This window comes from Euleptes europaea, chromosome 16 (assembly GCF_029931775.1).
Source record: "Euleptes europaea isolate rEulEur1 chromosome 16, rEulEur1.hap1, whole genome shotgun sequence".
Lineage (NCBI taxonomy): Eukaryota > Metazoa > Chordata > Lepidosauria > Squamata > Sphaerodactylidae > Euleptes > Euleptes europaea.
In genome coordinates, this window is record NC_079327.1 from 14,121,392 (window position 1) to 14,193,480 (window position 72,089).

The window sequence follows — 72,089 nt, forward strand, 5'->3', positions numbered from 1 at the left end:
TGACTTTCTCTACCACTTAAGGAAGAATCAAACCGGCTTACGATCACTTCTCCTTCCCCTCCCCACAACAGACACCCTGTGAGGTAGGTGGGGCTGAGAGAGTGTGACTAGCCCAAGGTCACTCAGCTGGCTTCATGAGTAGGAGTGGGGAAACAAATCCAGTTCACCAGATTAGCCTCCGCCGCTCGTGGAGGAGTGGGGATTCAAACCCTGTTCTCCAGATAAGTGGTTAAGAGCGGCAGACTCTAATCTGGTGAGCAGGGTTTGTTTCCCCAGTCCTACATATGAAGCCTGCTGGGTGACCTTGGGCTAGTCACAGTTCTCTCAGAACTTTCTCAGCCCCACCTGCCTCACAAGGTGTCTCTTGTGGGGAGGGGAATGGAAGGTGATTGTAAGCCGTTTAGAGACTCCTTAAAGGTAGAGAAAAGCAGAATATAAAAACCAACTCTTCTTCTTCTTCAAGGAAGACTTTGCAAAGGAAGGCAATGGCAAACCACCTCTGCTTCACACTTGCCTTGAAAGCCCCATTCTGGGTTGCCGTAAGTTGGCTGCCACTTGACAACACTTTACACATACAATCTTTGTTGGTCAAGGCTTGAGAGAGAAGTCATGCAGCTTCCCAGGTCTCAGCAGGATCGAGACAATAAATGCAAACACTTCTTTTGTAAGTTAGTGTATGTGTGTGTGACAGAGCAGAGGTCCATCTGCCATTTACTGGCCTTGAATTGGCTATCAATAGCTAGTGAGACAGACAACAAAGCACCTGAGTCTGACTGCTGAGATTCCTATTTTAAGCTATTCCAGCCCTTTAGGGACTTCACCAGGGACTGGGATCTGAGCCAGTCTGGGTGTTAGGGTTGCCAGGTTCCTCTTTGCCACCAGTGGGAGGTTTTTGGAATGGAGCCGGAGGAGGACAGGGTTTGGGGAGGGGAGGAACTTCAATGCCATAGAGTCCAGTTGCCAAAACAGCCATTTTCTCCTGGTGAACTGATCTCTATCGGCTGGAGATCAGTCGTAACAGCAGGAGATCTCCAGCTAATACCTGGAGGTTGGCAACCCTAGCCATAGATTCCAATTGCCAAAATGACCATTTTATCCAGGGGAACTGTTCTGTATCGACAAGAGATCAGTCGTAATAGCAGGAGATCTCCAGCTACTACCTGGAGGTTGGCAGCCCTACTGGGTGTGAATGATTGTGACATCCATGGTGCATGCGTTACCTGGTGGCAGGCTCATTTGGACCACAATGCACAGTACATCCCTGCAGCAATGAGAATCCAGAATCACATGATAGACATCACAACATAGACATTTCAACTACTCAAATTCACCGCTGAAATATCATATAGCTTTAATTATGTGCAGTTCCTTTCACTTCCTAGGTTCTCTTCAGTGCCATGATTATGCTAAGATTTAAATTTCGCAGTCATTTTTAAATGATTTATTGACAATAAGTAGGTCTATTGAGATCTGGGCACGGCATGTGAAATTACCTCTCAATTGACTTGGTTTCATACAAAATATGAAGCCTGTTGAGTTGAAAAATGTGTTCCTTCCTCCCCCTCCCCCCACTAATGTACAAGTAATGAAAAAAACATTTTAAAGATTCCCGCGAGGTAGCTTGACTTGAGAAAGTGCTGTTTAGATTTGAGACTTAGAAAGAAAAAAAAGACAAATTTCTTCCGAGAGAAGTAATAGACCCACCATCTGTGTTCATTACTTCTCTGCCAGCATGGTAATGCATCACATCAGTTTAATAGGCATACTTGGTCCCAAAATACTATCCATTTTCAACAGTGCTGCAGAAAAGTTACAAGCAGATGTATTTGTATTCCACATAAATGCTTCAAATGTATGATTAACCTGATTCCAGTTCAATATTTGAATATTCATTTTTACGGAGTTCTTTCTTTGCATTGTATTGTTGACCTAGCGCTTAATTGTACGAATAATCTTTTGCTCATATGTGGGTGGGAACCCCATTAATTATCATTAAGGATCAGTTCAGGTGGGCAAAATGCTTTCTTGCAAGGAAGGTGTGGTAGATATCTGTGGAGCCTTCATCAAAAGAGACTAAACAAAATAACAGCATGCTGGGGTGGTGAAGGGGAAGTCAGTGTATGCTCACAGGTGTTCTTATAGTCAATAAGCTAAAAGTGAGCCAATACATTTAAACTCAATCTAGGCCCGATGGTGGTGCAGTTGGGAATGGATTTGCCTCCCCAGGGAAGCGGTGGTTAATCTGTCCTGGAAGGAATTGTCTTCCCCTCAACAGAACACATTTGCAACTTGGGCACTAGCCACCAAGATGGAAGGGCCATCTTGTCTAACTGACCAGCCTAAGAGCCATCGTGGTATAGTGGTTAAGAGCAGTGGTTGGAGCGGTAGACTCTAATCTGGAAAACCAGGTTTGATTCCCCACTCTTCCACATGAGTGGCTGACACTAATCTGGTGAACCGGATTGGTTTCCCCACTCCTCCACATGAAGCCAGCTGGGTGACCTTGAGCTAGTTACAGCTCTTTAGAGCTTTCATGCTATCTCAACTAAATGCAATCCCATCTCTGTTGTTTAAAGGTCATTATATGAATAAGTCTTACTCTTATAGGAAGTGCCTTTACACATTGGGGCAGGTAGACACATTGGAACACTGTCTTTTAGAATGTTGCCTATTCACGCACATAAGGAAGAAATTTATTTCTCCCTGTTTGCAAAGAATTACTGGTGCACCTATAGGTGACATGTTGAAATTTTTCCTTGCTGGGTCAGATCCTAGTGCAATCTTATCAGTTGCAAAATTATTTTACAGGGTAATGATAGAAAACGTTAAGATATTAGGCATGTGGCTACTTGAGCTTTTCTGGTGTGGTGGTCCAGAGAAAGTACTTGCTTGCGAGTACCAAATAAAAATAACTTTATTTTCTTAGAATGACTTATCAGTTCTGGCTTTATGATTGATTTATGCAGCTACATGATTTTGTTACGGTTGGCCATGTGGTTTTTTGTTTTGGCTTGTTCTCTTTCCACTTGGTTTATTTTGTTTGTTTGTTTGTTAACGTTTAATAGAAACTACTTGGACAGAGTTGTGGAATGGCAACAAAGAAAGATGTGAAATAAATCCAACCTGCTGAGATGAGGGCCCCGGTAGCCAAGCGTAGCTGCGCTGTATCATGCTGTGGCCAGTCTGCTTTATCCCCCCATAGACGATTGTGGCTGATGTTCAGACAAGAAGCAACGCCAAGAGATGTGGCACCGTTCGTTCGCATCAAAGCCCTTATAGCCAGTGGTAGGTAGAGAAAGTCTGAATTCCAATAGCGGGCAAGGAATCAAAGGAAGGGGTGATAGGGAGATGCAAGGGTAAACCAAAACAGCCGGAGAAGAATGAAATAAGCAAGGAATGGATGTGAGCAAATGTTGTTATGATCGCTGCATGCTCTTGGTGACGCCGCCACCCCCCCATTTCACTGTTCCTGCTCCTAGTTTTATCCGTTGCTGTTTAAGCTGCCTCCAGAAATTCAAACTCCAGCCAAACCTTTCTGTTTGAATTTGCAAATCCATGATGGTTAAATGTCTGGCCGGCGAGGGGCGGTTTCTACATATTAGACATAGCATGATAGAGAATGACGTATGATAAATGTAGACAATGCGGGTATAAGTACATAAGAAAAGCCATGCTGGATCAGACCAAAGCCCACCAAGTCTAGCAGTCTGTTCACACAGTGGCCAACCAGGTGCCTCTAGGAAGGCCACAAACAAGACGACTGCAGCAGCATTGCCCTGCCTGTGTTCCACAGCACCTAATATAATTATATGTAAGTTATAATAAAAAAATAAGAAAGGACATGCTGGATCAGACCAAGGTCCATCAAGTCCAGCAGTCTGTTTACACAGTGGCCAACCAGGTGCCTCTAGGAAGCCCACAAACAAGAGGGCTGCAGCAGCATTGTCCTGCCTGTGTTCCAAAGCACCTCATATAATAGGCATGCTCCTCTGATCATGGAGAGAATAGGTATGCATCGTGACTAGTATCCATTTTAACTAGTAGTTGCTACATCCCTTGATTTCATGGCCCATCCAGCTGCCTGACTTTTCAAACCAGGTTATCCTTGGACTGCTGAAATACCTGGACTTAATGGAGCATCCATATACACACACAAGAATATCCTTCCCACCTATTGGTTTGAGTGATATAGTTCCATATCTGAAAAACACCAGAGAGCCTAGGAAACTGCAGAACCCATGCTCTGTCTTCTGAGTTATGTGGGGGTGGCAGCAGCTGAACGTATACAGTAAGAAATCTGATTTTAGGCCATTTCATATATTTCAACCCTTCCATGTGCAAGTTGTCTAAAGGATTTCCTCATGAAGGTGTGTTTCTGGGAGGGATAGTCACCTCTAAGTAGGGTTGCCAGCTCCAGGTTGGGAAATACTTGGAGATTTTGGGAGCTGAGCCTGAGGAGGGTGAGGTCTGGAGAGGGGAGGGACTTCTGTCTCGTCCAACTTCAGTGCCATAGAGTCCAATTGCCAAAGTGGCCATTTTCTCCAGGTGAACTGATCTCTGTCAGCTGGACATCAGTTGTAATAGCAGGAGATCTCCAGCCACCACCTGGAGGTTAACAAAAATTAGGTTAGCCTGCTGTCACGTAAGGTAGTCAGGAAATAACAGCAGAAAGGCAATAATAATAGATACTCTCTCACTCCAACATGTGAACTGGCTATAGAGCAGATCATGTTGTATCCTGAGGAAGATTCTTAATCAAAACAGGAAGAATACCGGATCCCTGTACTTTTGCACTCTTGATTCAGGTCAAGGGAACCTATACACAGAAATTAATGTCCAGGAACAAAAGCTGCATAGCACGTCGTCATTTGCCTTGGTGGCTCCTAAAAAAGACCAGCTTTATATACTGATTTGGTCCTAATACTCACCTTTCTACTTGGACTTTTGAATTGCATTTGCTTCTCTGCACATTGTTTCATTGTATTGTACAGTCTGTGTATTGTAAACTGCCTAACTTCGTTACCTTAACAACGTTTATCTTTTGCATATGCTAGCAGTATTATTGCCTTTCTGCTGTTATTTCCTGACTACCTGGAGGTTGGCAACCCTACCTCTGAGGCAACCCTCCAAGAACTCTGGGTAAGATAAGTTTTAATGTACAAGCTGCTACATTTCCACATATATGCCACTGCTACAATCACTACGCCTAAACAAACGCAGAGGAAGAAACACACAATATGGTGTGTTTGTTGTTACAGGAACAAGTTATGAAAACAATTGTACTTCCTAGCTGAAGTGAAAAGAAACCTGGGAAATAACAGGAGTAAAACACTTGTCTCTACCATAGTTCTTGGACAAAAACAGAACCCATGTTTTATTATTCCTGATAAGTAAAGAAAAAATAGTAGTATGCATGTTGCATATCTCAGGTAGATGGAACATGGCACAAACTGAATATACTGTTGAAGTTGGTGCAATTTATTAAAAGAGTACAGGATAAAATGGGAAAATCACCATGTGCTATACACTATCCTAAGCTCCTTGGAGAAAATGAAAGATACAAATGCAATACATAAAAGTGAACAAAATCTGAGCTCAAAAGGATTATTTGCTAGCAACACTGAAATACTGTATTTAGTGATGGTTATGAAGAAGGCCCTTTCTGTTTCTCGGCTTGGTTATGAATGCCTACCTTGTAGCACTAATCCCTGTAGATCCAGTAGGATCAATTATTTGTAGCTTTGCTGGAGGTGACGGAAATGCATTCATTCGATTTGAATGAGATGAAAAGGTTTTGTTTAAGACAATTCCCTACAGCCAAAAATAGAAGAACCGGTGTTCTTAACAAGTAGACCCTACCTACTGCCATGTTGAATTTTTCTCCCCCCCCAAAAAAAAACACACACAAAAAGCCAGTGAAGAAAGAAGTCCCAAGAGATGCAATGGGTGGAGAGGGGGGGGGGGAAGCAGCAGTCTTGGCAATTTTAAAACTTATTTTCAATTAAAATAGCAGAGGCAGAGAGACCGAATGAAGTCAAAGGGGGACTATGAACCTGTCCTTTAAGATTTACTTCAAATCCATGGTCGTAAACAATGTGGCTCATGGAAAAAAAGCCAGCATCACTTTCTTCCTCATCAGACTTACAGTGTAATATTTACTGAAATATTTATGGAGATTTACTATAGATTGAAGCAAGCCAAAGCCTTTAGTAATAAAAGGTTCAGCTGCTAGCCTATGGGCACTAAAAGAAGGGGAACCTATTACCTTTTCTAAGTTAAGCCTCTTATGTGAAGCTCTTTGTAAATGCTTAGGATGTAGTCATAAGGGAACCTCTCCAGAAGATACTGGCCTACTAATCTTCTGTTTTCAGCTCCTTCTTAATATTGTCTCTTATACTGGAAGGAAGCCGTCCCCCACACCCAAGAGAAACATCTCAGCAGTCAACCCTCAAAAGTAATTGTTGTTTAAGAAGAAGAAGAGTTGGTTTTTATATGCTGTCTTTCTCTACCACTTAAGGAAGAATCAAACCTTCCCTCCCCCTCCCCACAACAGACACCCTGCGAGGTAGGTGGGTCTGAGAGAGCTCTAAGAGAGCTGTGACTAGCCCAAGGTCACCCAGCTGGCTTCATGTGGAGGAGTGGAGAAACCAACCCAGTTAACCAGATTAGCATCCGCTGTTCATGTGGAGGAGTAGGGAATCAAACCCTGTTCTCCAGATTAGAATCCATTGCTCCAAACCATCACTCTTAACCACTACCCCACACTGAATGATTACAATAAATAAATAAATAAATAAATAAATAAATAAATAAATAAATAAATAAAAGGGAAAGCATTCTGTATATTCTTAGGATTACTACACTGTCCCTCTTCTCTGAAGACATTTTATGCTTGGTTTCTGCAAGCCAAGTTGGTTAGAGACCCCTCAAATGTAGAATAGCTAGTCAAAGACAGCTAGAAGATCTGGGTGAGATTCAACTCTCTCCACTCCTAATCTGAGGCTCACTAAGGCTGTCCCAAGAACACACAAAGTCAGGTCAGGATGGTTAAGACTGAATCTTACCGCCTGGTCCCTCCTAGGGCTGTGCATATTGGATTTACTGAACCAAAAATAAACCCGGAAAAGGCCTTTTCGGATTCTTTTGGGTTTAATTTCGGCTGAATATTAAAAATAGGAATCAAACTTAAGCCAGATAGCTGATCAGCTTTGGCTGTCTCCAGGCTTTTCCCTATGAAAATATTTTTAGGAGCTGGGGGGGGGGGGCGTTTTTTAAGATAGAGTCACCAAATTCTCAGGGTAGCTGCAAGGGACATTCCTTGCATGAACCCCGAAGTTTGGTAAACTTTAGGACAGGGGGTCCAATTTTATGGGCCCCTGAATGAGTCATCTCCATTTTCCATAGGAAAGCATTGTAAAATTTCCTATCCCAAACATTACCAAACTTCAGGGTTCATGCAAGGTGAGTTCCTTGCAGCTACTGTATGGCCCAGGCTAGCCTGATCTTGTCAGATCTCAGAAGCTAAGCAGGGTTGGCCTTGGTTAGTATTTGGATGGGAGACCACCAAGGAATACCAGGGTTGCTGTGCAGAGGAAGGCACTGGCAAACCACCTCTGCTAGTCTCTTGCCATGAAAACCCCCAAAAGGGGTCGCCATAAGTCAGCTGTGACTTGGCGGCACTTTACACACACACACCCCTCAAAAAAGCTCCCCCCCCCAGCTCCTAAATTTTTTTCCATATACTATAATGAACCCGAATTTTTTGGGGGAACCCATAAATACAGCTGAAATATCAATTTACAGGTAAGGGTATTCAGCTTAGTTAAGGTTTCCTGAAAACATTTGGGTCCAATAAACCTGAAATTTACCCCCCCCCCCTTAAATTTCCACAACCCTAGTCCCTCCCAAGTTACTTATATGTACTCCTGACTTTTGCTTATGGGTTCTTCTCAGACAACAACAAAGCAGGCTGGGGAAGATGTAGCAGGCATGTCAATTGTACAGGTATCTTATTTATTTTATGTTAATATACCTCCATGAAGTAGTGGTTAAGAATGGCAGACTCTAATCTAGAGAACTGGGTTCAATTCCTCACTCTTCCACATGAAGCCTGTTGGGTGACCTCAGGGCAGTCACGGTTCTCTCAGAACTCTCTCAGCCCACAGGGAGGCAGGCAATGGCAAACCACCTCTGAACATCTCTTACCTTGAAAACCCTGCAGGATCGCCATAAGTCAGCTGTGATTTGACGGCACTTTCTACCACCACCACCACCTTCTGGTCACCCAACGTATTCATCATAAAATGTCTGTGTAAAGTTTGCACAGTACTGCACTGTACTGTTTGAATATGAGGAAAGTAACCTGCCAGAAAGGCTTAAACTGCCCATGAACAGCCAAAATGCTTGATGACTTGTGAACATAACATGAGCTGAACTGGAGGGTGTTTGAGCATCCCTAGCCATATGGTAATTCTAAGTACTTGTTTACTGTCTACTACTGTCTCACTATGATAAACAGCTTGGGTCTGGGACATCTCTCAAGAAGAGATGTTGCAAATTTTGCCACAAACACATCTGAAAATGGAACTTCTCACATTTGTGTAGGTCAGATGTGAGTCTATCACCCAATCTGTTTGGTTCATACCAAGCAAGCTTGAACTTCTGCTGAACTGGTTTGCTTTGGGTTTTCACAAACCTGTGCATGAACAAAGATGCTGCTGATGCAAACTGACACTATTAGAATCATGTTGGGGTGATTATAAACACACTGTTGGAATGGGCTTCAAATCCACACACACACCCAATCACTGTGTTTGGGGAAGGCTGAAATACAGCAAAAATAGAGATCTGGAGCCTCGGTTCACCAGGCTTTCACACTGTGAGAACACACATACATGAAAAGCCAAGTGCACTATCTGGTTAGGAAGGAATACAGTGAAGCAACCTGGTGAACACAGACAAACAGACAACCTTTTTAACCAGTCATTGAAAAATCAGGTCCCTGCTCTTGACTAGTAAACAAGATATAAGCCAAACTTGCAGGGTTTTGTGCATCCCTACTCTCAAGTAACATCTCCTTCCTTGTGGTCTGCTGAGGAGATCTTCCTCTGGGTATCATTCAGCCCAATCCTAGAGAGTCCTACTTGGGGTTGGTTCCATTGAGATCTCAGCCTTAATTCCAAGTAATTCAATTTATGATTTCAAGCTTTGTTTTGAAATGTTAATCACCAAATAGTTGACAAATCCACATATTTGTTTTAAGTATTGTTAGATTCCAGGCTGCTCTGTTCAGCATTAATTTTAGAGTAGGGTTTCCAACCTCCAGGTGGGGCCTGGAGATCTCATAAGAACATAAGAAAAGCCATGTTGGATCAGACCAAGGTCCATCAAGTCCAGCAGTCTGTTCACACAGTGGCCAACCAGGTGCCTCTAGGAAGCCCACAAACAAGACAACTACAGCAGCACCATCCTGCCTGTGTTCAACAGCACCCAATATATTCGGCATGCTCCTCTGACCCTGGAGAGAATAGGTATGCATCATCATGACTAGCATCTCCCGGAATAACAACTGACCACATCCCTGCTGAGCTCACTCCACTCCCCAAACCCTACCCTTCCCAGGATCCACCGCCTAACCATCAGGAATTTCCCAACCGAGAGTTGGCAACCTTATTTTAGAGACAAATGCATCAGTAAGCCACGACGACCCTATTATACAGCAGAATTTTTACATGTTCTGCTTCAAGAATGGATATATCTCTTAAAATGAAATGGCAAATTGTTATAGTTCTCCAAAGGCACATATGAAAAACTACAGAAGTTAAATGAGTTCAGCCCCTCCCTCTTTTGGTTTTTACTGCCAACGTTCTATAATGAGTAAATTGGATGCCGTGGAATGCTCTAAACTAAACCCTAACATCTAATGAAGACATTCAGCTTTAAAGATAATTCACTAAAACGTTTATCGAGGTACGGCATACTTAAATTGTCAAGGTTTTGAGCTGACAGTTTGGATTTATACCATTTTGTTATTATGAAAATACATAGGTTTGTATTTAGTATATCTATACAGTGCAATTCCACTAAAGTCAATGAAACTACTCTAGGGAGCACAGTCAATAAATGGCAACCACACAAGGAAGAGCAATCATGAATTGTCAATGCCATATTAGTGTTCATTTATGAATGTTAACATATTCAAGGACACATGCCTTTTGTTAATAACCATTTAACATAACATGAAATTGATGAACTAACAAGCAATGAGCATGTTCCTTATTTTAATCCTTCATTATGTGATCTCATTTCCATAATGTTATCTATACAAACCGTTATTCCATTATCTATAACTCTAAGTGAAGCCTATTAACTACAGCGTCTCTCAACATATCTGAATATTAATGTGCTCAAATGCAGAGATGCTCATTGAGTAGCCCTGCAGTTTTCTTTCAGAACAAGATGCCCATCTCTTATGTGTCGAACAGTTCAGACTCTGTGATGGATTTGGATGCCACATTCAGCAATACCCCATCGACTACTTTGGAGTGGAGGGGTTGTGGCTCAATGGTAGAGCATCTGGCATGCAGAAGGGTCCCTGGTTCAATCCCCAGCATCTCCAGTTAAAGGGACTAGGCAGGTAGGTGATGTGAAAGACCCTCCCTGAGACCCTGGAGAGCCGCTGCCGGTCTGAGTAGACAATACTGAGTAGACAATACCGTTAGTGGCCCCAATGCCGGTGTGGAGGGCCGGACGCTGGTCTTTGGCCGCTGGCGTGGCTGTGCCACCCTGGGACACCGGCGGTGCCTTCTGCTGGTGTCTTGCTGGCATAGAGACCCACACCGGCATCCCGGGAGGCATTCCCGGGGTGTTCCTATGCCTTTTCGGCCCCGGACACCAGAGGCCAAGATGGCGTTGCTGCCTTTAAAAGTCTTTTTTCATCCTGGTGGTGTGTGGGGAATGGGTTAGGAGGCAGTGCAACCGCACCTCTTCCCCTCTGTCCCCGCACGCCAGCAGCTCAGGAATGTGCTGTAAGGATGATTTCAAACATCTTGTTATAAAAACTGAATCATCATTACTTATAGCTTGGATACAGAGAAGATGTCACATGGAATGCTTTTGTGGCAGCCTCCATATGAGGGGAATAAGAATATAAGAAGGGCCCTGTTGGATCAGGCCAGTGGCCCATCTAGTCCAGCACTTCCTCTGGAGTGGTCCATCTAGTCCACCACTTCCTCTGGAGTGCCAACAACAGGGCACAGTGGCCTTCCCTTGATGTTGCCTTCTGCCACTAGGATTCAGAGATTTACTGCTTCTGAATGTGGAGGTTCTCTTTATTCCCCATGGCTAGTAGCTATTGATAGACCTACCCTCCATGAATCAGTCTAACCCCTCCCCCTTAAAGCCATCTATATTTTTGGTATGTGTAGATCAACCTTGCAATAAGAAAACTGGTGTTACTTTTATCTCTGTGAATGTATACTGTGTATTGGTTTTGAGATAGTGAAGCATACTCTATCACTGTTCAGATTTCTCTAGGGGAATATCAGAAATGGTTGGCTCTTGGGAGTCATGTTGCCTACTATGATTTAGGGCTGTGGTGTGCGAAACATTAAGGAGTTTCCCCCTGAACATTCCCAAAATATGTTTTCAGCTGTGGTTTCGATTCACACTCCTCATTTCCAGACCAAGATAGGCAATTTGCTTATTGGTGTGAGATCCCCAAAAGATGTCCCTGTACCTTTTAAAGTCAGTCTGACCCTAGAGGAACAAAACTTCATCTCTCAGTTTGCCCTTTTCCCCCCACGATGGTCCCGTAGGAAAAATGATTACAGAACTCAACTGGACATGTCGTTCAAACTGTTGAATAAGTCTAGTAAATGCGAGTGATTTTTTTTTTTACATTAATAGTAAGTTAACATCTGCACGTATAAGAGGTTCTTTACTTGGGAGCTAAATTATAGTGAGGGCAAAGGGTTTAAGAAGGGAAATCAGGGCAGTCAATTAATACACTCTTTGGATTTTAACTAGATTACAGTTTACCTGAAGAGAAATTGGTAACTGGTTTTAAGTAGTTCTAAAATGTACCTCGTACTTTCCCCCTCTCTTTCTAGCAGTGAAGAGACTGATTTATCCATTCCTTTTCCATGGCTACTATTATACTATCGGAAATAAAAAATATCTCATTAGCGGATTTAAGTACTCCATTATTCTTTTTCATGTGCCGTACTGAAAATCAAATATGAGATTTCAATAAGCATGTTTGAAAGCCATTGAGTTTCGGAGTGGTTTTGCCCACAGTTATAGAATTAACATCACATATTGTTGGGTCTCCTAATAGATAATGGTTTGTAACTTGGCCACTAATCTCAACCCGAGTTCAGCAACAACTCCTGTGTTTGATTTTCTGTCAGGTTTCACAATAAACCAGATATCAGCTGTACCCTTTGCACAATTTCATAACAAAAAGTAGTATGGTCTGGCTGGTATCTGTGGCTCATAAACTAATGAGTATATTGCGGGTGCATATAGAGGCAGGGTTGCCACCTCTGGGTTGGGAAATACCTGGAGATTTTTGGGGTGGAACCTGAGGAGGGCAGGCTGTGGGGAGGGAGGGACTTCAATGCCAGTGTGGTCTAGTGGTTAAGAGCGATGGTTTGGAGTGGTGGACTCTGATCTGGAAAACCGGGTTTGATTCCCCACTCCTCCACAGGAGCGGCGGACGCTAATCTGGTGAACTGGGTTGGTTTCCCCGCTCCTACACAGGAAGCCAGCTGGGTGACCTTGGACTAGTCACACTCTGTCAGCCCCACCTACCTCAGAGGGTGCCTGTTTTGGGGAGGGAATGGGAAGGAGATTTTAAGCCGGTTTGATTCTTACTTAAGTGGTAGAGAAAGACCCATATAAAAGCCAACTCCTCCTCCTCCTCCTCCTCTTCTTCTTCTTCTTCTCCTTCTCCTTCTCCCATAAGTCCACCCTCCAAAGCATCCATTTTCTCCCACCTGGAGGCTGGTGTCCCTATAATTGAATCTAAGCAGATTCAAATTTCAGCTGAATGCTGATCCCCCGCAGACACATACACACAAACAAATTCCTCTCTCTCTTTCACAGTCTCACTCAACCCCCAGAAAGATTATTCCTGGGGTTCCGGAACCCATGTGGTCAGGAATCTATTCAGCTTTTGGGGTTGTAGTAAGGAGAGAGAAGGGGGTGAAATCACCCTTGTTCCACCGGTCCCGAGCTTTGCTTTTGGAAGGGAGAAGAGGGGGCTATTCCATGAGGCAAGTATGAGTACATAATTTTCTGCTATGATCTGGTCATATATGTGGTAGCATCTGTGAAGGCAACCCCAGGGCAGCCTGGCTGAGATTATATGGGGGTGGTGGTTATACAAACTATCAGCTCCATGTCAGGTAGCATATCTTCAACTGCACAACTACTTGTGGTGAGTACTTTCAAAAGCACCCCATGATAGCTGATACTGGGATAACTTCCTAAGCTCTACCCATATGCAGTAGAAAAGAGTCCAGTAGCACCTTAAAGACTAACAAAATTTCTGGCAGGGGATGAACTTTCGTGGTTTGTGGTGCTACTGGATTCCTACTCGTTTCTACTGCTAATGACAGACTAACACAGTTAACCATTGTGACCTACCCATATGGAGGTGCAAATGTGTACAAACATCCCTTTTTCATCTTGGCTCCCCCATGAACTTGATGGTTCCTGCAGCGATCACCCAACTGAAACCGGAATCAAAATTCTCTTTCCCAGAAGCACAAACGTTATCCTCATTAGCACAATGTTCTTATACTAAAAAGGGTTTTGTTTTTCCCCAAGTTTTGCAGAAGTTGTACATAAATAAATCTATCATTCTTTCCTCAGCCATTTTTCTCCCAGAAAAATAAATCATGATAGTGAAATTGGAAGACTTAAGGAAGGCCATTTATGTCGCCCAGGGGAATACAAATCAATAAAAGTTCATGGCTGAAAGGTTCTCATTGATTGGAACATACTGGTAGCACAGTAATTTCAAAAACCAATGCAAGGTTTGCCAGCCACACCACCTTTGCTGATTGTACACAATAAAATGTGATGACCTAGGAGCAGCTCCCTACAGTGGAGGCTTCTTGAATGTCTTTATGTGTTTGACTTCACTGTGACTAAGCTGAATATCACCCCTCTGTGAAATACAATTGCAAATAATAATATGACTCAAAGAACATGCATTCAGAATGTTTTAAAGATGCATACATTCAAAAGTAATGGAGACCACAGGAAGAGAAAAACACCCTCTTAAGACTACATTGTTCTATTTAAATGAAACCATATTTGCATGTAGTCAAAAGTATTGTCAAATTTTACTTTCACTGGCTAGTATGTGGATGGGAGACCTCCAATGAATACCAGGGCTGTGACACGGAGGCAGGCAATGGCAAACCACCTCCAAACATCTCTTGCCTTGAAAACCCTACAGGGTCACCATAAGTCTGCTGTGACTAGATGGTTAAAAAAAAGTTAACATACATGCTATTATAATGACGCCCTGACCTGGATGGCCCAGGCTCGCCTGATCTCGTCAGATCTCAGAAGCTAAGCAGGGTCAGCCCTGGTTAGTATTTGGATGGGAGACCACCGAGGAATACCAGGGTTGCTGTGCAGAGGAAGGCACTGGCAAACCACCTCTGTTAGCCTCTTGCCATGAAAACCCCAAAAGGGGTCACCATAAGTCGGCTGCGACTTGACGGAACTTTACACACACACACATTATAATGACAAACCTGGTTATGGAGTATATATCTCATACCCAGCTTTCCCCAAAAAATATTTAGGAGGATGAGACAAGAACATAAGAAAGGCTATCCTGGATCAGACCAAGGTCCATCAAGACCAGCAGTCTGTTCACACAGTGGCCAACCAGGTGCCTCTAGGAAGCCCCCAAACAAGACGACTGCAGCAGCATTATCCTGCCTGGTTTCCACAGCACCTAATATAATAGGCATGCTCCTCTAGTCCTGAATAGAATAGGTATGCATCATGACTAGTATTCATTTTGACTAGTAAAAATGGACAGCCCTCTCCTCCATGAACATGTCCATTCCCCTCTTAAAGCCTTCAAAGATGGCAGCCATCACCACATGGAGGTTGAAACAACCTGAAGGATGAGACAAGAAAAGACATGATTTTGTTATAATTAGTTGTTATTGTGGAGCCACTTGAAAACTTGTCACATACCACCCTCTTATTTTACTTGGATCACATGTGGCAGAAGCCATCTTCTTCCTCTATGATTTTGGTTTTATGGGTAATTCTCACATAATCATAAACTATTAGGATCGCAAAGTTCCTAAAGGTAGTCGCATCCAACTAGACTTCTAATAAGCAACGTACAAGATAAAACAAAGTATCTTTTATGGAAGTGTTAAAATAGGCTGGTGACCCAAGAGACCTTGAGATTGAGAGAGCTAGTATCTTAGTAGCACAACTTGGTTCATTGCCAATAGATGCCTGTTTATAACAATGTGTACACAGTGCTGACAAGAGCCACTGTGGACCTCCAAACACAAATTCCCTGTGGGCCTCTGCCTTGATCTCAAGACCCAACCCAATCATCTGAAAACAAATCATGACTTGTCAAACTCCATGGTTTCCCAAAGTGACTGGGACCACTAGAGTTTTGCCCACCTCATCCTGCCCCTTGGCAGTCCTATATGTATAACAGAAAAGGAAAGCTGATGAGAATTTAGCCATGTGCTCTGAATATTTGCGAAGTCTTTTACCTGAATTTTGTCCCAGATAATTCAGTATACCTGTCCATCTTCTCCTTAATTACTTCACTACTCAGGCAGGAAAGATAGTGATAGTGGGCTGAGAGGGCCAGAAATGTGATGTACTATGTTTGAAGAACATCTGAACTGCCACCTTGCCCCAAATGCCCTGTTCCCTTATAAACAAAGGCAAATAGTTATGGGTATTTGTGACAGACTCTCAGTAAGCTAACCACCTTCCTCTGCTCCTTTCCAGTATTTGCATTCTGCAGATTTCAAACATTCCAACTGTTTGGTGGGAAACCTGCTTGTGAAATATCTAAGGGGGGGGGGAATTCCAGCTCGATGCCTAAAACACACACACGTTTGTAAATCCCCATTGTTTATAACCACGTGTCCAAATTATGTTTAAGATTCATTTGCAAACATTTTCCTTATAGAGCCATCTCAAATGAATTAAGAAAAGGTATTTGGGGGGGGGGGAGAAACACACAGCACCCAAGGGAATTAACTCTGTTCTTTCTGAACAACTTATCACTGCTGAGCGCCTGCCACATATGGTAATGGCTTTGCGCTGTTCACGGCTCTTCTGATTCCTTGTTTGCCTTTCAAGACTCTTCTCCATTGCTAATCAGACGGAGCTGGTGTTCAGAAGTAAATCTCCTACAATGTAGTGGTTTTATGAACACTCCTGCTGCCGTTTCCTCCTTCACCAGATGCTTCTCCGTCTGTTCCCTCGCAAAGCAACGGGGTGATGGTCTGAATACTGCAGACTCGTTGCCTGGAAAACTCCACCTCCCACCAGAATACCAGGAATCTTTAATGAACCTCTGATGCTTTGGGAATTAATAATCAGTATGTTTTCTCTCCCCACCCCATATCTTCCTATATAATGGGTGCCTGGTACTTCAAGATCCATTCATAAAAACTAATCTATATTCAAAGTGGAAGCTAGAAGAATGCCCAGACATCAAAGATTGGAAAAATAAATTAGCAGAATATGTAGTGATGGCAAAGTTGATAAACCAAATAAACAAAAGATCCACTGAAGAGTTTCAACAAAAATGGGAACCTTACTTTATGTATATTTCATAAAGTTTGAAATTAAATAAAAAAGAATTTCCATCTAGACATTAGGAAGAATTTTCTAACAATTAGAGAGGTTCCTCAGTGGAACAGGCTTCCTTGGGAGGTGGTAAACTCTCCTTCCCTGGAGGATTTTAAGCAGAGGCTAGATGGCCATCTGTCAGCAATGCTGATTCTACAACCTTAGGCAAATCACGAGAGGGCGGGCATCTTGGCCATCTTCTGGGCATGGGGTAAGGGTTGCTGGGTGTGTGTGTGTGGGAAGTAGTTGTGAATTTCCTTCATTGTGCAGGGAGTTGGACTAGATGACCCTGGTGGTATAGCACTCTTGAGTTAACTAAAGCTTCATACTATATTTGTAATAGCATTTAATTTTGGCTAGATTGAGTATACTGGTCCAAAGAATATTTAGAGATGATTTGTTTAGATAGAGATTATATTGGTATTAACATCATATTTAGAATAATTAAGGGAATCAAATGGCTTCAAAATACTGATAAACGTAACAAGAAAGCATAGTTTAGAAGGGGTGACAATATATTATTAAATGTAACAGATCACAAATTTAATTTAAACGAGGCACACTTGATTTTATGTTCTGTAATGTCTTTTATGCATGTCAGTGTTACTGTATTTTTACATAATGTATTCCTTAAAAAATTAAAAATATAGTTAAAAAAAAAGAAATTTATGAAATTTACCAAACGTGTTGGTATTGTAGAGATATGATTGTAGTGGGCCATGAATTATATATTGTATTGTCTTTTATTGTGTTTGTATTTTGTATTTTTTATGTACTGAAAAATAAAAATTTAAATCAGGAAAAAAAAACTAATCTATATTGATGGATTTAAACTCCATTAAACATTGCCCTACTTACCTGAAAGGAAGACTGGAATTTATTTTCATTTTTGGCCCTTGTGCCTTCAAGAAAAAGAGAGGTTTGTCTTAAATTTGTGTACAAGTTACAGCTATGTACAGTAATGAAAAAAAAATGCATATAACTTATTTTAGGGGGTTCATCTTGCATTCAGGGTCATCTTGCTTTTGGGCAAATATGATATATCTCCAGTTTTCTTCTAGAAATCCCAAGGATGTTTAATAAATTCTGACTATATTTTCCAGTTTGTATCTGGACATCAAATGTCCAGATGAGATTCAGCCACCACAGTGCTCAGTAAGGAGCTGAGAAGAAAGTTTGGACTGCAGCATACAGACAGTTTCTCCCAGGCTGTAACCAAGAACGGTTTAGTTAAATTTGTGGTAATTCATGTTTGGAGGTCCCAGACAGGGATCTTCCCCATGAAGTTCCCTGCACATGAATCCCAAGTAAAATATTACCCTTCCATGCACTTCCCTGGACTGAATAGACTCTAGCGCACACTTCCAGAGTCTGATTATTCAAAGAGCACAATTGTTGCAATGTATGTTTTCGGATAATGATGATGCCTTGCTGCTGAGTGTTCATGTGCCCCCAGCATATGTCTGTACTTAAATTCTCTTTCCATGACCCCCTCAAACGTCTTCACAACATGCATTGTCTGCCTGGCGACTTTGTGAATTCTTATATAATTGGTTAGGCACAAAGCTCAATGGGAAAGAAGATATTTATACCCTGAAAGTGGTGCTGTATTTCATTCCTTAGGAAGCCTGTTGACCACCATACCCCCCATTCCTCAGAGGTCTAATTCTCGGCTCTTCTATTCATTTCATACTCCTGCCGAGAGTTCTTTAAAGCTTTAGAGAATGCTCCAGCTGAATCCGTTCGGGCAATGTTTGCTGAAGTTTTGAGAACAAAGGAGTACGCCATTGTAAAGTTGCCTTCTATCCTTACCTGACTTGTTATTCATTACATGAAATATCACAAAATGTCGTTGGAACTCCTTGTGAATTTCTGACTATCTAGACAATAAAGGGTTTGATTAATACTGTAGTTTCTATCCTATGGAGACTTTTCCCCAGTCTCCCACCATCAGATTTCCTGCATCTTCTTGTACTTCAGAGGTCCATCTAGTTCAGCATCTTCTTTCATCTACTAGACAACCAGTCCTCGCTGTCCTCCATTTACCTTATTAAAGAGTTTTTAAAAAAAATGAAGTTTGCTTACTAACTTCTAAAGTTGTGAACTCCTTTAAACATGCCTTGAAAGAATTACTTTCATGTGTGTCAATATATGATACATACAAAATAATGATAATAAATTGCAAAATAATCATTTTTCCATGGGATGGATTCGGCCAGATTCTTTCACTCAACTTCACCAAATTCTCTTCCTTGCTATAGCACCATAAACCATAGGGCTTCTGTCCATGCAGCTCCCATAATTTCCAGCATAGCCTTTCTGGGTAGTCACTTTTTTACTGCAGGAAAAGCTGGGTAGATCCAATTCCATATAAGTCAACATGATCTAGCCAAATGTAATGTAAGTGTACTATTGGTACTATTTTAAAAAATATTTTTATTTCATTTCAATAAAAATAGAAACAGAAGTAGAATATAGAAAAATACAGAAAAATAGAAACCATTTTGTATTGTTTTCTACTATTTTGAATTGTTTTCTACTATTTTGAATTGTTTTATACTATTGGTACTCTTGTCTCAATTTCTTTTCTGGATACCAGCATGGTGCAGTGGTTAAGAGCAATGGTTTGGAGTGGTGTACTCAGATGTGGAGAACCGGGTTTGATTCCCAGCTCCTCCACATGAGCGGCAGAGGCTAATCTGGTGACCTGGATTTGTTTCCCTACTCCTACAGAGGAAGCCAGCTGAGTGACCTTGGGCTAGTTACAGCTCTGTTAGAGCTCTCTCAGCCCCACCTACCTCACAGGGTGTCTGTGGGGAGGGGAAGGGAAGGAGATTGTAAGCCGGTTTGATTCTCCCTTAAGTGGTAGAGAAAGTCGGCATATAAAAACCAACTCTTCTTCTTCTACCTTATGGTCAATCTGTAGAAGAAAATGGGACTGTTAAATGTTTTTTTGCAAAGATTGTTCCCTCTCCTAGTTTTGGATCTGTGTCTTTTGTATGTTATCATTTTGTAATATTACCCACAGATCCAAAACTAGCAGCAGATTCCAAATGGCTGTTATTGAACCCTTTTGTCTTTTCATTCACCCTCTGCACTCAGTGCACTGAGCGTACTTTGGAATGAAACTATACAAAAGGGATAACCATACAGTAGCAGGGGCTCACATGGAAGACCACTGAGAGGATTCAGTGTCGCTGAAGGGGGAAGGGGATGTGGTGCCTTTAACCAGAGGGGCATCACAGAGTGGCAACAGAGGCACCAAGGGAGCACCACGTAAGCACACAGCTACTGAGGACAGTAGAACACTTTGGGTTCTTTCAGAATTTCCATCAACAAGGTCTAGGGGGACTGAATTTAGAGGAAGTGCATCCTCCAAAAACCAATTCCTGTGGGATTCTTCAGTAACAAGGAAGACCGCCCCCCTCCAATTGCTGCAGGTGGACCATGTTGAGGATACAAGGAAAGTGTTCTCCAAGTCGTTAGCTTCTTTCACCACCCTTATTAGGTTTCGGGATGAACTGGAGCGTGCAGCAGGCCTTCTTAGCTCCATTCAACTTGTCTCACTCTCAGACCTGGTTGGGCTCAGAGTGCTAGTTGTATGAGGACAGGAGACATGTGAAGCCCTTGGAGATTTTTAGCATTGGTTATCCCCTGCATGCATTGGTTTTCCTGCAAGAACAGGAAGTATCTACTAATAGTATGTGGCATACCCACTTTACTGATATAAGCAGTGATTTCAAAAGCAGTTGGCCATGTGACATAATGGGAGGGGGCAGACCTGTTGCCCCCCCCCCAAAAAAAAATCTCAAGACTCCATGGATTCAAAACTAGATGTATGGTCCTCTGGATTTTTGGGAAACCTCCATTGCAAGTAGGGCTGTCAATTCGGTTCGGCCCGAACTGAAAATCAGCTGAATTTCCCCTGATTCGGTGGTTTTTAGTTTGGGAGGAACCGAACTCAAAACTGGCAGGCAACGGGGCCCCCGAATTCAGCGAGTTCGGGAGTTCGCGAATAAATTCGGCAAATTCAGCCGTCAGTAAGCAGCATTCTCCTCCCCCGGCCAATCGGTGGCCAAGCTGGGTCTTCTTCTGGCCAATCAGTCAGGATTGAGTACTGGAGGAATCAGCTGATGTGAGGCCCGGCCAGGGAGAGAGAGAGAGAGAGCGAAATCCTCGTGTGTGTGTGTGGGGGTGCTTGTGCACATTCGCTCCTTTCTGTGGCTGCAGGGGGCGTATTTTTTGGGGTACAGACACAAAACTTTCACTGGAGTTTCAGACCAGTGTTCTTAAGATACCCCCCAAGTTTTGTAAACATTGGGTCAGGGGTCCCCGAGATATGGGCTCCCCCCTTTTTCTTTCCATGGCTGCAGGGGCGCATTTTTGGGGGTACAGATCCCAAACTTTGAGCGGAGTTTCAGACCAGTGTTCTTAAGATACCCCCCAAGTTTTGTAAACATTGGGTCAGGGGGTCTCGAGATATGGGCTCTCCCCCTTTTCCCTCCCCCCTTTTTCCATTTATGTGGCTGCAGGGGGCGTTTTTTTGGAGATATAGCCCCCAAACTTTTAGCATAGCTTCAGTCAATTATTCTTAAGATACTACCCAAGTTTTGTAAAGATGGGTTCAGTGGGGGCAGAAATATCGCCTCCCCCCTTTTCTCTTTCCATGGCTGCAGGGGGCGCATTTTTGGGGGTGCAGATCCCAAACTTTGAGCGGAGTTTCAGACCAGTGTTCTTAAGATACCCCCCAAGTTTTGTGAACATTGGGTCAGGCGGTCCCGAGATATGGGCTTTCCCCTTTCCCCTTTTCCCTATTGGGATGAATGGATCAGCCGATCCTGTGCATCTCCAGAGCAAAACGTTCCGTGCCTAATTGGAATCATCTTGGATTACAAGTCCTCTTCAGCCCCTCTTGATGGAACAGAAGACAGCCACAGTAAGACCCCTTTGGGGGCTTTAATCTATAATTTTTCTCCTGTGTATGTGTGTGTGTGTGTGTGGGGAAAGCAGAGTCTTTGTGTGTGTGGGGAGGGAGCAGTTTCTGTGGGTGGGGAGGAAGCCAAAGGGGGCTTTCGTCGGTTCTGCCTGGGGTGTGTGTTCCCCCTCGAGTCTCTCGCTCCCTGGTTTGAGGGGGGAGGTTTCAGTTGTGTGTTGCAAAGGTGTTGTTTAACAAGGTTGTGTTGTTTTGCAGTTGTTTTGCAAATTTCTCAGCTGTTGTCGGGGCTGGGAGCTTTGTGCGTGGGCGGCAAGCTCTGCTGAGAGATGCACATTAAGGGTGGGGGGGACCCCTTTCAGGGCCCATATCTCAGCCCCCCCTGACCCAATCTTTACAAAACTTGGGGAGTCTTTCAATAAACGTCCTTTGAAGCTCTGCCAAAAGTTTGGGACCTCTAACCCCAAAAATGCCCCCCCAGAGCCGCGGAAAGGCGCGATTGTGTTTTTAATGGCTTTATTCGGCCGAATTTTTTTCCGAACTTTAAATTCCCACCGAATTGAACGGATCCGAAGTGGGGGAGTTCGGACTTCGGCACGTACCGAACCCACAAGGGCCTAATTCGGCCGAATCCGAACTGTACCGAATTTTTTTTTTGACAGCCCTAATTGCAAGGTATCTTGCTACCTGTAATTATGACTATCCCAAAAGATGACGTTGTTGGGGAGGGGCTGTGGCTCAGTGGTAGAGCATCTGCTTGGCATGCAAAAGGTCCCAGGTTCAATCCCCAGCATCTCCGGTTAAAGGAACTAGGCAAGTAGGTGATGGGAAAGACCTCTGCATGAGACCCTGAAGAGCCACCACCGGTCTGAGTAGACAATACTGACCTTGATGGGCCAAGGGCCTGGTTCAGTATAAGGCAGCTTCATGTGTTCATGTGAAGTACAACATAATGACTAATTTGTTTACATAGAACTAACAGCTCTCTTTATTCCTAGGGTATTATTTCCTTTATCTGAAATGTTTAGTGTTGCTCAGCTTTGTCATTTCTCTTTCTGACATCATTCATCAAATGCTGGACCCTGAGATTTTTTAAAATATTTTTAAGGCCTACCATAGAAATCAATGTTGTTTCAGATAAGAAAGTGTGACAACAACCCTATCAGCTACACACTGTAATTTGTTTCTGTTTAAAGAATCTTTAACAATTCTCATATGGATTGTTCTGTATATATTGTCAACCATGACTAATGTTGCATTTAAAATACAGTAAAAATAGGAAATGTTTTGCAGTTCTAGTAGGCAGTGGGTGATAAATTCTAAACATTATCATAGTTAGAATTTCTTATGACCACATTTACATTGTGCAGTATCAAAGGAATTGCATTGTATTATCTTCTCCTTGAAGTAATGGAGGCATGTGTCTTTCTAAATGCCATTCACCAAAGGCAATCATAAAATAAAATATGTGAATTTGGCACCATATGCTAATTTTATTTAAGTAATCTTATTTCTCAAACAGATATCAAGGAACAAGTTATAAGGGTCTGTAGTGACCAGCCTCTGATTGCTGCTGATTTTGTATTTATGAGTCCAACATGGGCCTTTTATGCAGGGACGTGTTTTCCAGATGCTGTTTTAGCCAGAATTTGGAAAATGTGAGCAAAACATGCCAGGAGAGACAGGTGACCTCTAACGGGTGGGAAAGGCATGCATAATAAAAAGGAAGCCTCATAGCAGTCAGCGGGGGTGACCGCAGGGAAACATCCCTGCATAAAAGGCCATAATGGAAAAAAATTCTACAAAGCTGGAGCTTTACATTTAAAAAAATCTCATAGTTGGTAAAAAAAGAACACAGGGTTTATCACAATGTCAAAACCTGTTCCGCGTATTGGAGAAGTCTCAAATCTTGCATATGTAAAATAATATAATACGTAGGGTTGCCAGATCTCTCACCACCAGAGGGATTTTTGGGGGTGGAGCTTGAGGAGGGCGGGGTTTGGGGAGGGGAGGGACTTCAGAGTCCAATTGCCAAAGCGGCCATTTTCTCCATGTGAACTGATCTCTATCAGCTGGAGATCAGTTGTAATAGCAGGAGGTTGGCAACCCTAATAATACCACCTAATAAATGTATAGTATTGGGTGAGATGCAAAAAATTACTTTGGGATGTCAAGGGCACGTTGGGAGTTTTGATTTTTTTTCCTTTCAAACAGTAGATCACTTTGCCATAACACAAACTCAAAAAGACTTCTCCATTTCAAAAGCTGCTAACAATCTGCCTTGGTGTGCTGCTGACTGAGATATTCATGGAGTTCCTTGAGGTGTGCATACAGTGGCAATTTTTTTGTGCCTGGCTATTATATATACAAAGCATATGCATGGATCCAAACAAACATTGTGTTGCATATCATTTCATTTTTGTTCCTCACTACCACTAGTTTTAACACTGACAAATGTACCATACATACATGCTTTCTTCTTTCAGATTTGCAGGGTGTTTTTTTTTTAAATCTTATTTCCAAATTTCCACATACAACTCAATCAAACGGATGTAGTGTGTCATTAAAAGAAGAAAAAAAGATTATTATGAGTAGTCGTTGGGTTCCAAGGTCATGCAGTAGCAAAATGATCCTTCTGCTAAAAATAACTAGAAGTGATTTATTTATTATGGCATTTATTCAGTCTTTCAAGGAATAAGCCCCAACTCAAGGTGAGATATATAAAGATAAAAATCAAATTAATAGTACCCGAAATAATGTAAAAACAGCTTAGAGCCGCTTGGGTAAAACAGATATAAATAGTAGATAATTAGCAATGGGGGAAAGGTATTCAACATTTTTATCCAACATTGTATTTTATCCAACATAGTATTTTATCCAACATTGAAAGAAGGCGTATGACAAAGCTGAAGTTGAAAGACAATGGGTTGGATCCAGCCAAAATTTTCACTCAGTCTCTCCAAATTCTCCTCAATATAGACCCCATTGCACATGGCTTTTGTATTATGCAGGTCCTATGAATGCCAGCATAACCAAAGGAGACCCCTTCCACCTGTTTTCGCCAGCAGAAAATCTGATTGAGTCCAACCCATTGAAACTAGAGACCAAGGGAAAATGTCTATCTCTAAGGTACAACTTTTAAGACTGGCTCTTAATGACAGAATGAAAACCACAGTTTAATTCAACTAATTATGGTTAGTGTAAGGGTCTAAATCCACTAATGATCATCATTCCACTAATGATGATTATGTTATGCCAGAGCCAGATCTGAAGCCCTGGTCTGAAGTTGGCATGTTAACCACAGTTAGTCCTAGTAATGATTTCATGTAATGGACAGATGCAGACATCCTGGCTTAATCCTGGCTTGTTTCTCATCACCACCCTCATCCACTCCCCAACTACAGAGTATACACAGGAAGCTGCTTTATACTGAATCAGACCCTTGGCCCATCAAGTTCATTATTGTCTGCTCAGACTGGTAGTGGCTCTCCAGGGTCTCAGCTAGAGGTCTTTCACATCGCCTATTACATCCTCTTTTTTAACTGAGAATGCCAGGCACTGGACCTGGGACTTTTAGCATACCAAGCAAATGCTCTACCACTGAGCCACGGTAATTCCCCAATGGGGAGATGCCCAGATGGACTGAAGGTAACAAAGCCAGCATTTGTCAAGGATTTGAATGATCACTCACAAGCCAAAGCCTGGTTTCACAAACAAAAACATTTAAAATAATCCATGGTTCTGCATTATGACTCACTGAACCAAACTAGTATTAGATCATGGATAGGTTTGCCAACCTCCAGATGGTGGCTGGAGATCTTCTGTTGTTATAACTGATCTCCAAGTGACAGAGATCAGTTCCCCTTGGCAGGCTTTAAGAGGGGAGTGGACCTGTTCATGGAGGAGAGGTATTCATGGCCACTAGTTAAAATGGATACTAGTCATGATGTATGCCTATTCTCTCCAGGATCAGAAGAGCATGCCAAATATATTAGGTGCTGTGGAACACAGGCAGGATGGTGCTGCTGCAGTCTTGTTTGTAGGATTCCTAGAGGCACCCGGTTGGCCACCGTGTGAACAGACTGCTGAACTTGATGGGCCTTGGTCTGATCCAGCATGGCTTTCCTTATGTTCTTATGGAGAAAATTTCCACTTTGGCAATTAGACTCTATGGCATTGAAGTCCCCCCCCCCTCTCCAAACCTTGCCCTCTTCAGGCTCCAACCCCAAAAATCTCCAGGTATTTCCCAACCTGGAGCTGGCAACCCTAATCATGGAATATGCATCCTTGCATGATGTTTTTAAACAGGCCCCATGAAAAACGCTGGACAGGGTATACCTACAGGTTACGTTTAGTGTATGTACTACTGCTCCAGAAACATTCTTCTTAATTCAAAGTAAAACTGGTAGTTTTATAGTTAAAACAGTTCAGAATTTCAGATGACCATAAACAAGCTTTTAGAATAGATGTCAGGTTCAGCCTTAATTAGGCATAGTAGGCCGTCTGGCTGAGTATTAGTTCCAAAAATAACTCAAAAACCTTACAAATACCTTGAATTATGTATTTACCTATTAGTTTGAGATGCCATTGCTTTGTATAATATTGCTGCATATCTTAGAGCGTTTCTGGTCAGGTCTTAAATCTCCCGTATCTCGGAGGGGGGAAAGATAGCGGGGTGAACACGTTCCTGGAGCAGCCTCTTTAAATCATTATCAGAGTGTTCTGTTTGACTCCAAGCAAAAAAAGATTTTGAAATGTCTGGCCTTCTCCTGAGTGAATACATTTATGTTATTATGGCATGCAGTTGGCAATTAGTAAGATGAATTTCCCATGTCTTGTCAGCTGCCTGGCCCACTGAGATAACATTTATTCTGGATTTATAAACCAGAAGGTGTCATTAGCAATGTTTGTATTAAACTCAAAACCCCATTTAAACACACACAGGGTGGATTTCTGGTTGTAGAGGATAAAAAACCAACAGTAGCAGATATTTTAAGCATCATCCTGGATTCAAGAGAAGGGTAATCACGTGGCAGAGTACCTACTTCATATGCAGAAGATCCTGGGTTCAATCTGTGACAATTCCAGTTAAAAAGATCAGGTAGTAGGTGACAGGAAAGATCTCTGTCTGGAACCCTGGAGAGCCAATGTGAGTCAGAGGAGAGCAGGGATCCCCAACCTTGTTGAGTCTGCTGGCACCTTTTAAATTCTAACAAAGGGTGGTGAGGGCAACCAGAAAATGGCTGCCAGAAGTAGGGTTGCCAGGTCCCTCTTTGCCACCGGCGGGAGATTTTTGGGATAAAGCCTGAGGAAGATAGGGTTTGGGGAGGGGAGGGACTTCAATGCCATAGAGTCCAATTGCCAAAGCGGCCATTTTCTCCAGGTGAGCTGATCTCTATCGGCTGGAGATCAGTTGTAATAGCAGGAGATCTCCAGTTAGTACCTGGAGGTTGGCAACCCTAGTGGGACCTCAGCAGGGTTGTATCATCATGATAAACCCGTGAGGTCGGTTAGGCTGTGAGGGTTTGGCCTCCAATGAATTTTATATGTAAGAATTTGAACCTGGGTTTTCCCCGGTCCCAATCCAACAGCCTAATCACTACACCACAATGGCACTCCATCCAGGGTTGCCAGGTCCCTCTTTGCCACCGGAAGGAGGTTTTTGGGGTGGAGCCTGAGGAGGGCGGGGTTTGGTGAGGGGAGGGACTTCAATGCCACAGAGTCCAATTGCCAAAGTGGCCATTTTCTCCAGGTGAGCTGATCTCTATCAGCTGGAGATCAGTTGTAATAGCAGGAGAACTTCTGCTAGTACCTGGAGGTTGACAACCCTAATTATACCAAGCCAGGATATTCATATCTCAGATGACAGGGTACATGGCATGGGGCTACACTTCAGGCCCCATGTTGTGCACACTCGTCTGAACCTCTCCATTCCAAAGCAGCACCAGTCAGTAAATCTAGGCATCTATCACACCTTTTTTTAAATAATTTTATTAAGATTAACAATAATACAGCATTAAAAACAAACTTCTTTCCAACCAAACATTAACCAGTACTTATAAAACCTATAAAGCATATACTTTTCTAAATAATCACTCTCTTTATGAACCATCACCAACATAATCTAGACTTTTAAGCGTGTTCTCCGTTCTGGATATTGTGGGATTCCATATTCCATCTAATTCTTCTATGTTTTTGTTATTTTGATAGTAAGTTAAGTTAATCAAGGAGCCCCGTGGCGCAGAGTGGTAAGCCGCAGTACTGCAGTCCAAGCTCTGCTCACGACCTGAGTTCGATCCCGATGGAAGTCGGGTTCAGGTAGCCGGCTCAAGGTTGACTCAGCCTTCCATCCTTCCGAGGTTGGTAAAATGAGTACCCAGCTTGCTGGGGGTAATGGGAAGATGACTGGGGAAGGCACATGCAAACGACCCCGTAAACAAAGTCTGCCTAGTGAACGTAGGGATATGATGTCACCCCATGGGCCAGGAATGACCTGGTGCTTGCACAGGGGACTTTTACCTTTACCTTTTAAGTTAATCAACATGTAAATCTCCCGAACCAGCTATTTAAATTTGCAGAATTTGCTCCTTTCCAGCATCTGGCATAAATGTATCCTAGCTAATGTTACCATATGGAGGAATACACCAAGGAATTTCCTTTTCATAGTTGGTAAACAGTTTAACAAGATTATTTCTGGATTCATGGGTATTTCTGTTTCCAGACCTTCAGATATTATATTTATCACTTTTTCCCAATAAACTGTAGCCCTAGTACACTCCACAACATCTATTAGCACAATGAGATGAGCATCAGGGGCTCTTTGATCTGGGCAGTTCACTTGTTTCCACTTTATCATCAGGCTTGTGTGTGGGGTTACTGGCAGTGCAGAGGGGCTTTCCAATGGCTGTTAATGTCATTTACATGAAGCAAAAACTGAAGAGCTTTCCTCTTTTATTCAATTTCTATTGCAATGAATGATTTATACACAACTGAGACATTAACACCAGATGAAATAACCATTTGCAAACTCTTGTCTCAACTCTGGATATAGATGCATTCTTGCACAGCTTGGTAGACAGCCTTTGATTTCTTGATGTACTGTAACCTCTCTCATCAGCAAATCTCTGGTTCGGGATGTTCAGTTCAATTAAGAAGTCTCTCAATGTCAACCTGATGATCAAAGGAAGAACATCTCCCTGACAGAAAGAGGGGGGGGGATCTCTGGATGATCATTTTCAAATGTAATGAAATGTAATAGAATTCATTAGCATCCGTCATTAGCTGGCAAAAAAAATGTAAAAAACTTTTAAAATGTGAAGTGGCTTCTCATAAATTAAGTAGGAGATCAATGAATTGTTTATTCTTCTGAATGTTATAGAAGTACTTCATTAACTTTAACTCTCTCTATATAGACATATGTAGCGAGATGGTTTTTAAAAATAATTTACAATTATTTTAGACTGATTTTTTGTTTTGTTTAAAGTGGTGCTACATCGCAGCCCTCATAGGGTTTCCAAAACAAGAGACTTTCAGAGGTGGTTTGCCATTGCCTGGCTTTGCATGGCAACCCTCGTCTTCCTTGCTGGTCTTCCATCCATGTACTAACCAGGGCAAACTCTGCTTAGCTTCTGAGCTCTGACTAGCCTAGGCTGTTTTCCACTGTATTAATACTTCTTCTGGGATATGTGCAGGCTATCCACTGAGGCATTTAAAGAAGATGGAATATAGAGGAAAGACAACAAGCAAATAGTTGGCAATAGCCATAACACAATTACCTCCCTCCTTTCTATTAAGGTTGCCAACCTCCAGGTGGTAGCTGGAAATCTCCTGCTATTACAACTGATCTCCAGCCGACAGAAGTCAGTTCACCTGGAGAAAATGGCCACATTGGCAATTGGACTCTATGGTCTTGGAGTCCCTCCCCAAACCTCACCCTCCTCAGGCTCTACCCAAAAAACCTCCTGCCAGTGGTGAAGAGGGACCTGGCAACCCTACTTTTTACTCTGTACTGACCCCTTCTTTGTTATTCTTTCTCATCTTCTTGGTTTTTCCATTCCAACCCTGAAGTTGAGAACAGCATCTTCCAAGCCAAATATTACACTCTTACAGTGCATTCCTGAAGGAGGGGGCCAAAAGCTTTTAGGAGCCGGTGTGACCCCTACACCAGCATCCGTGCCACTTGAGCCATGCCAACAGGAACAGATGCTGGTGTAGGGCCATTTACGCCGGCCCCCCTGGACTGCGGTGGCAGGGCAGCCCTCAGACACCAGTGCGGACTACTGCCAGCATTCTCCCAATGCAAGTCCCCATGCTGGCATCCAGGAAAGTGTTCCTAGGGCGTTCCGGGAGGCAGAGCTGCTGTTAGGCAGATTCCTAACCCCTTTCGTGCTGGGAAGACCTCCTAATGCAAACGCGTTGCTGCACCGCTTTTGGTGGCCCAGCATCACTGTTTGCAGTGGGGCCTTCCCCCCTTTTTTGGGTTTAAAAATGTAAAACCCTTTTTCCCCCTGTGGTGGCTGCGAAACCTCTATGGAGGCACCACAGCAGCACCGCGGCCACGCTGTCCCCGGCCACTGCAAGTTTCTGGAATGGTCTAAAACCCTTCCTTCTCTGTTCACAGTCATATGATATCAGGTTGGCTTATAGATTCTGTCCATGAATCCCCATCACCCATCTCTAATACTTCTTTCTCCATACATTCTCACAAATATGTAGGTTCCCCTTCCCATAAACATGCTACTTCCTGTCACTAGTTGACTCTGGTCCCTCTGATGTTCCATCCAAGCCTGTGGCTCTTGATCCATGTGCAGTGCTCCCTGTAACTTACTCCTCAAACCTTGTCTGACACTATATATTCCATACCCATACACCTTGGGCGAAAACGCACGGTCGCTTTAGCCTCCTTTATTCCCTGTTTCAGCCACGATTTAGCCAGGATCGAACGCACGTTTGGCGAAACACGCGTTCGATCCTGGCTGAATCCTGGCTGAAACAGGGAATAAAGGAGGCTAAAGCGACCATGCGTTTTTGCCCCTTGTTTGCTTTATCAGCCCTTTCCCAGTTTTTGCATATCCCATTTCTCCCCAATCCAACAGACAAAAAAAAAGAAAACAGCATATGTGAAGTATGGTGCCATGCCTTTCATGGTCTGCCTCAGAATACAACAGCTTCACAAATGTACTGCTTCTGATACATTCTGTCACATCAAGTCAATTTGCATGTTAAAAATGAATTAAATGTCATGATTAAGTGGATGGAAAATTTTAAGAAAGAGATAACAATGCAGCAATGGGAAAGACTATGGACTAAGTCAATCAAATTCACGGCCTGTAATAATCTGTGAGAAAATTGGTATAAACAATTTTTTAGATGTTATATCATGCCAATGGACATCAAAAAGATGGACAAATCATTCTATTGTCATTGCTGGAAATGCAAAGATAAAGACGGAACTTATTTCCATCTGTGGTGGACTTGCAAAAAAGTTAAGAAATTTTGGGCACAGGTTCATCAAGAGATACAAAAGGTTTTCAAAATTAAATTTCCAATGAATCCAGAAACTATGCTACTGCGGATAGCACTGGAAAACTTGAAACAAACGTGAAACGCTGGATTGTGTAATACCTGATGTATTCACATTGGGGCACAGAATAACCCATTTACCCATCGCAGACATATCAGTGGGGAGTTGTCTAAGATGTTTGTTTCTGCACAGACGGCTGCGGCACTCATGTCAAAATTGTTTGCTACACATTTATACGGCACAGCCTGCGTTCCATATCAACCACTGGGAATTTAAGAACGCCACACTGGGTACCCGCAGTTTGCAAGAGTGAGTGATATTGTACTCGGCTTCAAAAATGCTCATTGAGGGCAGTTGGGGGAGGGGGAGAGAAATACACAGCACATCTATTCAATCAGTAAATGACCACATTAGGAATTAATTTTCTGTCTCGTGTGCCCTTGCTAGAATAGAGTCATTTTTTCTGAACTGTCAGGTAAGGGAACAACTAGGGTAGATTAAAGCTGACCTAGTGATTCTGGTGTGTTTTGAGTATAAAATATTACTTTTTTTTTTTAAGCTACCTAATAGCACAAATTGAAAGTTCCTCCACTTGGTTAAACTGATCACCAGCTCAAAGACATAATTTAACTCACCCCCTGTTAATTATTAATCTCTGATAGCTTGACACATGAAAGCATGAGATCCATACCGAGATGCATGTCACTCTGAGCTCCTTGGAGAAAGGGCAGGCTAAAAATGTGCTAGATAAATAGGCAGATATGACCAGGGTGCTCTGAGATTCTGCTACACAAAAGTGCTGCTGACTTATATCTGAAGAGTTCCTTAGAACAGCAGTTAGAGGAGGCATTCACAACTTAAGACACATCAAGCCAAACATATCTGACCCAGAGCTTCTGGTGGGCCTCTCTGCCACTGCCCCATACCAGCCCCCTTTCCGATCAGTTGTAATAGCAACTGGTTTAACCAGTGCTGAAAGGCATTGCTGAGACAAAAAGCCCTTCGGGGTGATTAGGAGCCGTTTGCACTATTGAAATGCTGATGAAGCCCCCTTGAGGCGAAAACATGCAAAAACAATCCGGAAGGTGTTTTTATTTTCCTTTCTGGCGGAGAAAACTTCATTGATAAGCCAAAGTCAACTTATCCTTAGCCTGTTAGGCAAGAAGAAGATACCAGTGTTTGATGCACTATCTATGAACTTTGACATAATTGCAACAATGCCATGTGCAAAAAGAATTCATTGAATGTGTCCTTATATGTTTGTATTGTTTTATTTGTTGCACTTGGGTGGTGTAACTCACTAGTCACATTGTTAGTAATTTGTAAGTTTCAAGTTGTTATTTACTTATTATTATATTGATTTTGTAATTCAAATATATTGAGCTTCGTGTTGTTGTTTTCCTATTAGCTGCAACCTTACAGCAGAGGTGTATTTTTCCTACCAGTACCTGGAGGCTGGCAAACCTAGCCCCAAATAAACCCAGGAAAAGCTGAAATGCCTTTTTTGGGGTTTATTTTCGGGCTGGAAAACCTGATATGCACAGCCCTAGAAAGCAGCTACCCATTGTGTGGCAGATAACTGAGTGAATCGATGGCAGCCAGAAACTCCAGATCCGTACAGAACAGCTCATTCATTGAAGCAAACCAAGCAAAAAGCTGCTCTCTCCCTATCTCTCATGCTGACCCCCCCATGCGCACACCAATGAATCCTGCTTTCTTGCAGCTATAATGTAATCTTCCTGGTGAATAAGCAGCGCACTAAGTTAACAAGCAGGTAGGCAAGTGCTGCCGGCAGCTAGGACTAGTGGCTAGAGGGCTCTTGGGCTCTTGGGCCAGATGGCCTCAGTGGACAAGAGATCTGAGACTCTGGGCTAGCTGTGGTACAGGTTGTGGCAATGAACTGACACACAGCAACAATTTAGAAAGAGATCTAATTAGAGGGGATAAGGTTGTAAAATCAGCTTCTCTCTCAAGATGGGGAGGGGCTACATCCCTAAATCAGCCAGATCACTTTTTTTCCTGGTTGGTTGGCAATCCTTGTCATAGGTGAGAGCCAGCGTGGTGTAGTGGTTAAGAGCGGTGGTTTGGAGTGGTGGACTCTGATCTGGAGAACCAGGTGTGATTCCCCACTCCTTCACATGAGCGGGGGAGGCTAATCTGGTGAACTGGGTCGGTTTCCCCACTCCTCCACACAAAGCCAGCTGGGTGACCTTGGACTAGTCACAGTTAGCTCAGAACACTCTCAGCCTCACCTACCTCACAAGGGCCGAAAACTGGTCACTTACTCCTGTTCATCTGTGCAACGATCCAAGCTGACAACCATTCCTGGATAACCTTCACCAGTGGTAACCACTACTGTCACAACAACACAATGGCTGTTTATGCATGGTAATTAGCAGTGCATTCCAGGCTGAAGTGCCTTGCTGAAAAACAGAGTTTCACTTACCTGTAACTGTTGTTCATCTGGTGGATCTTCTATGCAGGCACACATTTGGAAATTGACTCAGTGTGTCCCAGGTTCTATTCGAGGGCGGGAGCCAGCTCGGACTCAATGGGAGATTCCTTTCAGGCAGTTTGGAACGGGGCTCTGTTTTATCTCTTTCCCCCATTCCCTCTACTTCACAAGGCCCTAGCCAAGGTGAACCACGACAAGACAGATGCCATCATTGTCACTCCGTTTTGGCCCAGGAGGTCGTGATTCGCAGTGCTCATGTCACTTGCACAAGGAAATTACATTCTTCTTCCAAATAATCCCTCCCACTCCCCCCCGGATCTGCAACTTGCGGCCTGGAGGGTGCTACCCCAGGGCAGTGGTCTGACAGGGTAGTTAAGGTTCTGTTGCATTCGTTAAAGTCTTCCACACAGCTGTCCTATGATGCTAAATGGAGACGTTTTTCTGCTTGGGCTAAGGTTATAAATATTTCACCAATCAATTGCCCACTGTCTGTTGTGTTTGATTACCTTCTATCTCTCAAAGATGATGGTTTATCTAATTCTTCCATTAATGTTTATTTAGCCGCAATATTGGCTTTTCACCCAGATATTGACTCCTTCTCAATTTTTTCTCACCCCCTTTCCAAAAAGTTTTTGAAGGGTCTCAATAACTTGTACCCTCCTGTCACTCCACCAGTTCCCCAGTGGGGTCTCTCCTTAGTCCTTTCACAGCTCATAAGACCTCCGTTTGATCCGTTAGCTACTTTTGAATTGGCCCTACTATCCTTCAAGGTGGCCTTTTTAGTCGCCATCACTTCGGCAAGGAGGGTGAGCGACATCTCAGCACTGTCACATTCCCCTCCTTATACTAAGTTCCACTCGGTTAGAGTAGTATTGAAGCCTAAGATTTCCTTTTTACCTAAGGTCGTTTCAGCCTTCCACCTTACACAGGACATTGTCCTTCCTGTTTTTTCCCTCACCCATCCTCCGATGCTGATAGGGCATTACATTCCCTAGATGTCCGTAGAGCCCTTCTTTTTTACATTAAAAGATCTCAAAATTTCCGTAAAGATGATGATCTTTTTGTTTGCTTCGGCGGGCATCGCAAAGGTCGTCGTGCTTCTCCTCAGACCCTCTCGAGGTGGATCACATCAACCATCAAGATGGCATATGAGTTTGCTCACCAGGAGTGCCCTCCTATGATCAAAGCGCATTCTACCAGAGCATATGCGACTTCTATCGCCTTCTCCTCCAAGATAGATCTCCGGGACATCTGCAAGGCTGCTACCTGGTCCACGCCCTCTACGTTTATGAAACACTATGCTATGGATGTGGACTCGGCAAGAGATGCAGCCGTGGGACATGCCATGTTGCAGTCTTTATTTCAGTGACTGTCCCACACCAACCGTCCTGGTAAGCTAGCTCACTACTCTCCCAATGTGGGACTGCATAGAAGCCACGCAGATGAAAAACAGAGTTTCACTTACCTGTAACTGTTGTTCATCTGGTGGATCTTCTATGCAGGCACACATCCCTCCCTCCTTCCCCGCTGTGGGACCCCTCCGCTAGACCAGTGGTTGGTTCCATGACGGCAGGTTGGAGAACTGGAGGGAAGAGTGCTCCCTCCTCCTTGGGTCATGTGACCGTGGGCGGGGAGATTGCATGCCCCAAGGGGAGGGGGAGCACTCTCTTTTAGATTTTGCTAGAAGCTGACAAATCTTATCCATGGCTGGCCTGCGCAGTCCCAATGTGGGACTGCATAGAAGCCACGCAGATGAACCATTGTTCCAGACGTCACTGCGAAGCCGGCACATACCTTCTTCGCATTTCTTAAGAGGCCCTTTAACGCGACCTTTTGCATTTGCTCTGCCCCCATTGAAGCATTCACTGAAGCAAGCATGCAGAATCCTAGCCGCGACTTAGCTATGCAAACGACGATTGCTAATGGCTATGCAAATGAAGGAACAAAAAAGCAGGCGAGTGGGGGTGGTGGAATTTGTTTCACTTTCTCTTCTTGCATCGGGACCATGAATAGTCATTTTAAAGGATAGATTTTTAAAAAATCAGTATTGAGCGAGGAGCAGAATCGACCCTGCATAAACGGCCCATGAGTCCCACAGGTTGACTGTGTTTATGCAAAAAGTACTTCCAGCTGTTTCAAATGTGCTGAAGCAAGCAAAGCCCTTGGGGCTAAACAGAACTGCACGGAGAACGATGCCAAGTGGGCGTCTGAGACAACGACAAAAAAATAAAAGGATAATGGTACACAGCAAATAATTAAATAGCTGCCCGTATAGTATGTGTTTGGGATGCGATGGAATGACAATGGCTTCATGGCAAATATATAATTATGGTCTTTAAAATCATGATGTGTGGAAAGTCATCGCACCAGTTTGAGAGCACTGACAATAGCTGCTTGGAATAGCAACTAATTAAATTTTATCTCTATCCAGAGTCATTAATATGGGCATATATCAGTTCACAATTAATACAGGGGAAATGTACTCCGCTCCATTTTTGCAGAGGCAGCTGTTTAACGATTTGGTACATCAGGGTGGCAAAAAGAAATCACAGAAGTAGGAACTGCTGTAAAGACAGAGAAAGTATTAGGATCCATTTGCAACACCTATCCCTTTACTAGGGTTGACAGCAAACGTATATGTGGCATTTTGTAGCCTGCTTGTCAGAAATGGACATATTCTCTGCATTTCTGGAAATCTAGCAAGGTTTAACGTATTTGGCTCCTTTATTCTGAGTCAGACATATTAAGGTCAGTATGGTCTACTCTGACTGGCAGCAGCGCTCCCAGGTGTCAGGTGGAGGTGATTCACATCACTTCCTGGGCTTTTTATCCTGTCCTTTAACTTGGCCCTTTTAACTGGAGATGCTGGGGATTGAACCTGAGGAAACCCCCCACCCCCCGCCTTGCCGAGAGGGGATAATGATTAATAGAACATGTGTGGGAAAATACCAATACTTTACAGATCTTACCTAAAAGACTTATTTGTCTGAGTGCCAAATGTCTGTGCAAGAATAGGATTGCCAGCTCTGGGTTGGGAAACACCTGGAGATTTTGGAGGTGAAGACTGAGGAGGGCGGGGTTTAGAGAGGGGAGGGACTTCAATGGAATAGAGTCCAATTGCCAAAGCAGCCATTTTCTTCAGGGGAACTGATTTCTATCACCTGGAGATCAGTTGTAATAACAGGAGATCTCCAGCCACTACCTGGCTGTTAGCAACCCTAGCACAAGAATAATTTAGCATATTGATGGTGGTGTTTTAATTTGTAGCTATTAGTACTAATACAGATTTTTTTTGGGGGGGGGGATAATGCTGGCTGCAGATAAATACCTCTAAATCTTCCCATAATTGATAATAAATAACTGTCATAAAATTCTACTACCTATACCTCCCTTTCTAAATGAAATAATTTTACATTACAGGCCTTGATCCAGAGGGTATGTGGTTAGCTCAGCATATAAACCTAAGTCTCCAGTTCTCTTTTCAAATATGCCACTGCATATTACTCTTAAAGCCATTGCAAAATTCAAGGAGCCTCAGAACTACCTTCAGCACTGCACCACCATAAAGGAAGACTAGTGTGGATGTATATCTTGTGCCTGGTATGGTACCAGTGAATCACAGGCCAAGTAACTGACAAAAATTGTGAACACTTCAGTTGATCCTATCATGTGGTGTCATTAAAGAACGCACATAGATGCTGTTATGGGTAGAAAACTGTTTTGAGTAGAACACCAGCCAAGCGCTGTGTGGGGTTGAACAACCAACTTCAATACACTGAGATGAACAAAGTATGCAAACATCCAAGATGAGGGAAGAAAATCAGCAGTCAGATGTCACAACTAGTCATCTGTCATAATGACTTGTCAGTGCAGGAGGGATCAATGGAGAATTTCCTTTGGTCTGACACCCATTATTTCCCATCCACCTCCTTCCTTTGCATTCTGCACAATGAGGGCTGGGTGCAAAGTGGGGTTGCCAACCGCCAGGTAGTAGCTGGAGATCTCCTGCTATTACAACTGATCTCCAGCCGATAGAGATCAGTTCCCCTGGAGCAAAAGGCTACTTTGGCAATTGGACTCTATGGCATTGAAGTTCTTTTCCTCCCCAAACCCCGCCCTCTTCAGGCTGCACCCCCAAACCCTCCTGCCGGTGACAAAGAGGGATCTGGCAACCTAGTACAAAGACACCCGCCCCCGGATCCTGGGGATAGATCCCAAATCTTCCTTTGTCAGGAAGTTTAAATGAACACCCCAATTTCTCTCAGGACCAAGACGAAAACAGTGTTGCGCTTACCTGTAACTGTTGTTCATCAAGTGGTCTTCTGTGCAGGCATACATGGGACTGTGCAGGCACAGGCCTGCCACAGAGAAGGAATTTCCAAAGCTTTCTAGAAGATTCATGAAACACACAGCACTCCCCTCCATCTCGTGTTGGCGTTTCCCCGCCCAAACGGCAGGGAGGGAGAGTGCTCATCCCTCAGTTCTCTGTTCATCGCTGTGGAGAGGCCATGAGGTCTGAAGGAAGACAGCCCACAGTGGGGAAAGGAGGGAGGGATATGTGCTTGCACAGAAGACCACTCGAACAACAGTTACGGGTAAGTGCCACACCGTACCGTTTTCACCACCATGGTCTCTGTGCAATCCCACAGGGGAGATTAGCAAGCTCACTTACCAAGGAGGTGGGCATGGGCTGGTTAGCAAAAGAGTGATTGAAGTACTGCTTTCCCCACAGCCGCTTTGCTCCTGGAATCTACGTCAATGGAGTAGTGCTTGACGAAGGTCGAGGGGGTAGGCCAGGTTGCAGCTCGGCAGGTGTATACGAGGGATACCTTTGCAGAATCTACAGTGAGGGAAAAAAGTATTTGATCCCCTGCTAAATTTGCCCATTTGCCCTCTGACGAAGAAATGACCAGTCCATAATTTTAATGGTAGGTTTATTGTAGCTGTGAGAGACAGAATAACAAAAGGAAAACTACCAGAAACCCAGAAGAAAAAAGTCAGAGATTGATGTGCATTATAATGAGTGAAATAAGTATTTGATCCCCTATCAACCAGCCAGATTAAGGTTAGGGTTAGGGTTCTGCTGTTGACAGAAGCAATCAATCCATCAGATTCCAAACTAGCCACCATGACCAAGACCAAAGAGCTGTCCAAGGATGTCAGGGACAAGATTGTAGACCTGCACAAGACTGGACTGGGCTACAAGAGTATTGCCAAGCAGCTTGGTGAGAAGGTGACAACCAGGGCTGTCGATTCGGTTCGTCCCAAACCGAAAAACTGCTGAATTTCCCCTGATTCGGCGGTTTTTAGTTCAGATGGAGCCAAACTCAAAAAAGGCGGGAAAACGGGGAGCCGAATTCAGCGAGTTCGGGGTGTTCGACGAATAAATTCAGCAAAGTCGGGTTTCGGCGCAGCAGCATAACCGTCAGTTAGTAAGCAGCATTCTCCCGCGGCCAATCGGTGGCCAAGCTGGGTCTTCTTCCCCACCCTTAATGTGCATCTCTGACAATGGGAGTTTGCAATTAGCAGAGCTTGATGCCCATGCCCAAAGCTCCCAGCCCCAACAAACAGCTGAGCTGCAGGGAGCAAGGGTGGGGCAGGTGCAAAGAAGATGGAACAGAAGACATCCACAGTAAGACCCATTTTGGGGCTTTTCTCTATAATTTTTCTCCTCTGTGCGTGTGTGGGGGGGAAGAAGACTGTGTGTGTGTGGGGGGAGGGAGCAGTTTCTGGGGGGGGAAGCCAAAGGGGGCTTTCGCCTGTTCTGTGGGGGGGGGGTGCCCCCTGATGGAACAGAAGACATCCACAGTAAGACCCATTTTGGGGCTTTTCTCTATAATTTTTCTCCTGTGTGTGTGTGTGTGGGGGGGGGAAGCAGAGTCTGTGTGTGTGTGGGGAGGGAGCAATTTCTGTGGGTGGGGGGGAGCCAAAGGGGGCTTTCGCCTGTTCTGCGGGGTGTGTGTGTGCCCCTGAGTCTCTCTCTCTCTCCCTGGTTTGAGGGGGGGCTTCAGTTGTGTGTCCTCAGGTTTTCCCTCATTCATAAGATCGGTTAGGTCTATTTTGATGCTTGCTCAAAACTGGTTTTCAAATTGTGACTTAAAGAATGCATTTGCCTGGTCCTGAGTCCGATGCAAAAGGGGAAATTCCACCCCCTCCTGCTCCTTATGCATAGCTAGCTGCCTCTGTCCCTTTCCATGGTTTGCAAACTCCCAGGTGTCAGGTGTTGCTTTGCATGGTTGCAAACGTGTTGCTTTGCATGGTTTGTATGGCTGCAAATGTGTTGCTTTGCATGGTTTGAAAACTTCTAGGCACCTGCCGCCTTTGCTCTCCGCAGCTCAGCTGTTTGTCGGGGCTGGGAGCTTCGGGAGTGGGCGGCAAGCTCTGCTAATTGCAAACCCCCATTGTCAGAGATGCACATTAAGGAGGGGGGACCCCTTTCGGGGCCCGTATCTCAGCCCCCCCTGACCCAATCTTTACAAAACTTGGGGGTTCTTGCAAGAAGGGTCCCCTCAAGCTACGCAGAAAGTTTGAGACCTCTACCCCCAAAAATGCCCCCACGGAGCCATGGAAAGATGCAATTGTGTTTTTAATTGCTTTATCGGCCGAATTTTCCCCCAAACTCCGGATCTCATGCCGAATTGCACGGACCCGAAGCGGGGGAGTTCGGACTTCGGCATTTCCCGAATAAAAACGGGCTGAATTTTGCCAAATCCGAATTTTACTGAATTTTTTTTTTCAACAGCCCTAGTGACAACCCTAACTCTAACTGTCAACCTCCCTCGGTCTGGGGCCCCATGCAAGATCTCATCTCGTGGAGTTGCAATGATCATGAGAATGGTGATGAAGCAGCCCAGAACTACACGGGGGGAACTTGTCAATGATCTCAGGGCAGCTGGGACCATAGTCACCATGAAAACAGTTGGTAACACACTACGCCGTGAAGGACTGAGATCTTGCAGAGCCCGCAAGGTCCCCTTGCTCAAGACAGCACATGTACAGGTCCGTCTGCAGTTTGCCAATGCACATCTGAATGACCCAGAGGAGAACTGGGTGAAAGTGTTGTGGTCAGATGAGACCAAAATCGAGCTCTTTGGCATCAACTCAACTCGCCGTGTTTGGAGGAGGAGGAATGCTGTCTACGACCCCAAGAACACCATCCCCACCGTCAAACATGGAGGGGGACATATTATGCTTTGGGGGTGTTTTTCTGCTAAGTAGACAGAACACCTTCACCGCATCGAAGGACGATGGACGGGACCATGTACCGTCAAATCTTGGGTGAGCACCTCCTTCCCTCAGCCAGGGCATTGCAAATGGGTCAAGGATGGGTATTCCAGCATGACAATGACCCAAAACACACTGCCAAGGCAACAGTGGCTCAAGAAGAAGCACATTAAGGTCCTGGAGTGGCCTAGCCAGTCTCCAGACCTTAATCCCATCAATCTGTGGAGGGAGCTGAAGGTTCGAGTAGCTACACATCAGCCTCGAAATCTTACTGACTTGGAGAGGATCTGCAAAGAGGAGTGGGACAAAATACCTCCTGAGATGTGTGCAAACCTGGTGGCCACCTACAAGAAACGTCTGACCTCTGTAATTGCCAACAAGGGTTTTGCCACCAAGTACTAAGTCATCTTTTGCAAAGGGATCAAATACTTATTTCACTCATTATAATGCACATCAATCTCTGACTTTTGTCTTCTGGGTTTTTGGGGGTTTTCCTGTTGTTATTCTAACTCTCACAGCTACAATAGACCTACCATTAAAATTATGGACTGGTCATTTCTTCGTCATAGGGCAAACAGGCAAATTCAGCAGGGGATCAAATACTTTTTTCCCTCACTGTACTAATGGGGGCAACCGTCTGAAAGTGTACAATACACAATCTCAATGTATCCAGAAAAAACTGGTAACCATAACAGACACAATGGGTTGGATCCTCTAGATTTGTTCCACTAATGGTAGCCCCTTTGTCTGGTGCACAGTGCTTTCCCCCTCTATAAAAGGGAAGTGTAAAGGGAAGTGCTAATGTTAGCAGAACAAATCTGTAAGATCCAACCCAACAATATTAAATTTGTTCTTCTGGTTTAAACCAGTATGGGTGGAATGCATTGCAACCTCTGCTAAGGCAGACTCCTTTTTCTTCCTTGCAGGATATGTGACTCTACAGGGATGCTACAAGTTGCTACGAGAATTGCTGATGCAATTACAGGAAAGCTGTTTATTTAAGTTGCTGCTTGCTTACCTTGTTAATGGTCCATTTGTGCATCTTCAGTATACCACAGCAGACTCATTTCTGTCGCTGATGTAATGGCTGGGATTGCCAGTTGGCCATTCCTGGTTTAGAAGCACAAGCATAAAGAGCTGTGCTAATGTTCAGTGTTCAATTTGAAGCTAGCAAGAAGCTTGCAGTTGCAAAATAATTTCTTGGAACTTGAGTTTGCTTCCAGTAAACAAGGCTTTTGGCTCCAATTCAGAGAATTTCCATGGATGGAAGAGGGAGTGGTTTTCACCAATTCTCCCCTCCATCTTCAGACCCCTGGCTCCCCCTTCATACTGTTCCTGGGGGTTCTCGTCCCCCAAGAGCAGAATTTTGGACTACAGCAGAACTCGGCAGGTGAGAAAGTCCTGCTCTCTTGACTAATCTGTTCCATGAGCAGAAATTATTATTGGATCCAAATCACTGTTTGCTTACTTAAAAGTTATTTTTGAATCATTAATAGACTTGAATTAATAACTTTGTAAATAGAGACATGCATGCATAGTGGAAATTTTTTGAGTCTAAGAGATATAGGCAGGGTATAAGTACTCATATTTTAAATACTTTTAAAATCCTGATATCTGAAACATAGTGGTATTCTTCATTGCTATTATTAAACAAAACAACTCTTTGGGAACATCGCCCATGTATCTGTGGATCTTTACCACCGGAGGACATTTTTCATTATGTGCTATCATGTCCGTTGTATAGTGAGTCTTGATTCTTGGATGGAATTTTGAAGGGAGTAAATTTTTGTTCTGAAATTGATAAATTGTTTTTCTTTTTACTCTCTGATTCATATGTCATCTTCAGAATATCTCAATTTCCCATTGCGGCCAGGAAGATTAGAGCTCTTGAAGCTATTAAGAAAAATTTTGTATAGGAAAGCAAATGAGTGCGATATTCGTTTTAACAGAGATTCTGTATGAAATAGTTTTTATCCAGGCAATGTATATTGATGCAATTTTATCCCTTTTAAAACTTTTTGTACATACAGTATGTAAGGATATTTTGTAATGACCTATGGCTAAACAAATAAATGAATTCTCTCTTCTCTCTCACTGTTGTTGAAAATAGAATGAAATGACTTCTTACTGATAACCTTTCTGCCCAGTCCTTACCCACTTAATGATTTGGGTTTGAAAAAAAAAATATTTAGCAGTTTTTGTTTTTTGACATTCACAGAATCATGGAACAGATTGTGGACTTAATTTGTAAGTACTAACAAGGCCAGATCTGATTTCTACATTTTAAACAATGCAACAGATTAAGTTTATATTTTTAGTGATACTGCAGCCTGGCCCTATTGAAAATTGTACAGCACCCTGAGCACTATCTGAATTGTGAATCTTCAGTTCCTAAAATGAGTGTTGCTGCACTTGGTTACTTGTCAACCTGACTGGCAACAAGGGAGGGAGGTAGAGTTGCCAACCTCCAGGTAGGGGCTGAAGATCTCCTGGAATTGCAACTGATTTCCAGATGACAGAGACCTTTTATGCATGGGTAATTAGCTTCACGATCACAGCCAGACTGCTTCGTTGGAATTATGCATGATTTTTCTGACCTTCAGAAGTCACTACTCACACCTCGTGCCTTCCCCGCATTTTCAGGATGCTGATATACCGCGACTTTTACGTCTGCTCCGAGCCCAGTTCAATAGCTTCTCCAGTGCATAGGTTTAGCTTTGGGTTTCTCTCCGCACACTCCCATTCTCGCTCTCCCTCCCATCCTTTATCCAATCCCTCCCCTAGAAGCCATCTTTTTGTTTTGTTTAGCAAGTGCTGGGCTAGCAATGGTTATTTCCTTTCACTCTAAACCAAGAGGTCAATGTAAAAGACCTTGAAAACATTGATTCTTGCATAAAAATCCATGTCCTGCCAAGATTTGGTTATTTAGATCACCTCCCTCCTCCTGTGTGGAAGCAACTGGCTTAGAAAAGGTAGGAAACTGCAGGGGTGGGGGAGGAGTGAGGAAGCGAGGCTGCGATCCAGCATTTGCTTGCTTGGGAGTAACTCTCCTGGAAGCTGGTGGATCTGTCTCACAAGGCAACCTCCAGAGGTCTGCATGAGCTGCCAAATGGACTCTGGCTACTGTCTGGACCGTCTCCTCCTTTTACACTGTCCCAACTGACTTAGCACAGCAGGGAGTGAAAGGAGCCGTGTAAATGTCAAACACACAGGGTTGCCAACCTCCAGGTACTAGCTGGAGATTTCCTGCTATTACAACTGATCTCCAGCTGATAGAGATCAGCTCACCTGGAGATCAGCTCACCGCTTTGGCAATAGGACTCTTTGGCATTGAAGTCCCTCCCCTCCCCAAACCTTACCCTTCACAGGCTCTGCCCCCAAAATCTCCAGGTATTTCCCAACCCAGAGCTGGCAACCATATACCTGGCCAAATGGGGGCAAGCTGCAGAGAGCAGCATGTTAGCTGCCTGGCAGGCACAATTTCCCAGACACTGCTTCTCCCAAACCCTTCCTCCACCCAAACACAATAGGTACTCAGCTTAAAGATGTGAGCTGGATTTATTTCTTCCCAATCTCCACTCTTAACTCAGAAAACAGAAAGTAAATTGCATTTGACTCAGAAGTGTGTCATGGTTATTGGCCTTTGTTGGCAGACCTTCAGTGGAATTTAAAGAAATTTATTTCCGAAAGGTCTCTCAGTTACTGCCTGCAAATGTTTTATGTTGACTTTTCACTTGATGTGAATATTCAGATATTTGTCAGATATTCAGAATATTTTGTAGCTGTATTTGTCATCAACCCTTTTTTTTAATACAGAACAGTTTGCTAGCTGACATCAACTTCATGTTTGACAACTGATTTGAAAGAGTATTTGATATTTGACTAATATGCAATATTCAGTCATCTTTGATATTGCTTAATGAATAACTTCAATGATAGTGTTAGACTGCTGAGAACCTCATATTGGATGCCTCCAAATTAAAATAAAACAAGTCTGAAAGTACTCAAATTTGAATGTTAACAAAAGTACACAATCTAAATGGAGATATTTAAAGTTTTTCTGAATTTCAAATCTTTGTGAATGTTTGTTTTAGCTCTAACTTGAATGACCAAAACCATGATGAACACATGACAAGAAAGATAATGATGGGTAGCTATATTAGTCTGTCTGTAGCAGTAGAAAAGAGCAAGAGTCCAGTAGCACCTTAAAGACTAACAACATTTCTGGCAAGGCATGAGCTTTCATATCTGAAGAAGTGAGCTATGGCTCACAAAAGCTCATACCCTGCCAGAAATTTTGTTAGTCTTTAAGGTGCTACTGGACTCTTGCTCTTTTCTACTGCTACATGACAAGAAAAATGAGCATCTAGAAATGTGGTGCATCTTCTGAAGAAAACTTTAGAGACAGTGTCCAAATGACATTTTTATTTGATATTATTTCTGAAGTGAGAGAATAGTAAGTTGTTGTTAAACTGATTGGGCATCTTTCTCATTCTTTCCTTATAAGCCCTTTTCATTCATTACAATGTTGGTGCTCAAACTGCACATAAGGAGAGATCACACCATTATCCAACTGATACATGCATTTTGTGCGAACAGGGCAATGTGCACATTTTCCAACTTCAGTATGCCTAGTTGAATATGTTACAGGCTTTGACATATTAGAACATATGAACTGTGGTATTAGTATTGTACATATGCAGAAGTATTCAATGTAAAAACAAACTACAAACGACACATACAAACTACAAACTACACAGCAGAGGCTTAAGTTTCCTTTTAAAAGGAAAGAGAGCCTGGATATTCTTGGCCAGAGACTTATGTTTCTGAATTACTCTGTCAAAGATTTCAGTGTTTGTGCAGATTTTCTCTCAGCACTTTCTGCCTTTTTCAATGACCTTTCCCAGCCTTTTCAATGGCTACAGAGCAACGTGCTCTCAGCACTTCCTGCGTTTTTAAAGACAACAGAGCAGAGTGTTCGCAGCCCTTCCAGACTTTTCAATGACTTCAAGTGCAGAAATGCTCTCCACACTCTATACTTCAAGGGTGTTTTATGCTGACTAAGATGTAATGATGTAATGTAAACAATATATTGTATTTTAACATGAAGACATGATGGTAGAAATTAACGAATAGGTTCAATCTCAACGTATTTTTCTGGAGATGAGAATGATGGTAAAATTGGTTATATAAAGTATAACAAAACTCAAAACTGACTGTTTATGAAATAGTATGCTTAGCTTCCTGGAAGTGGAAGTCCTTATATGGTAGTCTGTAGTGGAGCAACGGAGCATGTGCGGTGGAAAGCCCCCTGCTCCAGCTTACATAACTTTGCCAAGACAGCACCTTTTCAAGGCGATTGAAACAGTATAAATATGGGCAGGGAAGGGGGTTGGAATTTCAGAAGATGGTCTTGGTATGTATGACTTTACTTATATATTATTCTAGAGTGTGAATTAGATACTTTGAACTAAATCAGACTGTTATATTTTAAGTATTGGATTTTAAAACGGAATAGTATGTAGAACTTGCTTGCTTTACTGTATACATTGTTACTGAATTTTAAGACTTTGTAATACTTGCATATACACATATACACATAATTTAATTGGAGCACATCAATAAAAAGACTTACTTTTTTAAGTGAGTAAAGTAGTTGAGTCCTGCTTAGTAGGTGACTAACTGAATAAGATAACATACCACTTCTCAGGAAGGGGTCAATTCTAAGAGCATAGTCAACCAAAAGGCACTGACCCGCTTCAAATATGCATATTATTTCCAGGGTACACGTTTGCATGCACCAAAGATGGAGGGGGGGATACACACTGCCCTATTTACACAAAGCGATTGCACATGTTGGGGGGGATTGTGGGTAGCACAAATTCCCATAAGCATAGTGTGAGCATCAAAACTGCAATGAATGAAAAGGGGTAGTCTCCTGAACATCCATACGTGCTGCTGGGAAGGGGTAGGGGGAGAACCACAGCAAAGCAGAATACACAGCCCTTTCCTTCTTGGATCTCCTTCCCCTCTGGTAGCTTGAGACGGATAGCCGGAAGGCACTATTCAGCTTTTGGGAAATCAAAGAACATGGAGAATTTACCAGAGTAAACAAATATAAGTAATCAATAGGTTTTTTGACTCCTCTGTGTTTTCCTGTTTGAGGAGAGTTATGAAAACTGCTGATGCGACAGATAAGGAGTAGGTTGCGGTTTATTTGAAGGGGTGTATGGATGAAATACAAGCTCAATACAATATTTCCCTTCTTGCGATGATGTGCTGTCCAGTTTCAGAAAGCTGATACCAAGGATGGGGAAGCAAGTGCTTTAGATGCAGGGCTGACTCTTAACGCTACCCATCCGGCTGATTACCTCTATTCATGTACAGCACACTTATGCCATCTACAGATTCCATGCAAGCACTTTTAAAACACATTCCAAATACTGAATCCTCTCTGTGAGGTCCCATCATTTGCGTCTTATCAGATATAAACAACATTTCACAGTATTCCAAATGATCTGTTTTTTAAAAGTGTGTAAGCCAGGTCTCAGTGACATGAGTGAATGGCATAAATATTGGATTTACTCACACACAGTGGTCCTTTTTTGTTAATTCTGCCATTTTTTTGAAGCTTTACTCAATAGAGTATAGCATGACTGAATTAAAACATTCATGATGCAAAGAATAAAATTCAAAATAACAGACCCTACACTGTCAGTCATGAAATTTCGGGAACAACAAAAAGTTAATGATTGTAGCTCATTAAACTGCTTTGTAATTGAAGAACCATTAATCATACTAATGATATTTCATAAGACCTGAGAGAAGTAGTTACCTGAGGTTTATAGTGTATTGGCTGGTCATACACAAATAAAAAGAATAAAGCAAAAACAAGACAAAGCAAAACACACACTCACATATATATAAATCACATACACACATACACGAGATCAGGCTAGCCTGGGCCATCCAGGTCAGGGCAGTTATAATTCTAGGACTGCCCAATATATACCAAGTGCATATTACCAGTTACGAAGAGGGACCTGGCAACCCTAATGGCTGATCAGACTAATGTGAACTTGTATTTTATGACTCTGTGAAGAGTTCTGGTACGCTAAGCAATAAATAGCCCAAAAAAGGTATTCCTCAGAACAAGCTCTAGGATAGGAATTTTAGCATATTTTTAAAAACTGTAAAAAGGCAGAAATTTACCGTGTAATATTATTTCTGTCATGTGTGTGATTTACTTTTTTTTAAAAAAAACCCAAGTTACCACAAATAATCATATTTAGTAATGCATTTGAGGTTTTGTTTATGTTTAAATGTGGAAATATACTCCTCTTTAATCAACACTGTTTAACAACATATTTTGCTACAAATACATTAATCTATTTTAGCAGGGTTGGAAGTACACAATCTGTAGATACCGTCTGTCGTGCCTTCATGAATGCAAATAAATTTTTGCAAACATTATTTATGAAAAACAGAAAATATTATGCATGGAAACAGGTATACAGTTTCCCTAAAGCTTACTTCTGTGTGGCCCATGATCCCCATCCCACGCCCATGAGCCAGTAGGTAGATCACCACAAACCTGTGTTGGCTATCCTGAAAGGTATATGAAGGACAACGTGTGGCAGGTTCCATTCTATGTCTTTTTACAAGTAGTGGATTAAGATTAGGCAAAATCAGTTTCCCCCTTCTTGGTAGATGATATTCAAATGTTTGTGTGAAGGAATGGACTTGCAAGCCCTTCCCTTGTTCTTTCTGGTTGGTCCCTGGGAGGTTGAAAAAAACCCACAGCTGTCTCCACTTGGCAATGGTACCCCTTCCCCTCTCCCCCAAGAGATCAATTCACCTGGAGAAAATGGCCACTTTGGCGATTGGACTCTATGGCATTGAAGTCCCTCCCCTCCCCAAACCCTGCCCAGACTCCACCCCCAAAACCTCCCGCCGGTGGCAAAGAGGGACCTGGCAACCCTACTCCCCAGGGCTTTTAAAAACATACTGGGTACTTGCTGCCATTAGTAACCCTGACAGTATCCTAACTGGAATTGTACACTTAGCACTCAGTACCTGCACGGCAGTTTAAAGGCTCCACCTAGTTGCTTTACCTGCACACTTCACTCCACAAGCTAGCGCTGGGTCACTATACCGCAACTCCGCAATTTAGAGCTAGCATGCTCCGGGGATGGCAAGCTTACCGGCTGCCCCTGCATTACCACACATCAGATAGCAAGACTGAAAGAGTGAAGTTTTACCAGAGATCAGACGGGTTAGAGCAGGGCTGTCAATAGGGTTGCCAACCTCCAGGTACTAGCTGGAGATCTCCTGCTATTACAACTGATCTCCAGCCGATGGAGAAAATGGCTTGCTTTGGCCATTGGACTCTATGGCGTTAAAGTCCCTCCCCTCCCCAAACCCCGTCCTCCTCAGGCTCCGCCCCAAAAACATCTCGCCGGTGGCGAAGAGGGACCTGGCAACCCTAGGTGTCAAACATAAGCCCCCTTGAGAGCTGTTATCTGGCCCGCGAGCCAGCCACCCTCCCGCTCTTGATCTGGGCTGGTGAGGCATGGCCCAGCTCGACCATGTGACATTTTGTCATATCCGGCCCTCATAACAAATGAGTTTGACACCCCTGGGTTAGAGTATTTAAAGTACAAGGAAGTTAAATAAATGAATTAAAATATTATACGTGTTCTATTCAAGCTTTCAGGCTGAGCAAGGGAACAAAAGTGAAAACATGAAGTCCTCACTCTCTATACTAGGTACTTCCTAAATGATGTTTAATTTAGGGCAGGCTAGCTTTGCTTGAAGTTGCAGTTGTCCAAAGGTTAGCATTATCTTAGTTCTTGTGAATGGGTCTTGCCTCCATTGTTTCTGCCATATGGACAAGATGGAGTCCCTGGGTAAAAGTTTAGTCCATAATGGCTTCTGCTGCAAATCAACAGTGAGAAGAAAGAGGAAGTGAGTTAGAGCATAAGGCAGGGGTGTCAAAGATGTGACCTGTGGGCCAGATGCAGCCCCTTGAGCACTGTTATCCAGACCGCAAGTTGTCCAGGGACCGCCTCCCCAGGAAGGGAGGGGGGCTTGCAGCCCAGAGCTTAGATCCATGTCTGAGATCAGGGCCTGCAGGGGACGCTGATGTAAGTGCTGAGCTCCAGCCCCCAATCTTGGAGGCCACAGGGGACACTGATCTAGCTCAGTTGGTGAACAAATCCCCGCTGCCTGCAGTCTCTGAAGTCCGTGGACTTCACAGATTGCAGGCAATGGGGATCTGGCTCAGATTGCCCCCCCCCCTCCTGCTGTCTCTGAAGTCTGTGGACTATTCGTAATAAATATTTGTAGCAATCAGATTCCAATTAACCTGTGTCCTGCTAACTTGATACATATTTGTTCGCATGAAGTTAGGGAGCAAAACATGTTGACAAAGCGACATGATTAATTTCTGACTCAGACAGAAATTGGATGGAGTGTGTGATTTTTCAGGGTATTTTTAAAATACCCTTTTATTGGATGGAGTGTGTGATTTTTCAGAGTATTTTTTAAATATAGGCAACCTGCTGTTGGTAGGCTTCAGTACAGATTTTGACATTCAGATTTACCACAAACACAAAACTGACTGGATCCTATCTTGGCAACTTTTTATAGATGTCAGCCAAAACAACAACAACAACAACAACACTATATGGGAAAACTAATGCACAAAGTAGTAATGCTGCCAACCATCAGCTTGCAAGCTGGGATAAATGTGCCTGTTTAAACACCTGTCTATTACTAATAGCATCTACAGAAACCTACATAGAGATTTTGGAATTTTCCACAATCCATTTTCTTTGGATGTCCATGATGTTCCAGAGGAGCTCCAGATGGAAATAATTGATCTGCCATTTGATGCCGTGCTGAAGGATAATTTTTTTTTAAGTTGGCATTAGCCAATTTTACCAATTTTGGGGTTTGAATTACCCCCAACTTAAGGCTTTTGCTGCTAAATTTTTGTCTATGTTTGGGATAATGTATGTGTGTGAACAGTTCTTCTCTGTAATGAATGTTAATAAATCAAAAGTACGTTCTCAGCTTACAGAGACACACCTGAATGGCATACTCAAAATCGCTACAGCAGACTTTGACTCCAGATTTTGATTCAGTAGTTCAGAGCAAGAGGTGTCAATGATAAAAGACTGTTAAATAAAATAAAATACCGTAAGAGTGTTATTGTTTTAAGCATTTTTTAAGTAAAAAATAATACCATTAATTGGCTTTGCCTGTGCCTTCTATAAAGTTTGGGTCTCCGGTACCTGGCATTAAATGTTACGGTACACATGGCCCGGCATGACCAAGTGACATTTATGTCATATCTAGCCCTCCTAACAAATGAGTTCGACACCCTTGGCATAAGGGCTTCTTCTTCATGTCCTGAGAATTCATAATCTACCTTGGGGAGCCTGTCCCACGGAGGTCATTTGGATCTTCCTGCTCCAAAATAATGTACTTCCTAGCCATTCGGCTCTTAGCAGCCTGTCTATTTGCGGTGTGACCTGGCAGCACACTGTAAGGTAGTGAGCAATTGTCCTGAGAGTTCTGTGCAGGGAACTTCCTGGCTCTTCTCTTCAACCCGTCCTTTCTGCCAGCTACTAGTCTGCAACTGGGCTCCTGCACATGGACAGTGAGCAGTTACAATGATGGAAATACTGGGGTGAATTCTCGGGTGGAAGGCATCTCTCAACAATTTGAAATTAAATGCTTCTGAATACTATCATATTCCCCCTCCAGTGGTACTTGCTTAATGTAAGCTGAACATGCTTTTCAGCTAAGGATGCCATCCATTTTCTTCAGGCACTGGCATTCCTTGATCTGAAATTCAGAAAACGAAGCTTCTCTTAACACTTACCTCCATGCCAAGAAAAGTTTTGTGTTTTAGTCCCTTTGCTAAGAAAGGCAGAGAGAGAGAGAGAGAGAGAGAGAGAGAGAGAGAGAGAGAGAGAGAGAGAGAGAGAGAGAGAGAGAGAGAGAGAGAGAGAGAGAGAGAGAGAGAGCAAAACCCAGTTTTCAGTTCTGTTTTGTTCAGAGTGGTGATCAAACACACAAGTATTTTTAAAATTTATTTAAATATTGATGCCCTGCTTTTCTCTGCAGTGGGGCCCCAAAGATGCTTCCCACATGGTTCTCATCCGCCCCATTTTATCCTTATGGCAACACCCCTGTGAGGTAGGTTAGGCTAAGAGAGAGTGACTGTCAAGCTTCCATAGCAGAGTGGGGACTCAGACCTGGGTAAGGTTGCCAGGTACTAGCTGGAGATCTCCTGCTATTACAGTTGATCTCCAGTCAATAGAGATCAGTTTACCTGGAAAAAACAACCACTTTGGCAATTGGACTCTATGGCATTGAAGTCCCTCCTCTCCCCAAAACCCTGCCCTCCTCAGTCTCCACCCCAAAAACCTCCGGCCAGTGGTGAAGAGGGACCTGGCAATCCTAGAACTGGGCCTCCCAGATTCTAGTCCAGCATTCTAACCACTATAACACACTGGCTGTCATCAGAACTCATCCAGACACAAATATTTAATAGATTTGGTTTATTTTCTCTGCTCTATAGAAGCCCTGTCAATTTGTATTGTCTTGATCAACTTTTTAAATATGTTAAAGATTTGCCAATTTGTCTCTGTTTCTAGATGTTAAATTCCTGGCCTTTCATTGCTTTCAAGTGCAGTCTTGTTTTCGGTGTGCTTCTTTTACCAGCTGTAGTTTGCTTAACACTCCAGCCCAAATATATATAATTTGGAAGAAATTTCACAGGGCTCCCACTTAGGGAGAGTGATGGGGCAGTCAGTCCCCTGCTTATTTCCATCTCTCCACCACCTCTCACCCTCACACACACTCGCACCTATTAGAGCATATACTAGCTATTCTTAAGGAACAGCCATATCTTCGGCCTGGTTGTGCTCACTACATATAATATTAAAAGTAGGCTCATATACCAGACATGCACGTTAAAGGCGGATAATCTCATAATTACATAAAAACAAAGGTACTTTGTGTTGATATTATTATTAGAATGAATTGTCTTTAATTTTTTAAAAAATCCCCATTTAACCTTGAGCATATGAGCAGTTTAGAGACTAACAATCCTTCCTGTTGATTTCAGGGGGTATAGACTGAAGTTACTCTGCATATGACTGCCCTGTAAATAGTGTGAAAAGTTCTGTAAATTAAAAAGGGCATTTGCCATTTTTGCATTTCACTTTTGTACCCCTTTTTAGCATCACTACCATGTTTCGCCTTCTCTCTGTTTCAGATGCTTGGTTGCAAACTATTTGTCAATATATTTGTGAATTTCAGTTTTGGCATAATTGTTTGTAACTACCGTATATCCATGCTGGAAGCCACCAAAGCTCAAAGGCACTACTGCCCTGTCACTGACCTGTCATTCACCCTTCAACCCGTGCACGTTTTATTATTGGGACCAGGAGATCTTCCACTTTCAGACTTTATCTTTAGGACAATATACACTCCTGTCACTTCATGGAGCCTCTGGCACCCTGACAAAAGATAATGAAATTTGCAAAGCTACAATGGTATATTTAGAACTTGTGGAAAGTGACCAGGCTGTCGGCAGGTTCTTCACAGGTGTGTCTAAGCAAATTTGATGAAATACTGCAATTACAGAAAACCAAAGAAAAAGAAAAAAGATCTTCAGTTTATTTAATACCAAATGATCTTTTCTAGCACTCAGAAAAAAGTCTGCTTGTGAAAGAAAATGGCCCATGCAGCAAAATGAAAGGGGGAGAAACCTTTTTGAAGGTCAGAAGAAAAGCTTTTCACATTAAACATTTAAAAGTCTGTCAGGCTTGAAGAGTAAACATACAAATATAGATAGCATTCTGTGTCGTGCAGTGTAAATGTCTCCAAACCAGAGACATTCAGTTTTTACCAGTTGGCCTCCAAAAAAAAGGGGGGGGGAGGCTAGACTTTAATCCCACAGATGTGAAAAGGATTAAACATGGAGGTCACATTAATAGTAAGAGTTAGCCATTTTAAATTCCTAAGGCACTGCTTTGAAATATTACCCCCAAATGCCAATGCTAGTCGCAGCTCTAAGAAGTTATGTCAAATGTTAGGTATGTGCCATTAATATATTACCCTCCAAGGACTGGACTTGGTTTTGCTTGAGAAAATAAAAGTTATGGTCTGGGACTGGCTGCAAGTTTCTACAGGGAATAGATCCCTTCACATTTTGGAATGTAATTAGTTACAAGTCTATCCAAGAGAGGGACATAATTCATGCAAAGCAAAGGAGGTTATTCCATACAACTCAAATAAGTGCAGCATAAAACACAGCATTACAAAACATTAGTCCAAACGCTCTAGAAGAACCAAAGAGATACAACAGGGGGCGTAAAGTTAGTGAAATAAATCAAAATGCACTTCTGAGCCTCATGTTTTTTCCAGTCTGCCTTGGAATTCATGGGTGAGGCTCTCAAATCAGAGAAGTTATATCAAATATAGGGAACAGGGCATTGCTCAGCAGCATGGTGTGTTCTTTGCATCTATAAGGGCCAATTCCAACTCCTGGCAAAGACTTCTACCAGAGTCCTTGCAGGGCTACTGCTCAACAGAACCAATAGCGCTCGGTAGATGGTTAGACTAAAGATGTGATTATATAGTAGTATTTACACCGTATTTACACAGGTAATAGTGTTTGATATAGGTAATAGTGTATGATAGTAAAGTTTAATAGTTCTGAGAAGTTTGTGGTCTGCGCAGCTATTAAATTTTCCTTATTTTTGCTTAACCTCCAGGTACTAGCTGGACATCTCCTGCTAGTACAACTGATCTCCAGCCGAGAGATCAGTTCTCCTGGAGAAAATGGCCTCTTTGCCAATTGGACTCTATGACATTGAAATCCCTCCCCTCCCCAAACCGCTCCCAGCAAACAAATTCTGAGGAAGCTGCCTGCATTCAGCAAGGTTCTTCTGGTCAGCCTTGCGGCATGAAACTGACTAGAAAGTCATGCAACCTTGACACTGACCAGAAGTAGATACCACAGGAGTTTGTTCACTATCCCCTGTCAATTGTGAGCTCCTGTGAGCTGGTCAGGTTTATGGTTGCATTGCTATATGGTCAGGTTTTTTTAAGGCAATAAAATATCACTAGGCCATTGGAGTATTAAAGCAATAGTCTGAATTCCTAGCTTTCTTTAAAAAAAAAAAGTCTCTTCTTCCCTTGCAGAGATATGCCTTTCCCCTCATATCTCTGCAAGGGAAGTAACTAGAGATTTACTTTTTAAAAAAGAAAAGAAAGAAAGCTGGGGATTCAGAGAACCTGCTAAGACTACTGCCTTAACGCTCCAGCCATCTAGCGATATTTTATTGCCTTTTTTAAAAAAAACAAATGAAATCACTCATCTTTGGGGGGGGGAGACACCAATCCCTTCACATACTGTTTTAAAATGGCACCAGTTAATGCCGACTCAGGAGGCATTTTCTTCAGCATTCTGTTCCCTTACTCTTCCACATGTGTGGTGTTTGCCTTTCCCTCACTATTCTATCTCTTGTACTTTAAAAACAAACAATTGGTGGGGAGGCAATAACACTGGCCATTCGGTAGAGATACTGCTTCTGCTAACTGCTACTTCTTGTTGAAAGAGTTTTGCTTCACGTTATTTAAAAAGGCTCCAGTTAATGCAGCATTGGGAGTTCTCTTCTCTGACCCTGCCACATGTGCCCTGATCATCTAATCAGTAAATAGAGAATTGCCAGCGATGACAGTTTTGATAGAGGAGGAAATGCTAACATTTATGCGCAGCAGCACTAAACTTCATGTGCAAAAAATAAAAAGGGGGTTGGTGCAGTGTCACCACCAGTGATGTATGTTCCTGTTTATTTCACCATGGGCAGAAGAAAAACACCAACTCTACAGCAGAAGGGATTCATAGGAAAAGGTGTCCGTGTTGAACAATTTTCTTAGGCCGATTTAGATACTTGCGGATTGAATGCTGAATACTCCTGAAGCTGTGCATGCAGAATAGCCCAAGGATTATGGAAAGTGATTCCTTGTGGAATCACACCCTGCTGAGCTCCCTCCCCTCCCCAAACTCTTTCCTCCTTACTCTACCCCAAACCTCCAGGAATTCCCAAGCTGCAGTTGGCAACCCTAACCCCAAGACGGTACAGGCAATTTATGCAAAATGGCCTGGTCATCAAGGAACAAAACATTCCCATCCAAGCCTCTGCAGTATATTTAATCATTAACAAATAAAGGGGGGGGGAGCTGAGATAGTCTCTCTTCAACTCGTGTGTGTGTGTGTGTGTGTGTGTGTGAAGTGCCGTCAAGTCGTAGCCGACTTATGGCAACCCCTTTTTGGGGTTTTCATGGGAAGAGACTAACAGAGGTGGTTTGCCAGTGCCTTCCTCTGCACAGCAACCCTGGACTTCCTTGGTGGTCTCCCATCCAAATACTAACCAGGGCTGACCCTGCTTAGCTTCTGAGATCTGACGAGGTCAGGTAGGGCTCAACTCATGTAGAGAACGATAATAATTCTCCCTTTGTGATCCACACAGAGAATACATGATGAACATGAATCAAAATGTTTATACAAAAATACCCTGATATACACTTCGTATTCAGTACTTTGACCTGGTAGTTGCCACTCAGTCCATTTCCACCCTTTCTCCAGGACTCTCAGGACAGCATGCATAGTCTTCCCTATACATCCATTTAAAACCAATACAACTAAACTATGAAGCTGGTTAGACAACCTCATAATCACTGGTCCAAATATGCTCCATGGTAGACAGAAAGCTCTTGAGACAGGTTTAGAAAGGGGAATATTCAGCAATGAACATGTTTGCTGTTAAAATCACTAACATTTTAATATTCTCTACATCCTGACAGTCCTCAAAACACTAGCATATAAAAGGAAACAAATGAAATTATAAAGTATTTTACAGATACAAGGGAATCCAGTTTACAAAACTAAATAATGCTCTTTCACTGGACTGGAATATTGTTTGAATGCTCAACTCATTTAGCAACAGCTCCACCACGTGCCACATGTGAGGAAGAGCAGCAGAAAAAAAAATACAACAGAGTCCAATCCAGCCAAAAATAAAACAGCATGCATTAACATTTTCAGACCCAGGGCCCACATTCAATGCTACCCTGTACCATAGGACCTAATTTCAATGTGTGTTTTTTAATGACCATCTTTCTGTAAGAGCTCCGTGGCACAGAGTGGTAAGCTGCAGTACTGCAGTCCTAGCTCTGCTCACAAACTAAGTTTGATCCCGACAGAAGCTGGCTCAAGGTTGACTCAGCCTTCCATCCTTCCGAGGTTGGTAAAATGAATACCCGGCTTGCTGGGGGTAAAGTGTAGATGACTGGGGAAGGCAATGGCAAACCACCCTATAAACATAGTCTGCCTAGTAAACGTCAGGATGTGACATCACCCCATGGGTCAGGAATGACCAGGTGCTTGCACAATGGACTACCTTTACCATTTACCATCCCTCTGTAGGACGATTAGATACAAAGATAGGCAGGGTGCCTGTGTTTTTAATCATTTTATTGCACTGGGATGAGGAAAGCTGCATGTATTGCAATAGGAGTGTCAGTGATTCTGGGGCCCTGAGCCAAAGGCAAGGATGGCCCCCAGAATCGGTGTGTCAGGTGGCACACAGTGCAGTGAGAGGACAACTTGGGTCACTGATGAGAAGCAGCATAGAGCATATATGCCTCTTTCAAGCATAGCTGCAGCCTGTAGCAAGGCTTGTGAGAGTGATTGACTGGCTAGGTCTCCAAAGGGCAGGCAGGGCTGCCAAAGAGGTCAGAGCCAAGCCATTCCAGCATCCACCCCTTGATGTTGTCGCTCTGGAGTCATGGCAGCTTCTGAGCACTGGCCAGCAATCAGCTGTAAGGCAGTCAGAGGCAACCCCCCCCCCCCACCAGCACTATACACAGCTGATCTCTGGATAACCATAGCCAATCCTCACAGAAGAGGGTGAAGAAGTCAGAAGTGATGCTCAGACCTCTCTATCAAAATGCTTATGCCAGCCTCCCAGGTTGTCCTTTGCCCCATCACTAGGGCTGTTGTGCAAAAAAAAAAAAAAAAAATTCAGTACACTTCGGGTTCGGGTTTATTGGGCTCGGTTTTTTGGAGGAAACCTGAAATAAGCTGAATACCCATACCAGTAAATATGGGCATTCGGCTTATTTTTTGGTTTCCTGAAGAAAAAAAAATCAACCTGGGTGTGTGTGTCATTTTTGGAGGTAGAGCCCCCAAATCCACAGCGTAGCTTGAAGGAACTCTCCTTGCATGACCCCCAAAGTTTGGTGTCGGGGTCTGATTTTATGGGGTCCAGGAGCTGCCCCCCCTCCTCCATAGACAACCATTTGAAATGATTGTCTATGGAGGAGGGGGTGACCCCTTCTGAACACCATTAAATTGGACCCCCTGACCCAATCTTAACCAAACTTTGAGGTTTGTGCAAGGACAGTCCCTTCAAGCCACGCTGTGAATTTGGGGGCTCTACCTCCAAAAATGCCCCCCAGGGCCCCATAATTGCCTATTCAGCTTCAGATTTCTCCCCATGTTTGTACATTCGGTAAACCTGAATTGGAAATTTACCAAAATGGTTATTTTCAGTTCGAGTTTATTGATATGCACACACCTACCCATCCCTTCCCCTCCAGCCTGTGACAAGTCCCCCACATGTAGTCCTCCACTCCTGGGACTTTCTTACTCCAGCTTGGGCTTGAAGCATGCCTTGGTCAGCCGTCCCTTTTGCATCCGCCATTGCTCTGGCTTCCCCTTTCCTCTTCCTCCTTCTTAGCCTGCTTGGCCCCTTCCCTTCCTCCATTTTTCACACCTTCCTTCTCCACCCTGTCACATGGAGGCAGAGTAGGGTTGCCAATCTCGAGGTAGTAGCTGGAGACCTCCCATTATTACAACTGATCTCCAGCCGAAAGAGATCAGTTCACCCGGAGAAAATGACCACTTTGGCAAATGGACTCTATGGCATTGACGTCCCTCCCCAAACCCTGCCCTCCTCAGGTTCTGCCCCAAAAATCTCCAGGTATTTCCCAACCTGGAGCTGGCAACCCTAAGGCAGAGGGTGGCTGTGCTCCAGCCAGTCCTGGTCACAGCAACTGTTATAGTGCAGTATGTAGGTTTGGTCAGACATGCTTGCAGCCTTGGGGAGTGCAGTCACCAGAGGGAGGAGCACCCATCTCAGCTTTGGGCAAGGGGCCAATCAATGTTGCCAGCCCTCTCCTGATCTCCCTCCGGACTGGAGAGATCAGGGCAGTGATCCCCAACTAACATACCAATGACTACCAGCCATTTCCGGGATGCTGCCGTTGCCACGACGACTCCGGAGGTAACTGTGGTGAAGGGTAGAGGGTCAGCCAGCTATAGGGCAGTTGAAAGGGGGCCCCCACAGCCTCCAACCGTCACCATCTATAATCTCTGTGGTTGGAGAGAGCGCAGCAGCTAGCAACCAGGGCAGCTTGCTGCACAGCGGTCGGGTTGCCCCAACTGTCCCATAGCTAAGACCATCTATGACTGAAATGCTGAGAATGCCTCAAAACATAAAGGAGCAGCGTTATTTTCTGCGTCAGGTCAGTATGTATTTTCCCCCTGCACACATTCTTTCTCTCCCTGCCCTTCTCGTCTTAAAAGAAACACTGGCAAAAAGAAGTGGTAAGGACACACCAATTGAAAACAAATAATGTTCCAGCATGTGTCTTTGAGGCATTACTTGTAATAGCTTAATAAAGCTCATTACAACTGATGGCAGCAGCTACAGAACAGTGGCTGGAAAAGGCACTCACATCAGGGGAAGGCATCTTGAACCAGTAGAATGTTAGCAAAACAAATCCATATGATACAAACCTAAAGAAGTCTGCTTTGGAGACTGCTCTTAACGGTCTCTCTCCATGATCAGAGGAGCATGCCTATTAGGTGCTGTGGAATACAGGCAGGATGGTGCTGTTGCAGTCGTCTTGTTTGGAGGCTTCCTAGAGGCACCTGGTTGGCCACTGTGTGAACAGACTGCTGGACTTGATGGGCCTTGGTCTGATCCAGCAGGGCTTTTCTTATGTTCTTATGTCTCTGATAAACAGCAGACATCTGCTATTGACAACTCCTCAAAGATACAAAATCTTTAGTAGTAGTTTTATTGTTACGGTCATAGACCAGCACAACAAAATCTTTATTGGTAGATTATTCTAAAACATAAAAGCTTTTGTTTAAAAAGCATAATTGGATGGGAAAGTTATGTTTATGAGATACCAAGTGCCTCCAAGCCATGGAAGCTATAGTATTTCCTTAAGGAATATTCAATATGACAACATCTTGTGGTTCCATTCCAAGGAGGATCTGGAAGTTTAATCTTGGTGAAGTAAGTGTGCTCCTGGAGGAAAACTGCAGCAGTTTAATAAAGTTTGTTTCTCACAGCTAAGCTGATATTGCATTATCTCTAATTACCAGATATCACTTCAAAGCACTATCAGACAGGCTACTGAAGAATGGTAACAGCCAGGGATTTGCTAAGCCTTCATTTTCTTCTGTATTTCCACTTTTCCAAACCCTGGCACACTTATCCACACAAGCAGATGTCATGCAATTTTTACTCCAGTGGGATTTTTGTGGCTCCTGAATTGCTAAGAGGTATAATTCATTTTTTAAAAAAACAGACTGGCCAATTACTTCTTGGTCCCTGTTGGTAACATAGAGTTGCCACTTTTTGTGGATTCATTTTTAAAACTGTTCATATTATTTTAAATAGGCTGCTTCCACATGGAGTTTTTGCTTCAGTTTGGCATGTAAACTGGAGCAGGTTTGTTTGAGGTATCTACGAGACGCTGTCCCCTATGCTGAGAATTAAGAGGAACTAGTACATTGTGGCAACAGGTTATTATAACATTTGAATGCTCTAGCACAATAGCTATTACCTATTTTTTAAATCCCCCCCAAAAGCCCTCTGGTGGTGCAGCAAGGGGAAAATGTGGGGGGCATTGTGGCTTCGCCCTGTCTCCCTATGGCAGCAGCCACTTAAGCACTACACATTTTCAGAATTCCAGAATTGCCCATAAACTTAAGAAGATTGTGAACCTCTGGTGAATGCTGCTGCTTATGTATTTGATTCACAAAATCACTGGAAGATTCCACAAAATGTTGGGAGGTTTCAAGTCAAGCATCCTCTTCCAATGGAAGCAGTTGTTTACAAATGGGTCCTTCTGAAGACACAAAGGTGATATCTCGTGGACTCTTCTGAGATACCTCCTGGTCTAATGAGTTGGAGGGAAGCCACAATTGGGTCTTTGTTGTGGGGAAGAAGCAAGTGAGCATCTAAAAATATATTAGTGGGCACCATGACACCCTGGAGAGCATTGATATGCACACTTTACTGGGGGAGATATTTAACTGCCTTAACATTTCAAGAATGCACACCAAAAAAGCATAGCACTATTATTCTAACACTTCTAATGCAGGATAGACATCTCACATAATTCAGATAACTGAAACTTTAAAGATTTAATCTTAAATCAGGCAGTGAAATTACTGTGGCAGAAATCCCTGCCAGAAGGAAAGAACCAGTCTTCCTAAACCTTAGAAACAATAAACATACCAGAAGCTTATAGTTTAAGAAAACGACTTTCTTTAGCTGGATGAAGTTATGCAATATTTAATGCGCCTATGTGCAATTTATTGGGAATTCTGAATAGCAAAAAGTATTACACTGCTTTTTACAAGAAAAGTGCATGACTTTTTGCTTGCTCTGTCTCTCTCTTTGAATATAACAAAGGAAATGAAAACAAAAAGGCTGTAACAATGTCATATCATGCCAGCATGAGTCTCACATTATTAATACATTTGTTATGTTTAGAGTTTCATATTTCTAAATGCTTATCAAAGTCTAGAAAGAGGTTAGTCGATTAGTAGCTCAAAGGTTTCTTTTCAGAAAACCGTTTATCTGATACGGAACAAGAGTGTCAAAGTGATCCAGGCTACATTTTCTGGTAGGAACAGCTCCCCGGTGACATTTGTATATTCATCTCATGTTAAGGGGAACGACTGTGGCTGAAAAGTGGGGTAGATTTACTTAATGGCTTGGACCCCACAGTAAATCTCTGCTGACAGAAGGGGGTTCTGTTAGTGGATGGGACTTTCTTGCCTTCCTCCTCCCACTGCAGCCCCAAATGCTCCTCTAAATGCTCTTTCTGGGAGACAGCAGACCCTTCCAGAACAGCATGGGGTGGTGGTGGTGCAGAGGTTTACAGCAGGAGGAAAGAATCAGCAAAAATTGCCCCTCTTCTGTTAGCAGGAATTTTCAGAAGGATCCAACCCAGTATATTTCCAACTCTGTTGCTTTTATTCTGCCCTTCCTCCAAGGAACTCAGGACAGCATAAATGTTTCCCCCCTCCACTTCTTCCTCACAACAACTCTAAAGTAGGCTAGGCTGAATCCCAGAATTTTCAGCACCCTAAGCGCTGGTTCTGGTCCCTCTAGAATGAATGCTATACTAGTAATAGGTTAAAAAGTCGTTACTTAAATGTATTTTACTTATGATAAGCACAGATTGAGCACCACAACCTACAGCACAGCCCGTAGTGACAGCTCAAATCAGAGACAGCACAGTTTAAACTTAAATTGTTTGGCACTCTGATGAGTGACAAGAGCATCAAGAGACTGTCAGCCTCAGCCAGCAATTATTGAAAAAGAATCAACTTCCAAATATTAGCATATCAAATCACAAACCCAAAACAACTACATTCAACATTATAACCAAGCTGAATGCCTTTTTAAATGACATTTGTTAGAATACATCTGTTATTCCTAGACCTAGTGGTCAGAGTTCATGGTGGTCAAAGGGAAGGGGACAGGGGATAATGTATCTGACATGGAGACTCGCCATCTCTCTTCACCCTCCATTCCTGGCCACCTTACTGTGCTCTGCCAGCCTGGTGCCAGGAACAGGCTAGTGGGCACTCCAGACCATTTCCAAGTCAGGAAAATGGTCGGGGGAGGGCTAACCCACCTCCTCTATTTGTACCATGATCCTGATCCAAATCAGGTACCACACAGGTATGAATTGAGGAAAAACCACAATTAAGTTTCAGCTCTTACACAGGGTAGAGACCCCAGACCCAAAGTGTCTAATCTTTAACACACAAATTGATTTGTTTGAGTCACCCCTTGGTGCATTTTGAGAAATGCACAAGTTGCCTAATATATCAGGCACCCTGGGATTACATTTCTCAAGGTATACCATGGCATGGATACATCAGAAAGGTCATGGAAAGTGCTGGGGGGGAGAGATTCTGTACCTGTCAGTCCACATGTCCCCCTATGCCTGGCTTTGTGGGACTGGCAGCATGGGCCTCCAGTGATCACAGCAGCATCCTGGCAGCAAGTCTCAAGAAAATACCAATTTCCCACACACTAGGTTGCAATGGATTTCTGGCACAATCTCCAAGAAACTACAGCATTTTGGGGGAGAAGTTAAAATGCTGCTCTTCTGGAACTGATGGCATTGGGGTAAAATCTTCCTTGAGTCCTCATCACTGGGGACTCCATTCCTACTCTTAAAGAAGCTCCACGTAAGGCACTTAAAAAAAATTAAGGCCATGAACATTTTGGACTAAATGGATAAGGTCATCTGAGTAGCTGTGTGCTTGTTTGCCAAGGAAAAGAAGTTTTATGGCATCCTGGAACTGCCAGAGCAAAGCACTTGGTGGCTTGACTAGGTGATTTTATGTTGTCTGTAAGTAGCCTTGGGCTGCCACCCAGTGGTCATGATTGAAAATTTCAATTGATTTCAATAATTTTTATAAGTTTCAATGAAATTTAGAGGACTAATTCTGCCATCTAATAGGACAGCTTCGCCAGGTTCATAATTAGCTAATCTAAAAAAAACCAGCCACATGTGCTGGATTGTCATGGCTGGCCAGGGGAGCCTTTACCAATTTGGGTGGTTCTTTGGCAGTTCATGCCTTGGCATCTTCCACCCTGGATGGAATATACCCATCATGCCAAAGACTTTTTTCCTGGAGGACCTGTCAGAAGGTGAGTGATTTTTTCCCCTAGTGCTTTCACAAATTTACAATTTTTCTACTGGAAAATTGAAAAAAAGTCATGGATTTGTTTGTTTAAAAAAATTGGTCTTCTGAGCCTTTGTATCTCTAAATGCAAGTGATGCTATAAAGATCGACAGTGAAACTGAGGTGCTCTAGTGACCTCCATGGAAGAGAGTTAAATTCTGTTGAAACAGGCAAGCATACATCTCCATCTATGGCACGCCATACACAATTGTTTGGGTCTGCTAAAATTAGTGTGTCAATAATTAACAATGGCTTTGTATTTTTCATACATTTAAACAATGTCAGGGAAGTAAATGCTACATTGTTATATTTTACACATAAAGCTATTAGTATTATTAAACTGATTTTTCCCAACCAAGCATTTCAGTTAAATATTTGTTACTATTGAGGCATATATATTTTTATGTACAAAACGAATATCCCACCTTTCTGCCCTTACAAGAGCTGCCAAGGCAGCCAACAATTTAAAACATATATGAAAACATTACATTTTAAAACCATTAAAATCAACACACACACCCCAACACCATTATTAAAAGTATTAAAAAACAAAAACGTCTTCGCCCACTTGCAGAAGATGGCAACAGAACAGATTAATCTTCCAGGGGAGAAAGTTCCAGAGCTTTGGTACCATTACCCAGAAAGGCCTCTCTCGTATGTTTTTTGTGCTGTCAAATCACATCTATCTTATGGCAACCCCATAGGGTTTTCAAGGCAAGAGACATTTGGTGGTTTGCCATTGCCTGTCTCCATGTCATGACTCTGGTGTTCCTTGGAGCTTGCCCATCCAAATACTAACCAGGGCTGACCCTGTTTAGCTTCTGAGATCTGATGAGATTAGGCTAGCCTGGGGCTATTGCTACCAGCCTAATCTCAGAAGGTGAGGGGCTCTCGAAGCAGGGCCTTTGAAGATGATGGTACTTGTTGGGCAGGTTCATAAGGGATTAGGTGGTCCTTAGCGTTTGCTGGTCCCAAACCATATACTGCTTTGGAGGTCAAGACCAGCACCTTGGAGGTCAAGACCAGCACGTTTGGAAAGAAATTTAAGGAAATTGAGGCGATTACCAAAGAAAAAATAGACCCCTCAGTGCAGATAGTTCTCATGAATCTATTTTTGAACGAAAATGGGAATTGCACACAGAAAACATTAGTACATTTTTTGATTATAGAAGCGAGGTTGGTAATCGCCGTGAATTGGAAAATGGCAGAAAATATTACTTTGGACAGGTGGCGACAGAAAATAAAAATGTTCATGATTTTGGAAAAAAAATACTTTTAATACCAGAGTAATTCAAGGATATAAGGTGGGGGAAGAATTTAATAAGGTTTGGGGTAATTTGTTACTTTATTTCGGTAAAACCTATGACTGTAATATAAGTAATTTAATTAGGTAAACCAAAAAAAAATTTCCTTAATGAGCCGAGAATTAGTGGAATGTATTGATGCTCACATTGGGGTTTGCAAATGAAGTTCAAGAATGGCCTTTTTCTTTGGTCTATGTAATTTTTGTTATTATTGTTGTTGTTGTTTTGGTAATCTATGTATTGGTTTTTTCATTGTTAATTTCTGATGTTCCTGGGTTTTTGTTTTTTTGCACTTTCTAACAATAAAACTCTGTAAAAAAAAAAAAAAAAGACCAGCACCTTAAATTGTGCCCGGAAACAAATTGGAAACCAGTGTAGTTGGGCCAAGACTGGACTGATATGATAGCTACCACACTATTTATAGGGTACTTGGGAAAAAAATCCAGAAACTGTATTTTTTCTCCTGAAAAACCCAGATAATTGTAAGGACACCACTCACATGGGAGCACTTGTAATCATTTCACGTATCATTAAGGATTCTGGCCGGCCATCCTTTACTGAACTCATCACTCGCTAGTATCAGAAATTATTCCCTTGTATTTCTTTAATGCTAGCTTAAGATTTATACTTTAAAAAATTGTGTCAAGATAGCTGGAGAACTGCTGCCTGCTTTTGGAAACTCATACCCTTCAGCTAGCGTAAGGGATAAAGATATAGCTAAAACAATTAATTAAGAGACAATACATGAATGTGGCAATCCTAAGAACACTTTCTTACTTCTGAGTAGATCTGCTCAGGATTGCTCCCATAGTTATAGGATGTCTGAAGATGAAGCACCTTGAGGTACAGGTACTCTTCCTGGGAATTTCAAGGTATAGCAGTTACTGCTTGCAGTAGTGTAAGCAGTCAGACCCCTCCTCCCACTAAGGGGTGGCACAGGGGCCAAAGACTGGCATAAAAGCAAGACACAGCTCCCTACAAAAAGGATGCCCCTTAGAGAATTTTGGGACCTATCTTGTTATCAAGTTTGAGCAGGAAGGTGGTTGGCAGCTGAACTTTCCCCATGGCCCTAAGGTGCGCCTGGCTGGAAAATGGGGCTAGCTAATCCTCATTGTATCACCCTGTGATTTAATCAGTGCTCCAAGCAGACCATTTATTTACCCTAGCTGCAGCCATCCCAGCAATCAATCAGTATTCAAGAGCCCAGGCTTTCTCTTGGGTCCTGACGACTCATCAAACCTCTCCTACTCTTTCGTAGGAACCCCAGTAAAGCAATCAATACTTTGTCTCTGGCTTTCTTGCCATCTGACTTCATACTGCCTCAGGACCCATTTTGGGGTATAAATGATGGTCCTTTTGTTATTCATAGTGTGTATGTTCTGAATCCGTGCATGCACCCCCAATTGCATGTGGGCTCTTCCTTTTGCTCCTGGATATCTGGCTGTTTTCCTACTCAGCGCTGCTTTCCATGGATGTCCCTTTAAGACTGGTAACTATCACCCATCCAACTTCCTCCCTTTTCTCTTAGTCAGTTCTTGTATGCTTTGTGCGTGTATGCTCATTGTTTGAAATATGTTTCTTGTTTTTATCCTTTAATAAAACCCATTTTAACTATACAACCACCTTAAGAGTTCCCACCTGGACTATCTTGGTATACATAGGTTATCGATCCTAGTAACCCCCTCTTGCTCTCTGTCTCCAACTAATTCCCCCAAACAAGTGGAGACTGCTTGCTTTGGGTAACAGCAAGAGTACATATTTGTTCTCTATATGATCCACTAGATATATTTAATCAAAGCAAATATTCCAGAGACACCATCTGTTTTAAGCTCTATGTTATCCAAAAGAGTTCAAGGGTTGCCCTTTGGACTTAATGTTTAGAAAAGCAGGGAGTGCTTAACAATATAAACTTTAGCATTTGCAGACAGCAACAGCCATGACACCTATCATGAGCTATATTTGAAATCAGGTCTCAGAACCTACAGTTCTAAGAGATTCCTAACTTTCCTGGTAGTACCACTGACAAAAAAAGAGTACTTCTCGAGTACACCTGCCTACTGTTGCTTCTAGTTATCGATCCTAGTAACCCCCTTTTGCTCTCTGTCTCCAGCTAATTCCCCCAAACTTAAGCGGAGACTGCTTGCTTAGGGTAACAGTAACAGTACATATTTGTTCTCTATATGATCTGCTAGATTTATGCAACGTCCCTACCCACTTAATCAGGACACAACACTTTCTACTCTTTTTTTTCAGTGCCTCCGCCTCCTTAAACTGCAGATTTTTCCAGTTAAACACAGTTAATTCTGCCCAGTACTCCAGTTTTTAAATGAATTGGTAGTCACTATGGATAAGCACTAAAACTATAAACAGAAAGTTATGCTATTCAACAGTAGGATTTGGAGTCAGGCTTTCCACTTCACATTGCAGAATGTCTGTCATGCAGCTTCTTACTAAGCATGTTTATTCAGAATCATCCTAATATTCTCAATGGAGGTATGCCCTAGTTAAAGAGATTAGGACTGCAGGTTCATAGGAAAAACTGGTTGTTCCTTATACCTGGCTACTATCAAAAAGGAGAAAGTTTAATATTGCCAGCACTGCAAGAAGTCCATACACAGCTGCTGCTGCTTTTTTTCAGGTGTAAATTTTTGTTAGGACATAGAAACCTCATCACAAAATAGGGTCAGGGGTGCATCACATGCTGAACGATCTTTCATTTTTCTGTGAAGTATGTGTGGCACTACTGGCTCATAATATTCATGGTTTTAAGCATCAAGTTACATGGCTTCATTATATGACTGGGGAAGGCACTGGCAAACCACCCTGTAAACAAAGTCTGCCTAGTAAATGTAAGGATGTGACGTCACAGCATGGGTCAAGAATGACCCGGTGCTTGCACAGGGGACCTTTACCTTTTACATGGCTTTTCCTACCTACAAGTGATGCCAATGTCTAAGCAACACTGTAGAATCAACAGAAGTGAATATTCATTACAACTTTCAGAAATAAGGAAATATACCTTCTTGAACAACATAAAATAGGCAGTGTTGTTAGAGCAAAGCAAAATGGTTTGAAATATCACCAGGAAAGCATAGAAGGGAATTGAAATCCCATACTATAGGAGGATCAGCTAGAAAGCATTTAAGAAACCATAGACACACACATTGGGATTTCAGCGAGTTAAACTTTTGCCAGCGTGCAGATTCAGTGATGAAAAGCCTTTGCTTGCTTTAGTTTCTTCCTGCTGTTTAGGGGTTAAGGCACAGAAGCATCGCTAGAAGACAGATGACAACTGTGCTCCTTCTGCAGTCTTGAAACCCCCCCCCCCAATACACACCTTTGCTGTCTGCTGGAGACTTAACTTTTCCTACTTTCTTCATATCTGCTCATTTCTATAAAGCGTAGCAGACGCAGCTGCTGGGCCCTGAGATGTGGCTAGAGATGCCGTTACGGATACTCAGCCTCCCCCGGTGGAGAAAACGGTGAACTGAGACAGGAGAAAGCCTGTACACGCTGTTGAGGAAACAGCCGCTCACCTCCTATCGCATGCTACAATCTTGCTGAAAATTAAAAAGGGAAAGAACCGCACAACATTTATTGGGGGGTGGGGGAGAGGGAGGTGGTGGAACTAACTTCCCCAAGCAACCACTTTCCACACTAAAGTCCAGCTCTCGAAAGCGGTAAACACCGGTAGAGTAGGCGTGCTGCTGTTTACTTCTCCCTTGATTGGTGTAGATTAAACATGCCTCTAATTTCAAGGTAAACTGGGATTTGTAGTTCTAAAATACCGCTTCTGCCTCCAAATGTTACCTAGAATTTGGGATGGGGTAAAAGCCAGAACAGCCCAGAACTGTGTTGAGTACAGTAGCACACAAAAAAACAGTGGGATGCATTACGGACACTGGAGGACATTACTTGAGAAATGAACACATGGAACTCTCGTGCTTTTATTAACCCTTTCCCAGCCAAAATGCTTCCAGAACACCCCGGAACAAGCATTGAACAAACAATAGTACCACAAAATAAGTGGGATGCGTTACAGACACTGAAGTACAATGATTTACAAATGAAAATGCTAAAATAGCACACTTTTATTAACTGTTTCCAGGCCAAAATGTTTCCAAAACAGCACAGAACACCCTGGAGCAGGCGTTTTGGAAACATTTTGGCCTAGAAACGGTTAATAAAAGAAAAATTTAGAAATTAAAATATTGCAATGTCATGTTTTCATTAACGCTTTCCCAAACAGCACAGCACAATCCCTGCTTACGTCAGCGTATCTCAGAGATACTCCAGTATAGCTTCTAGTTGGCTCCCTAAACACACCTCCCCCCTCCCCACAAGTAGGATTGCCCTGTTCATTTGATGGCTAACTGCATGATTCCCAGCTTGTATTCACTGATGGGACAATTTGTATGGTATGAACAATTAAGAAGCCGGGTTCGAGGAATGATTGACTGCAAAATCATTACTGCACAAGAAACAGAGCATACTCTGTGGATGTTTTGTGCTGTGGTGCATCACTCCAATCTGGCTCGATGAGTGACATTAATCAGGCAGATCTGGTCAGCTCCGAATAAAATGGCTTAGGCCAAATTTGCCAAAGAGTAAATTGCGCGTAACGGGTACAGGAACTAGGGTTCAGTGGAGCCTGTGAATTTGGTGGGCAGAGACTAAGAGAAAGTGTCTATTCTGGACTGCTTTTCTGTGAAACAATGAATTGCATGGGAAGGTTACTGGAACATAGGTTCCGTAGAACTTCTTTTACAAGAACGTCGATTCTGTGGAATAGTTGTGGCTTAGCACTTCACTCCTTATTACTTCTCTGGGACCTGTGAATTTGGTGGGCACTGTCACGAAAAAAACAGTGAGCTGAACCAATACTGGAATGTGGGCACTGTGGAATTTTTGTAGTTTGGTACATCAATGCCATGTAGGCCAATATGATACATACATTTAAGCTGGCTTAGCTGCTTTAGAACCTGACATCGTAATGTATGTTTACTAGAAAATGAGTTTTAGTTGGGAAGGGGTCAATGAAATTGAAATAGTGTCCCCTGCTCTTATTTTTACATTATTTGTCTGCGTCTTTGACATGTCCTACTATTTTCAGCCAAAAAGTCAATAAAATCCCTGTGCTGGACAGTTCAAGGCACAGTTTTGCTGGGGTGGGGGTAATATAACACATCCCAGTGGGTCCCCCCCCCCCTGCTTGTTTAATGACACTTCTGGGATGTTCTGGAAACATTTTGGCTGGGAAAGGGTTAATAAAAGGGCAAGAGTTCCATTCTCATTTCAAAAACGTTCTCGAATGTCTGTAACACATCCCACTGCCCCCCCCCCAGTACTATTGTTTAATGCCTGTTCCAGGGTGTACCAGCTTTTACGTTTGGAATTCTGATTTCTAGGAACTGGTGTGGGAGGGGAAGATTCAAGACGAACTGGGCTTTTGGTTTTTTGTATAGAAAGTGCATCATACCCAGTCAGCTGTTATAGCCACTTCTCTCTCTCGCCCTCTCATGTGGGCAAGGGCTCAATGCTCTGTGAATATTGAAAAAGGCATTACTTCATTTTCTAGTGCTGGAACTGCCAGGTTAAGCCAGTTCTCTCTTACCAGCCCACCAAAGTATCCATAGCAGTTCTTTTAGATACAATTTGTAGCTCTTGAGAAACTTACTAAACTTGCACACACCTTTGTTGACTATTTCTTCATACAAATGATAACCAACAGAAAAACAAGATTCCCATTGTATATGGCTTCTTTCCCCATAGCCAGAACTCCTGATTTGAAAATCCTTTTCATGGCTCCCTCTGAATGCTGAAAGTTTACTGCCCAGATACAGCCAATCCTAACAAACCTTCACTCTGGTGCATCTGCGGTTACAAATTATAACTTCATTCAATCCAAAGGAATCATCCACTTACCTGTAAATTCCTCATCATCCTTTAGCAAAATTTCCATCCTTTTATCAGCCAAGGGCTCTACAATCTCCCAAAGTTTGTTTCTTGCTTTTGATGTATTTCTTTTAATGTTTTGGGCAGTACATAACTTTTTTTCACCTGCTTTATCATTCGCTTACATATGTTTTACCAGCATTTGAGCAAGACCCACTTATTAAAAGAAACTTTCTTGGTGTTCTTGATTTCGCTTGCTAACCACACTGCCTTCCTCTTAGCTTTGGTGGCATGATTATTAATATGCAATGAGCTTCCATTATTGTAGATTTAAATTATTTCCACTCTTCTTCTATAGAAGGGCTTGAAAAAATGGATTTTGTGTGTGTAGGAATTCACCCCCCTTGCAATTTTTCCATTGGAAAACTGAAAGCAGTTCTATATTTTCTTTTCCAATGAGTAAAATGCTTTTTAAGAAAAGATTTTATTGGCTGAAAATGTATGGTAAGCATGAAAGCATTTATGCAAGTCTACAGTGCTAAATAATGACAAATCAGGACCTTTCTATTCCCAGCACTTTTCTCCTTGTTCCCTTCCCTCTTTTCCCAACCTTTTCTCTCCACCCTACCTCCCCACTTTGTCGACCTCCAACAGCTGCTGCTTTCACCCATCTTCTGTCCTGCCAGGCTTCTCTAGACCTGTGCTATAGTGCCTTGGTTGCTAAGGAATCCCACAGCCCTTTGATCACACATTCTCCATTCAGGAGATTCTAACCCCCTCCACAC